We start from the raw sequence: 51407 nt of genomic DNA on the forward strand, positions 1-51407 counted from the left end.
ATAAATGTTAGAACATTAGAATAAATATTAGATGAAGGCCTCAGACTAGTGTACAGCCTACCTTTGACGATTGGCCGCAACCTAGATAAATTAAGATTTATATTAGATAGGTAGCTTAGTAAGTAAACCTGTATATACAGAGGCATATTTATCTATTTACACTTTGTATTCAGTTATGATGTTATATAATATATTATTTATATAGTATTATATTGATGGGTAATTAATAATTTTATTGTTTTCGTAATAGGTTGCCTATCGAAACAATTGATTGATTATCAACGCGTATACGGCGCGCGGCGAACTAATTATTTATGTTTGTAAATATTTAAAAAAAAAAAGAAACAGTCCGTGAATACAGTTTATCACAATAACACTTACCGTTAAGTATTTTATTGATATAATTTATACGAGTACCTACCTATTCTGGCTTCTACAACTATATTTATACTAATAATGAATGAGTGTAAATGTGTAATGGAAAATCTATAATTAATTTGTGTAACTCGTTATTTTCGATACTTTATATGTCACCATTATATCAGCAGTGCAGATATTATAAAAAAATTAACAGTTGCGGTGTATCGACTCTATCATAATATCGAAATGTCTATTGCCCTCATATTATCCACAAACCGCCTACTACTTAAACAAGTACGTAAAGTTAACACGGACTTGATATAGCTTAGTCGCTTAGTGGCTTACCCATATCATGCCATAAATTCTCTGATTTAGTACATCTTTTTTTTAGTAAGATTAAAATAAATGACGTAGTCTTACACTGTTTTACACAGTCGCATCTTACACTGAGAACATTTGATTTTCTTTTCAATTAAACAATACAATACAATATGTGTGTGTGTGTGTGACGTTTACCTATATATGACTTGGAGTGTTTTTGAAAAAATTAAGGTAAAACTACTAGATAACGACTAAATTACTAAACACATTTTCGGCCAGTGACATAAATATGAGGAATGCTTGGGGGAATTATCTAGAAAAAATTTAACAACCCCCCCCCCCGTAAACTATGCACTAGTAATTTACTGTATGTTTAAACATACGATTAATACATTTTTCCTGTTTTCCTCCTATAATATACTTAATTTTCAATTTAAATTCGAAACTATAAAAAATAAAAATATAACATTTTACCTTACCTTTGGTCCACACGATTTATCTTTAAAACAGTTATCGTGGAAGACGTAATTTTTCAGCTATCATCCTATCAAATTTTTTAATAAATATTTATTGAACATAAATAATCAAAACCGTCGAAATTACAGGAAAGCTATTAAATTTTGTTATGTCAAGACCACGAGTCCATGAAGATATCAAGGGGGTTCCTATCCACATGACAACATTGTTACATAATAATTTTATAATAAATTCTCGACGACGGATATGTAATTGTCGTGTGTGTGACGGTGACGGCAATCGCGCCGTATACTGCGCGGTTCATGCTGGCGTCGCGATAGACCAATCGGCGAGTGTGAAGATTACGACGACACGAAGACGTTCGGGTAAGGCGAGTCGCGAGTTTTCGCATAACAAGACGCGCGTCCACGACGGCGGCACCTAAATAGTCTCGAAATAATAATAACGATATTTGCATTATTTTCCGGACGTATCGCGTTTCCGGCGTACAGTACGCCCGCCCGCCCGATTTCGCGTGTCAAACATAATATTTTATTCTACGGACCGGAAGTCTGTGACGCCGCCGCCGCCATGGAAAACATGAACTGGGTAGCGGAATACGCAGCGTTCGTCATCATGCTCGGGCTGTCCGTAGTCATCGGCCTGTACTATGGGTGCTTTTCCAAACAGAACACCGTCTCCGATTATCTGTTGGGCGGCAAACACATGTCCGTCTTTCCGATCACCATGTCGCTGATCGCTAGGTACATTATTATTATATTGTTGCGAACAATCGAAACACCTATGCCTACCTAAATTATATTTTGTATTATTATTATTAAACTGTTTGTATAATATGATCGATATTTTTGTGCAAAAAAAAAATATTTATTTTTTATTTTTTAATATAATATGTATATTGGTTTAGATCGATTGTCGAACATAGATGGTGGGTGGTGGGAAGGGGCAGGTGTCACTAAACATTTATTAATCAATTTAAATATTTCTAGTTATTATTAGACGCTTTTTTATTTAATAATAATAATAATAATAAATAATTATATGTTATTTGATGTAGGTATTATATTGCCATTTATTGCATGTAAACTTGTTGCATTTTAAACCCGAATAATAGTATTTGTACTGATTGAATATCTCATTGAATATCATATTATATTGCAATGTAGTGATTTTATCGCAAACGCATTGCAAAATTATCAGACTTATTGACAAAAAATACAACAAAAAAACCGGTATTTTAAATAAAAAAATTGGTTTACTACCTGTAAGTTATCAATTATGATAGAAATATAGTTTGTGTAAATTTTAATTTCGTATGATGAAAAATAAGAACATCAATTTATTATTTATATTTTAGTCACATTTCTGGTATAACGCTGCTCGGAGTCCCATCTGAGATCTATAGTAATGGAACACAATACTTAATTGTCGGCGTGGTTAACAATATAATTGTCATCATGATGGTTATATACATTTATTTACCCGTTTTTTACGATCTTCAGTTGACATCAGTGTATGAGGTAACTGTTTTTTTTTAAATTACTCATTATAACTTTTGTAAAAAATTACAAACATATAAACTTATCAATTTTATGGATTTGTAATAAATATTAACTTTAGTATTTAGGTTTACGATTCAATTCCAACATTCGTGGATTTTCGTCACTCATGTTCGCCATCAATTTAATACTGTACATCCCTGTTGTGATTTACATACCCGCATTAGCGTTCAATCAAGGTAGGTACATAATTTAGTTCCAGATCAAATAAATTACAAATACCTGCTTATAATGAAAGATTCATAAACGTCGGAGTCTAAGATGATTCAGGTCCGATTCGCCGACACCCAATTAGCCGACTACTCGTTTCGCCGACGCAGGAAAACCGGTCCCTGGTAAAAATGGAAAAAGTTCGAATTCGCCGAAAAATTATATAGTTTCACAAAGTACAAAAATCATTTTTATCTGGAAATCTAGAATATTAAAATCTATTCATACAATCAAAATGTTGGTAAGACTACATTATGATATTGTTGGCATTGGTCAGTAAGTTGACAGTAGTTAGTAATCATTGCATTATCAGTTAGTTGTTTAATAATATTGAATTTAAAATGCCGTGTTTTATAATAAATAAAATACATTTTTTTAAAACTAGTTTTGAATAGGTAGGTACGTGTTATGACTTAAAAATAATATATTTAAAGGATGAAGTGGCAATTAATCCCTAAAAAACTATACCATTGACATTTAATGAAACTCGTAGATCAATTATGACTTCAAGAATGGAGAGTTCACGGAAGTCGAAGTAACATATATATAGGAAATATACGAAATTAATGCCAACGTTACCGAAAAAGCTGTCTGAATATTAATATTGAAGGTAATAATTGGTAATATCAGATATCAGCAAAACGGTGTGTCGGCTAATTGACTTCTCGGCTAATCAGTACAACACGTGTAAAACGATGTCATAATTTCAGCTTATAACCGTACTTACTATCTCTGTCTTTCACATTGCACCCACATAACACCTAAACGACTCTTAGAATTAATACATTTGTAGGTTGTAGCTATACTGTTCAAATTAGGTTTATAAGCATAATGAGCTATTTATAATGAATTGACAAATCTACGTATTTTATTTTTTTGTTTTTTTTTTTTAAATTTAAATAGTCGATAATCAATTGAAGTCATTAACAAGTTAACACCAATGTAAATAGTATGCAAGATATGGCATCTTATTAGTAAACAATAAAATAGGTTATGTTTAATTACTTTGAACAGTACGACAATAATATTAGAAATCTGGAAATCGTATTTATTAAAATGAGTGTGCCAGTGTGTGGTAGAGACAACAATATTTTAAAATACGCTTGCATCTCCTTAAGTTTTGCTAAACGAATAATTGTTTAATTGATTTGAATATTGCGTAGATATCAACAATAACTAATGTTTTTACATTAACAGTTACAGGGCTCGATGTACATTTAATAACCGTGATCATTTGCGTCATTTGTATATTTTATACTACCATCGTAAGTATACTATTATACTAGTATACTATTATTATCAATGCAATTGTTTGATTTTAAACTTGCTGTTCTAATAACCGTTCTATTGCAAATATTAGGGCGGGCTGAAGGCAGTAGTGTGGACAGATGCGATTCAAAGTATTTTTACAGCGGTTTCAATCATAATTGTGATCATCTTAGGAGTTATACAAATCGGTGGGATCGGAAACATGATCAGAGCCAACCAAGAAGGGGACCGAATAGAATTTTTTAAGTATTTATATTCAACTGTTTTTTTGTTATTAATTAAATTTAAATATTCGTTCATCATGTGGTTAAAACATAATATATAATAAGACCTAAGTATTTGGCATAAGAAATATGTGTGTTCGAAAATTTGGACGACTTCTAGCTGTGTAATACACTAATACACCAAATATTTTTGGTTTCTTGTTTTTTTTTTCAAGTCTTCATCGCATATTATTACCGTAAGAGTGAACAGTTCTGCATGTAGGATTGATTTTAAATTGTATTTCACTTAGGATGAACCCAGATCCGTTTTTGAGACATACTTTTTGGACCGTCACCATAGGCACGACGTTTCAATGGCTCACATCACTGGGCATTCATCCAGGAGCCGTTCAACGTTTCGTAGCATTACCCACGTATGGAAAGGCTCGTAAAGCTGCGATTTTCTTTGTTTTTGGTATGGGCGTCGTTAAAATCATGACCGGCGCTATAGGAATGTTGATCTACGCCAAATACAAAGACTGCGATCCCATATTGGCTAATGTCAGTTATTTCATTACGGCGCATCGACAATTTATAACGATGCGCGCCTTTTAAATTATTGTGTATGCGATGAATTATTAATTATTGAATTGTATTTATGATTTCAGCACATAGACAACGATAGAAAATTAGTGCCGTACTATGTGATGGACGTGGCTGCGAAATTTCCAGGAATCACCGGTCTATTCGTTTCCGGCATTGTTAGTGCTGCCTTGAGGTGACTATATACATCATAGTTCATAATAATATTATTGTGTACTTTGCTTTAAACATATAAAATGTAAATGCATGTAAAATTTATGATCCACTCAGAGACTTAGGTCTAATAGTATAACCCACTTAGAAGTAGCTTAACAAATCGCGCTGTACACTATTTTTCGTGCGCTCTACTACATAACACGTGCATTTTATAGTACGATGTCAGCGCAGATCAACACTGTATCAGGCACCATTTACGAAGATTTTATAGTGAAAATGATGGGCATAAAAGTGTCAGATTTGACGGCCAGCATTATAATGAAGAGCATTGCGGTGATCAGCGGTTTCATATGTGTGATTTTGGTATTTGTGGTCGAAAAATTGAATGGAATTCTTCAAGTATAAGTCTTAAAAAATAAAATCGCTGCTAAATAAATTGCTAAAAAGATGTCTAATACTTTGTGTATTATAGATGGCAATTAGTCTAGCCAGTGTGACGAACGGAGCATTATTGGCTGTATTCACGTTAGGAGTTTGTTTTCCATGGGCAAACTCCAGAGTAAGTCCGTTTACAATATTCAATCCGAGCTAATTACTAGTCATTTGAAACGATTACCTAAATGTAAATATGTAATAGTAAAATGTACGCGTAAATCGGTTATATGTCATTTTACTTTCACGTACATAATATAATACCACTTATACAATTATAGTTAATATTTGCATACATATTACATCTGTATACAGGGAGCGATGTGGGGGATGTTGACGAGTTTAGCTGTCATGACTTGGATAGTGTCCGGAGCTCAATATGCCATATACAACAAGGAATTGAAGTTTGTCGAAAAGGCCGTTTCGATATCCGGATGTCCTGCCAACACAACGTTTAATAATCATACCGATTTTTCGGGGTAAATACGTATTATTAAAACAAATAATCAAACAGTAGATCGATAATCTTAGGTTATAATATTATAAATTTATACATAACTAATGTTAGGTGATTAAGATGTCCCCTGAGTAGGTCCCGTTTTTAAAATTATGCCTTTTTAATCGCCAAATTGCGTTTGAAATGTCATCGTTAACCATTAATATTTTAAATAGAATTATATATTGCACCCGTATGATTGTATATTTGATTTGTAATTTTATGCATAGAACCAGATACACATTCATTTTTAGAAATATTAAAAAAATTCAAATAGATAGGTAGATGTAATTTAAGAATCAATTGCAGATAATTATTGAAAATGATACCTTTTATAAAATTTAAAAACGAATAGCACAAACACAAATTTTCGGCGTGTCGTCCAGTTTACTTTTTTGTGATGCAACCTGAGTAATGTACAGTTTATTTAAACTGTGATGCACATGGGCTATGTAAAATATAAAAATAATTTTAGTCCGACGCGCATACGTGTTATACTTCTTTTTTAGGCGCACTCGGGACACCTAGCACATTATAATCTGGTATAATTATAGGATATAATATAGAATATCTGCGTATATTGTGGGTACATTTTACCTATATTATTATGGTATCGTATTTTTATATAGGTTAAACCGGTTGAACGAAGACGTGTATGCGAGTCCAGACGTGTTGTTAATTTATACGATTTCATACATGCACTACAGTACCATTGGTACTCTGGTCGGGATCATTGTCGGACTTGCCGTCAGCCTGTTATTCCCCGAGGAGCAGAATGTAGACCCCAAACTGCTGACGCCCTTTATACGGAATTTTGTGCATCCCAAGTACATGACTGAGACTGTACAAAACGGTCGGACCACCCACAACAAAACCGAAACGTACGAACTGGTGTCTCAGGACACCAAACTGTGATGATTATAGTTGATCGCGTGACGTGGCTGGATAACGACCGTATTGATTCCATTTGACTCGAAAAGTGTTTTATCTTTAAAAATATACTGAAAATAATAACAAATCACGTTTTTTTGTCTACTTTAAAAAATTATATTATCCATACAGTAATTTCCGACTGAAATTGTACAAAACTAGGTACAAATTATAATATTATTATAAATATTTATTGTATACATAGTTTGATCTAGGTAGAGATTGGGCGTTATAGAGGCTGTTAAGAGTATTTTGTAAGTATAATCTCAAAACATAGAAAATATCAGTCTTCAAATTATTTTATCACATGTGAATTTGTTTTTGGCATTGCGTATATAATTACATTAGAAATAAACGGGATAACACAAAACATTTGGAACAGACTGTATACATCTATACCGTATCACAGATAAATCTACGAAGTTTTAAGATTTTAAGTTCCAATAAAATATTTATTAAAAGCAGACATAAATAATTTTTTATCGTAAAATTTAACGTATGTTTATTATTATTATAGAAAGCATAATGTAGTACATTATTTAAATGTACCCAGTTTCAGTTACTTGAAATTGTCTCCAGACATTTAGTTTAACGTTATACCCAAAAATGTGAAATAATTTTTATTTAGAGTAAATTTTTATTGTTTATTGCTTAAATAAAGGAACTGACGATAAAAAAAAATTAATATTAATAAAATAATAATGTCGTTTTGGTGATATAAAAATCTAACTCACTAAATCAAAAAAATTTAAATTATTTTCAACTCGTATTTCACAAATTGAGTTAGTATATTTATTGTATATAGTTTGTTTTAATGATAGATGTATCGCGTACCCAATGCGTGAAAAAAATACCTTATCTTATTATATCATACGTATTATAAACTATTATAATATAAACAATATTTATGTTTGATTAATATAATAACAATTTCATTGATTTCATCTGATGACAAATAAATAGATACCTATAGATATAATATTCTGAAATGTATAATGTAGGTATATTGTTGAATTTTAATATACATTTAAATAATATAATTTATACTGTACGCTGTAATTTGATCAATGCGAGACAAACTCGAGTACCTACCACATACTTATCGTTATAATACCGATTTATTGTTATAAGTCGTTAAGTTATATAGACTCGACAATTGCACAAACCTTGTGATTTTAATCGTAACTTTTGTGTACAGTCGTGTTATTTATTGAACAACAATGTGCTCAACAATGTATTCAACAGGTATTTACTTACACAATGATAATATTTTTAAATCAAAGTGCTATTATACACTTATAATTTTATCAGCGTTTACAACCATTATACACTTATACATACATAGATAGGTACTAATTATTAAATATATACAGTACCCATTGTCGGTTAAAAATATAATAACAATATGTGGTAACACGATTACTAGAAACAATTAATAGGATTACGAATGTCAATACGTATAATCCTTTTAGAAATAATGTGCTGTAAGAATAATAATTGAACTAAAAATACTTTGTAAAGTGTTTAATTTTCATACATTTGTGAACGGCTTATAATGCTTATATATATTATACACAGAAAACGTGATAACACATATCAAAATTAAAATTTAACAATTGTTCGTCTTGTCGAGTACCTATTTAGATCATCCTATGCCTATAACGGATTTAGAATGTAAAAACAGATAGGTATTGTGTATTTACATAATAATATTGTGTACGATATGATGCGTATATTATGCGGCACGTGAACAAGTGCGTCGTGTAATGATGTAATGTAAACGTTATAAATTCACCTATATATGTTACCTACGTATGTCCTACATGTGTTTGCATATATACACAGCCCCTGTGTTGTAGCAATCGTGGCTTAAACGTTTCAACGACGTAAGAATAATAATATAATAGTATATTAGTATGTACTCGTACTACAAAGTACGTCATAGATATTGGCCTAACTATACGATTTAGTAGTAGTTAGGTACACCTTGGGAATAAAATTTTAGAAAAAAATAAAGCTAATAAAATGTGGATAAATGGGTACTGCTCTGTACAGTTTTAGATGTCAAATAGTCAGTAATGGCCAGCGGGTAACTGTAATGGATGTGATAAATTTGAATTCGATGGTTATTAAATGTTTACAAAAACGAATCTGAGCGAAGGCGGTCTGTCAGTCTATAATGTTATACTCGTATTTATTTTGTTGGATAATTTATTTTACTATATTAGCATTAAAATAGATTGATTTAAATTTTTTTGAAAACATCGTAATAATTAGATTATAAGTATTTAATTATTATTATATTATATAATATTTATATAATTTAATATTATTTTGAAAATTTGAGTCATTATTATCTTACTGTAGAATGGTAAAAAACCGTGTTAATACGATCGTGATATAAATATACAATAGCATAACATTAATCTAAATATGGCATTATATGTTTTATACGGTAATAAACGTTTTTAAGTCACTATAAATAATATTTTTGAATTATAGAAAATTAATTTATTATATTTTTATTTGTTTAAATATTTATTTTAGTCCAAATTTTAATTTAGACATTTATAGAACAAAATTGATTTATATTTTGAATTATAATAACATATATAAGAATATTACTTATATATTTTTAGATTTATTGTTTCAGAATGAATTATTATGCAACATTTTGTATTTAATTTCCTAGCTTTAACTATAAAATGTGAATACTTATTACATTTTTTACTACAAAATTATTTGCAAATATTCGTGATTTTAACGATTTTTTTGCTTAAAATACTTTAAAAAAATAGCATTACTGTATCTTAAATACTTTTATTATTAATAGTTTTAATAAAAATATATGAGAAAATGTGTATTACATTTTCAAAGTCTTTGACTGAACGAAAATATTTTTGTTGACAATATAATTAAAAAAAAAAAATCAAATTTTTCAAAATTCTCTATTAATAGTTTGAAAAATTTTGAAAATTATACTCTACATAGAAAATGTTATGTAATATATGATAGTTCGTTTTTTGACTTACAGCTAAATAAGAAAATCGATTTTGCTAAAAATGTGAGTAGAGATCTGAAGCGATGTCTGTAATGGGTAATCGCATTAAACGCCGTACATTATGGTGGCGGACAAAAATTTTGTCAGACGCATGTTTTGTTGCGCATAAAGCGAATACCCTAAAAACTTGAAATTTTCACAAAGCATTTATAATATTTTATATTATCATTCTTTATATAATCATGATTTTCAAAATATTATAGCTCTTATTTATTTGGTTTTTTCCAGAAAAGTTTTGGGAACATTTTAGTTTTGACCAATCAAGTACCAACTAGATTCACTTTCCCATCATGCAAGTTGTTGAAGTTGAAAATCTAAGCACTTTATCTTTTACTGCTTCAATAGTTGATAACAGACACAAAAATAAATACATATAACATATATCATTTAAAACAAATATATTCATGGCTCTGCTTAGAATTTAAATAATTGTTTTTGGATATAGAAATGTAACTATATTGTCTGTGCGTTACGTCGTACAATTTATTATCTCAAAAAAAAAATAAATATAATATGCAATTTTGGAAATCATTTGATCCCACAATAACAATATATAAATCGTTACCTATGCCATATTATGTGATGTGTTATTTGTTGTAAACCTATTTTGATTGATATGCGTCAGTGTACAGTCGTGACGATATGCATTTTCCACACGTCACTATAATTACGTGTATAATATAATATATACATATATATTTATATTTATATGAATACTGTATAAAATACAATGTATGATCGTAAATGCTGTCTCGGAGGACGTCTTGATCGAGAAGCAGTATATATATATAATATATATATACGTATAGTTGCAGTCAATGTCATTATTCGTAGGTCGAGAGGTATCCGACACAATTTATTATTATCATTATTATATTGTTATTCACGCATATATTATATTATTTTAATATGATTGACGATACGATATTGTAATAATGCGAGCACTTGACGTCATGGAAAATACTTATACGTCAAATACTCGAGACAAGACGAAACTTCCCGTCTACAGATACTTAAGACGTATCCACATTATTATTATTACGGTTTGTATAAGTACCTACTGCAATGATGTTAATAAATTACATCGCAGTATTAAAAAAACCCTAAAGTTCCACGTTTTTTTATAGTTCTTTATTAGTTATTATAGTGTTATCACTTATTTGTACAGTTTCTAGATTTTATTTTTTATACCTGAATATGTAGTTAACAGTGTCAACGGCTATCGTCTGTGTATCACTATATCCATTGTTTAAGTAAGAATAATCAATGCTATAGATACTGACAAGTGATAAATTGTACCATTGATTATAGAATAGAGTATTCTATAATCAATGGTTGTACCTAACCAGGGACTGTAACGATAATATAAGAAATAATTAATAATTGGCGTTGCACATCATTTGTTATTTTGGGAATATCGTTATAATTGAATAAACTCACGAAGAAAAAATTATTAAAAATTAAAAAATTTTTTAATCCAATCAATGAGTACAAATTACATATTATGCACCATTAGAATTTTTGATTTATCATAAATAAATATGTTTATACTTTATATTATATGTATTATATACATATTCTGGTAATATAATAATACATATATTTAAACGCTATAATATTCAGTTTGAATAGTTTAATCGAGAGTTATTCTTTGTTTTGGGTCGTCAAGTCGTCAATGAGTAAAACAGAGAGAGAGAGAGAGAGTTATCAAGACGCACAATTTTAACAAATAAAATGTTATACATAAATAAAAAATTTGAAAAAAGAAATGTATTTTAATTTAAATGAAATTTGGTAACGCGATTCGGGGTCGACAAAACTTAACCGTCAAAATGTAATCTTAATTTATGACCATCATTTTCGACAAGCGGCTACAGCAACAGCGACAGACCACAACATGCCGGTTATCAGAATGTTCAGAATTAATATATTCTGCAGATGTTGGGTGTGGTCGTATATCGCGTGACGTTGAAGGACTAGATCCAGATGTACGAGACGTGTCTCGTGTGCGCGTGCTTCCCGGGGCTGGTTGAATTGGTGTCTGCGAGCAGGGTGGCTTTTGCGCCGACGGCGATTCATGCTTGTTCGCGATCAACACCGCGACTTTTGCGTGATTATCAGCGTGAACAGGCGAACAGCAAATGCGAAACGTCGCGTAGACTCACCTTGAGTTCGACCGGATGTCATACTGAACTCCGATTTTTATTGTTTTTGGTGGAAATGACAATCTAACGTATTTTTTTTCTACATTTTGGCAAAAACTATGCATATATTCTATTATATATTATGTATTTAAATTGTATAGTATATAGATATTAATTTTGGTTTTTTTCGTTTAGTGAACGTTGGTTGCTGCAGTTTTATCAGTGTCACGTGCGTATGCGACGTATAGCTACGCTTTCGTATTATAAGAAAATAAATGAATACATTTCGTGGATTATCAGACCGGGATGTTCCCAGTGTTTGTTTGCTCGATGCAACTTACGGCGAATAGAGAATATACGAACGTCGTTCTATAAATTGTTCGCTATTATTCATTTCCGTCTCGTCATCGGTCTAATCGCCCATAATTAAAATCGTATAAAACGTCGGCCGATTACTTATAGACACGAAAGATTTCTACGTGCCCATATTATTACCCTATAAAGGATTCGACCGATTCGACTTTCGATTTATTTTTCTCTCTTATCACGCAAACGACAAGTTAATCGTACATATTTTATGCACAAGCACGCATGCATGTCAATATTATAATGTCTGCCCAAATAATAATTTATCCATCTGCCGTTCTTCAAAATTTTTAATTTAGTTATCACGAATAATAAAATGAGTTTTAGTGCTTTAACATACATTTAAATGTGACAATCCCGTGAGTTCAAATGCAGACACTATTGATACTAATATTCATAAAACACAGAGTTTTAAATTTTTGAAGAGATCACGACAGTAAAATAAATACATTACAACTAAGAAGTTTCGGAATGAACCTCACAGAATGATGTTTTATTAAATAATTTACTCAAAAGTCAAAATCAAATATCATAAACTGATCGGAGAATTCGCATTTATTATTTTTACCATTATTTTAATGTAGGTAATTATAATAAAAAGCAAAATAACGAATTTCTTTTTTTTTTAAAACGAGAAACGTAATACTCTTTTTATGGAATATGCGTCAAACACTGATATATATCTATATATTCAAATATAAATAATATATTCAACGAACCGCTACTGGAACGTTTAATTGTGTAAATATAATATTTAACGACACAGGTGATGTCCGTGAGATATTAGGTTTTATCATTAAAAATGTAAAGTACTATTATTCTGAGATCGCGAATCACTACTGACGCACCATATTTTTTTTCAATCTTTTGGGAACGAATTGTTTGTCAAAGAACAAATATACCATTGGGTTTTATAATATATTGTATTACTTTTAAATGCTATGTAAATCACGAGCCCTGGCTAGAATGTTTCTGATTGCCTTTTTTACTCTAAAATTATTATTTACTATGCGTAGATACGACAACGTGGCACAATAAGTATACATATATACTATATTATATACATAAGTATACATATTTTATTCGCTCTTAGCTATGTAATAATGTTTTAATTCCTACAGTTTTACTGACAACATTTAATTCAATCAATCCTTTATATTAATTATTCTAAGTATTTATTTTGTTTATAGTGCAATTAAATAAATAAATCTAATGCATAACTTAATTATTTTTAATGTGACACAAATTACGAGTATTTATAAGAAATAAGTACATGGCGTTTCAATCCGTAATATATAGTATTATAATCGTATGGCGTGGACATAAATCTCGTTAAATTAGAAACTCTTATAATAAGAATCTTTTTTTTTACTACAATACGATAAATACAATTATATACCTCTCTATAGATATATACTATATTCTGTATATATTATCATTTATAGTCATTGTTGTTTCTTTGTACTATCGTCGTACCTATATATATATATATATATATATATATAAATATATTATATTATATTATTGGTCTATCCGGCGTCCCTTCGACGTGGCTCGTTAAGCGATAATTTTTCTTTTATATAATGCGTTCGTATTATATTCGTATACAATATATCATATTATATTAAAGTCTCTCTCGACTCGCTTAACACACGAGTGCCGCAAAACCGCAGCGCGAAATCCACACGCGGTCCGGCGGCGCTTAGATACTACTCAGCTGTACAGCATTATACAAACGTATAATAATAATAATATATACGATAACAATAATAATATTTGCGTATACCTATGGTGTGTACACTACTACACTATATACCTACATGTACGCCTTTCTCGCTGCGCGCAAATAATAACAATAATATAAAATCGTTGATTAAGACGCTACACACTACAATTATTATCAGTATTCACCTCTAAAATATATTATAGGTACATATCCAAAGATCTGCCAATCTCGCGACTTTCTTCTCGCCCAACGGGTCTACCTGTATAATGTGAGGTATATACGCCTAGAGACGAACACTGCTACAATATTATAATAATATAATATATACACTAAGATTAAATTGTATTATTCTGTTGTTTACCTGTGTCCTGTGTGTGGTATATTATTATACATGGGTTGATTGTTTTAAAGGATAAACATCGATTTTCCCGAAATGTCTCAACGTTTTAAGAAATAATTTTTTTTTTTAATGATTTTAAAACATTATACCTTTCTCACCATTAAAAGTTTCATCGGCTCGTCTATTTCTTTCATGTGTCTTTTAACTTCCGTGACTCCGTGTATTCTGTTCATTCTATAAATCAATTCGTTAAAATGGGTAGATTTGTTGGTTTATTCCATATCTACAAATATAACATATCAATATAATAATATACATATATCGATATTCGCTGTATATATAGACAGATTTCACTAATGGACACGCGGCGCCGGCCAACTGATAGGTATAGTGTTCGTCCGGCGCCGTTTATGTAATATACTGCAATGATATACATACAAGTATACAACGTATATATAAGAGTATAATGTACATAGAATCTCTTTCGTCTTGAACTAATTGTGAACAATACTATTTATGATAACAATCATAAACAATTAATCTTTTTCCATTCGCAAACAAATAACGGTATGTATTATATATATATATATGATATATGTGTAAAATAGGCACACACACAAAATATGTACATAATATAAGTGCCTATACGTTTTATTATAAATACCTAAACATAATGTATATTATGTAAAAAACAGGGGGCAGGGAATTCAATACACTATAAGTAACTGTTAAAATTATGTGCTCACTTTTTTTGATTATTTATAAATGAAATATAAGTAGGTAGGTAGATGCAAAATAAATTTCAAAAATATTAATATTTATATATATTTTAAATAAGGTCTATGTCAATATTACGTTATTTTCATAACTGAGAACTTAATTATGTACTAAAACATAAAAAAGGAATTTGCACTAAAAACGTAATAAGTTTATTGTATTTAAAAGTTAATAATTATAATTTTACACGACTAAACTTAAAATTAACGATTGCGTGTGATTAATTCTTAAACATGTAAAATTATACAAAATAAATTTTCGATTATGAATTGAAATGTGTCAATAAGTGATATGCGTATAAACACTATAAACTGCAAAACAAATTCATGTTATCAAAAAAGAGATGTACGTACAATAGTCAATAGACTATAAAAATGTATAAATAGAATCACGAAGTTATGAACCATTTTGTCAGATTTCGGACAAAAAAGGAAAATAGATAAATTGTTACAAAGAAGAAACATTTGCTTTTTTAATATACTACTATCTAAAAATATTTGAACAAAATATTTTCTTCAGATTTTTTCTTATAAATCATAGTCTAGTAATCAAGTCTTATTTATGATGGTGATGGTCGTTCCAGAAATCCAATCTTATGCTGGCTAGACACTAGACAATATTGCAGAGGTTTATTATTTTTCCGATTTTAAACGGTTGATCGTGTTTATGAAAATAATAATTGCTTTCCAAAAATCAATAACGTACGATATTATGATTATGATGGTTTTTCTTTTTACTTTCTATAATTTTACGAATATATCGGAATCTCGTAATATTATAATAACATCGCACGTACCTATGTATATTGTATATAATATAGTTTATATTGTTCGATATGCCGAGATGATGATGGCGGGAACTAATTGGGCGAAGTAATTTATTTATGCGTCGACGCCACAGCTAGCTAGGTAGGTCGAAGGTAGGTAGGTACTAATGTACTATGTCCAGTCGTACTATCTATCAAGTTAGGTTAAGCCATTCATACATTTTATTACCTAATTCTAGTCAAAATAAAATAACGTTTCTTTTAAAAAAAGTATTAGATTTAATAAAAATTTATTAAAAAAATGTCGTTATATTGCGACTGAAAATTATGTAATATATTTATGTTTTATAAAAATACCAAATATATTTTGAATGCTATATTATTATATCTAGTAAATTAATAATATTTATATTTTGTAAAAATTTCAAGTCTTCCATAAAATTACTTATTTCTAAGTTAAAACAATTTTGATTTTGTCAAATTGATTTATTCCCTTTTATTCTATTTTTATTTAAGAAAAATCAAGATTTTTTGTAATTGTCCACAAAAAACGGCAGAAATTACCATCAAAACCTAAGATCGAAGCATTTTGACTATAAGTGATACAAAACGTGCAATACACAGCCAAAAAATTTACATGCGCAGCTAATAATTTATATCAATGTAAAACCAGTAGGTACATCTTTCGTTAAGCTCAGAATCTAAAATAGATCATTTATGTAAAAATCAAGTGATTCGCGGATACTATGGACATTATTATAATATATCAACTAAATTCATAAAAACATATCGATCAATTCAAATATTGATCAAGTCGATCAAGTCGAAACAAACTAGATACCATCGATCTATTAAAATACAATAATATATTGAGCCTTACATGTAATGTATACCGCGTGTTATTATTATTCATATAATATATTCGAAACGGTATTATTATATTATTATTGTGAAAAAATACCGCAAAATCCCTCGCCAACTTAGTGGTCAGAGTGTACAAGTCATTAAAATAACATATTACAGTGATACATATCTGCACACGCACACATATATATAGGTACGCAAGGAACATATTATATATATATTTTATGTATAATATTGCAATATTATGATGTGCAGCCGCAGCGCGGATGAAGGCGAAAGGAGATGAGTTTTGACCCGCGAAAGAGAGAGCGTTTTTTTCTTTCATTCCTTCTTAATATGTGTTTATTTTTTCCTCCTCTCCGTCATAATACGATAGTCTTATTGCTATATACTATGCTCGGCGGGAATATATTTTGCACAGCGCTCGTCAGTGTGTGCGCGCACGTGGATCATGTTACATGCAGTGCTGTGTTTGTCGCTGGCCGCTGCCGCGTTCGCGCCCAACCCTTCAACGGCCGACGGTAAGTGTATGATATTTCGGAATTTTTTGTAATGGTATTTATGTATGCACTTTTCGTGAAGGTCTGGTTAAAACTGATAGTCGTTATAGCGATTATTATTAAACTAGAGTATCTGCAGAGTATACCCATGCGTACATAATACATATTATTGCTTTAACACACAACAGGTCGTCATAGCCAATACATTAAAACCAGTGCCCCCGCATACAACCTCGGGCCCCCGTACTAAATATTTATCCGAGCCCTTTATAAAACTACAAATAAATTTCAACGGGCCCACAGGCACTTAAAATAGCCGGGCCGCTGTACTCAAGGTCTATCAGCCCTCCCCTTGTGGGGGCCTTGCATACAATCTATACAAGGTTCCCGATATTTTTATTAGAAGATTAAGAGGCCGCTACACCAGCATATTTTGTTTTCTCTGTCTATCTTCCACATAATATAGGAACAAAGATACTCCATATTTCCGCGATTACGACTCCGGACTCTCTGGTTAAGTTTAGGGCAAAAGCACCTATATAATATATTTTACAAACAAGAGTATTTCCTGTGCATTGGCCGGATAGATTTTTAATATTTACAATTTTGAGTTAATTATTAATGGTTAAAATTTAAAAATAATCGAAATTATTTTAAATTAAAACATACTTATATTAAATTATTCGTACACGGCTCATATATAGGTTCCATATAACTGTTTCAATTGCTATTCAAATACCTATTAGTGGCTAGTATTTAGAATTTTGTCATTAGTGTTGGGGTGGTACATGGTTATAATTGTGATGTATAACTTCATAACTAATTGAACAGTTATTAAAAATGTGTTACCTAAGATGGTGAAATATGTTTTAATAAAAAATAATAATGTAATATCCTTTACCACTGAGTACAAAATAGTATTTGAAAATACATATTGAGAAACTATTTGCCAAGTAGGTATAGCATTATAGTATTATACTATTATAATGTTTACCTACTCAATGCTAATATACAAACTACCTAGGTATATAATATATTAATATGTGACATTTAAACATTTTCAACATTATCCATGAAACTTATATTATAATGGTTATTATACGTATTAATTAATTATAGTATTATCACTATTATCATTGCATAGTCATTAACACCTATGATACAATATCTAATATTTTATTTTTTAGAATTAACTTATTAGTCGGGCATAAATTTAACATTTGATCTTTTCTTACCCGTAGGAGATCGTTCAGCTATTTCTATGATAATACTATAATAGGTACCTAAAACAATTTTACATTATAATATTATAATATATATACCTATGTGGCTATATATTATAATGTATTGAATACATTTTAAAATATATCGCACGTTTATTTTATCATAATCAACAATGAGCTTTTGTGCATTAGTGCCATAAGTAAATAAGTTGTTATTGTTATTTTATATTTGCTATCAAAATATTTGCGAATGCCAAATACTTAAATATACGCGTGTATTTTGAATATTATAAAAACTAAGAACAAATATTTTCTTGGAATCCAAAACAAAATATATATTTTTTAAAGTTCAAGAGGGATTCATTCCCCATAATCTCCTCCATTAAATATGCAATTGTATTGACTTAACAAATTTCAATACATATTTTTAAATATAGTAATAAATCCAATATAAAATAATAAAAAGAAAATTGTTTGCGTTTATAAGTAAGACAATGGTGGGTCTTGTAATATTTAACTTTTATGATATTTCACTACATACTATTTTTAATCGTCATTTTATTAAATTCAATTGATATTAGTGTTTTTTTATGATTCTATTAAAAAAATGTTAAGTTAAAATATTGTTGAATGGAACTTTTAAGAAATTTAAATAGTTTTTCGAATATGTAGATTTCAAACAAGTGAATAACAATTTTAAATCTAGTCGATCGTCTATTTTGTCGTCACCCTGCAGTGCGTCCACAATCAAAGTGTCTTCAAAACTCAAGACGATGACTTAATATTAATTTATTTTACGGCCCAGAGCAAACAAAATTACAGCATAATATAATAAACGATGAGTATAGACGTTAAAGGATATAAATATTTTTTTCGAAATTTTAAATCTCTTGACCGATGCATTGATGATAATTATACCTATTATTGTCGACGACGACAACGACAGTAACGGCCCACAGCACACACTTTATATAAATATAAAGTGTACGCCGTACATATTATATATACACACACACAGCACACACATATATATATAATATTAGGATCTGCAGACTACGGTGCGGGACGATTTGCACGAAGTTCGTGTGCAACTTGACGACATAGCGCGAGTCATACAAAATGAATCGTGTGAACTAGTTAGGTACCTACCCATACACACACACTCTCTCGCGCACATATACTATAGCTGTATACTTACGGATGTCATTATGCACGTGGATTTGAACGCATTACGATAAATATCTGTAAGCAAGCTGTAGGCCCGCCGAAGGTAAAAATCCAAAATCGCGTGTACGCTGCAGCGTCTATTGTCGTTATAGTAAGCAGGTAGCAGGTACGCATTTATACTTTCACCGATCGTGTTTTGCGTTTTTTTTTTTTATCGTGTATCTCTTGTACACGCGATCATCAACTAGACACACACACACACACACACTACAATAATAGGAACCTACCTTCTTTACATTTATTTTTTATTACAAATATACATTTTATTACAAATGATAAAAATGTATCGCGAGAAATTCCTATTATAATAATATAACGATAAACGATGTATACCTGTGTTATTATCATTATAATAAATTTCCGTTGTTACTTCTACTCGTTTCGAAGTTTTGCTTTTCACTCGATTTCGAAAAAAACGTCCGAACGATAAGCGCAACTAGAACTTTATTTTGTGAACAGGTTACATTTTTTATGGTAACAGTGACCCGCGGAAGCTTTGCAATTTGTATATCTTAATATTTATTATTTGTATTGCCGAGAAAAGTCTTTTTGCCAGTACGTCCAGCTCCTTTCCAAGTAAAATTCCACTGATATCTAGACAATTTTCAACAGTAGGCAAAATAATCATATATTATTCTAATATTACAAGTTTTAAAGTTTGAAGGGAATTCAATACTAAAATACAACGATTAAATACCGATAAAATAGATAATAGTTGAGATAATTTTTTAAGGGGTTTAATATAGGCAATTAAAATGAAAAATTGGAAAAACATTACATTATAATATTTATTTAAACTTTAAAGAAACAACTTCCGCGAGTAGTTCCGACGGTTTCGTGTTATAGGTGTTATTGTGTTACAAATCTCAGTACTATTGTTGATCATTGTAGAATTACAAGATAACTAGAATTTATCAATATGTGATGTGCAAATAAATAACATCGAAGATTAAAATAACTTAGGTACTTAAAAGTCATAATCCACAAAAGCAAAATTTTTCAGGTGGCACTTAAGACATATCAATACATCATTTAGGTACCAACAAAGGTAATAATTCAGTAGTTATTAATTGGATTAGTTAGTATATATTATATTTTACCGTAATACTTGTAGTTTTTAGTGTTGTGGGTTCCAAAGGGTACCTATTGTCAAAAACCAAGCAAAATTACATACAATTTAAAATTTTGTACCTACATTATATTATTATTCACGCATTAATTTGATATTTTACCTTAAAGAGTGCGGTTTGAATAATGGAGCCATCAGTTACCGGCAGCCCAGATCAGGCGGTGGAGGTTCAAAGTCTAGGCTGGTCAATGGCAAGGAGACCCAGAAAGGGGCTTGGCCGTGGCAAGTGAGTATGATAAACTAGTAAATATATAATTGATATAACTAAAAGATGTAAGGCCAGTAAATAACCTTACTTCCGTAGACATTTTTTAATACTTTTTATTATTTTAATAGCTTTTTTTAAAATGATACATCTATAACAATGTAATAGGTAATTACAATATTTTTTTTTATATAGATCATGTATTTCTAATTTTATGCCTGCACACTATTACAAATAAAATTAGACTTACTCAAACAATGTCATTTCTCCTAAAAAGATAGATTTTAGGTAGTAGATATCTCTAACTTATGAATATTATTCATAAATCATAATGTATAATTTTGGATGGTATGATGAATTTTAATAAAAAATTATAAAATAAAAAAATAAAAACAATTTATTTTATTCTTGATATTGGTGTTACAACACGAGCACCTTAGATGTAATTGTTAGTACATAAAATAAGTATCAATGTAAATTGTAAAGCAGCTAAGTATGTGTTTAGTAGTTACTTAATATTCACAATTAATAATTTAAACAGAATAATATTAAACATTACAATATAAATTAATATATTTAATTAACTAACTATAGGCAATAGAGAAAATAACTTCTAGAGTTAATTTCAATTTTCATTTTTCAACATTAATTTCAATAAGCTTTTAAAACAAAATTATACATATCATTTTAAAATTGAAGCTAATTATGTTAAATTAATGAATTGTATAATTGTATGATTCGTCTGAACTCTTGAGGGCGTGGCTTAGACTATACAATAATTCATTGATTTTTCATTCTTTTTTGTAGGTATCATTGCAGTTACTTCATCCAGCATTTGGTTTTGTTGGTCATTGGTGCGCTGGTGTACTGATCAGACCTACTTGGGTGTTGACAGCAGCTCACTGCATCAGAAAGTGAGTGATTATTTATTAATGATGTTGACAATTGTTGTGTATCAAATATTTATTTTGAAAATTAAATTTTGATAATAAGTGAAAAGTTCAGCTTGCCGTTGGCAGCTCTTTGGACAGCTGTGCTTGGTGACTGGAATAGAGATGTAGAAGAGCACACAGAGGAGCGTATACCCATTGATGAAGTGGTCATTCACGACAGGTTTAACAATTACCAAAATGACATAGGTTAATTATGAAAAAAATTTTAAAACAACAGTTTAATTTTACTGGTACTAACAATCGAATTTCGCAGCATTAATGAAACTGTCTAGGCCAACAAATGTCACTAATACAAATGTACGGTGTTTGTGTTTGCCACCATCTACAAATAATACGCCAATTCCAAAGGTATGCGTTACAACTGGATGGGGTAAAGTCAAACCAAATGGACCATTGTCGGGTAAATTGCGACAGATAAAAGTGCCTGTGCACAACACATCTGTTTGTAGAGACAAATATGGACCAGCAGTGACTATAACTGATGGCCATTTGTGTGCTGGCAGAATGGATGGAAAAGGTGGTGGACCGTGTGTGGTACGTTGAACAAACACAAATCAGTTGTATCACTTTGGTAATCAATTAAAAATTATGTGGTCATTAAACATATTGCAGGGAGATTCTGGAGGGCCATTGCAATGTTCAGGTCCAAATGGTCGATGGTTCTTGGCTGGTCTCACATCATTTGGCTCAGGATGTGCCAGACCAGGATATCCAGATGTATATACAAAACTTTCATTTCATTTACCATGGATACTTAAACAAATAAAAATTCACACAGATCAAAAATTTTAAAAACTAAACAAATTATAAGTAAATAACAATGGAATAAAAATTTAAATGTATATATAAAATGTTAGAGACTAGTTAAAAGTGAAAATAAATGATGTGATCAGTCGTTTTTTAACCCGTCGTCCATACAAACGGTTCCAACCGTTCGTCCGGAGGTAATTTATTATTTAATAGCTGTACAGAGTCTAGTGTCTTGTTTAACAATAGATGACAAGAATTCAGTTGTTTATTCATGTCATCAATACATTTGAATTGCTCATTGATTTTGGCATATTGTTTATATGACGCTACATATGAATTCAACACTTGTGTGGTTTCGTTGTCAAGCTGCAAAGAATCAAATTCGATTATTATTTAGGTACAAACAATTTTCTAGTTTTATAATCTAATAATTATAGTGGTTATTGTATAGCTTAAGTCTTAGACACATATGTACCTCTAAAATTTGTTTATTGATCAAAGTTTGATCTGCAGTTACTGCTTTGGCACAGCGGCTCATGTAAGCTTGATAAAGTTGACACAGTCTGTAAAATGCATTAGAATCGATTCTCTCTAATGCTTCTCGATCTCTGGCTGCTGGCAAAGATACAGTGCCTCGTATTATTGGCAAAAACGATGGTACTTGCTAAAATTATAAAATCCAAACTTTCTATTTTTATACATTCAGTAAATTTAGAAAATATAAGTGGTTAGTTATTAGTATCAAAGGAGCTCCTAGTCATTTGTTATTGGATACAATTTAAAGTTAAAAATTTAGAAATTTACACTTAAATTATACAAGATATGTGGTACTTTAACTAAATAATAATATTATATAATATGTTTTTTAATATCTGTAATTTTTTGTTTAAATAGTATAATGTTTAAGAATCCTTGAATTGCTCTTTAATATGTTGTACATTTTGGCTTAGTTTGTATTTATGTTTTAAAAGACAATGATAGAAAATTATAGGTAAACTAAATTTAACTACCAAATTAAAGAACAGTTTTATATTATATTTATGTAATTTAAGTATATATTTAGTTTAAGTTCACTCTTGTATGAATCCTATAGTATAAATCTATTAAATGTCTGTTCATTATTTGACTAATTTTTTTTCTTTCTGAAATAGCTTTATGTACATAGCTATTGTTTATACCAGACATAAATTCAAAAGTATTAAGTGTAAACCAAATTAGTGGAATTGATAAGAGTTGTTGTCCCTTATTATGACAATATAATGTACACTCTTAGATGTCATTGGCTACAGCGAGAACAAAATTTACCTTCATTCGATATAGGTCCTCGTCCATGTCTGGGTTTTCTTGAACGGCTGCCCTGACCACAACGATGTTGTGTTTGGGTGTGGACTTGGGGGTTTTCTTCACGGATCGTTGGGGTTCCACCTGCATCGACCGTCCTCGGCTCATGATGCTGGGTTTCTTTGGCGAATCTAGAAATGGGTTTAGTGTTGTTCATCGAATTACGGAGTTTACTATGGTTAAACAAATTGCACCTCCGATTGGTCGGTTTACCGTGTACGATATGTACGGCAAGTCGACGTCGCTGCACACGCTGTGGCCGGGTGATGTGTTTGCGCTGGCCGCCCTGCTCTGTTGACCATCCTGCGAATTCCTCGGCCAAGAACTTTCTGGCACCGATTTGCCCCTCTTGAGTTTTGGATTTTTCGCACCCGAATCGGTAGCGTTGGATTGCGAACTCTGTTCTGAGCCCATTGTCGAATGCGAGTGGATCTCTAGTCGACAAACGCGACGAGCAAGTGATCGAACAACGAATTATTACGATAATTATTTAATTAGCAATAATAAATGACCGACAACCGACATAACAACCGTAATTAGAAGTTAGAATTATTATGGGACTGCAGGATTATTACGAAGTTGTTCAGTTATTGAATCTGTCGAGTGATAAATAATTAGTTGATAACAGAACTGTTGTAGTGTGATAAGAGCTCTTGTATGTTGAGTTGCGTCTCAAGGCGTTTCGGGCGCGATGCATATAATATAAATACAATATTGTATAGGTAGTATAAAATAATAAATTATTATAATAATAATTCCTTTAAACAAGTATTGAGGCTGGTCGTCATACTTCCCCGGAAGTATAATGTTGGAAATGGGAATCTTCACGTTTGATGTATTGGCTTGTAGAAGATCGGAAATCTGAGAGAGTTCATGTATTTTTTCGTTGACTCAACTATCATCGTGTCGTTTGATTAAACTAAATTATTAATATTTTCGAATGTTTCCGAATTAACAACTCAAAAATATACATAAAATAACATTTAAAATAATTATTTCACATAGAGGTGTTGTTAGTTCTGAATCAAGGAATACACATGTATAGGAAACGTAAATATATTTATTCATGTTAATATAGTTGTTTATGTATGTTTAAATCACATATTTAGACTATTTCAGTGCAATGCAGTTTTGGAGTGTTGCTGACCATATTTTGAGAATCGAATAGGTCCAAAGTTTGTAATAAAATGTTTAGTATTAAGTGTTTTAGAATTTCCCGAGAAATCAGAATTGAAGAAGTACTTGGTATCTAAAATTAAATATTTTATGATTTAGAAATATTTCGAATATATTATAATATATTATCGAATTACCTATTTGTCTATTTTGCTAATTTATTCTTATTATTATTTTGAGGTACAGTAGAAATCGCCAAATTATTGGTTATAATAGAGTCGATCTTCATAACATATTGTGTACGAAAATATTGAAATGTTAAGTTCCGGCAGAAAATCTTTATGTTTTAGCGTATCATATTTTGTAAGTATATTTAAAAAAATTGGTTAAAAATAAAATATTGCTTTGTAAACAATTTTACTGTTTCTAATTCACTTCTATTATCGGTTGTAAATGTTGTAATAATGAGTAATGACTACCTTTGTATAGGCAGCTATAACTGGTGTTTCAGTTATTAACTTGAGAAAACCTATTGGCTAGGAGAAGTGTATTGAAGATTTTCAGAATTTTATCTTTTATAGTTAATTCACTATACAGAACTTCAAAAAAAATTAAAATACATTTTGGACGTTTTTATGTTTTCAGCTTTATAGCTTTATAATATGTTAACGATTGAAGATAAAGTTCTGAAAATCTTCACAGAACTTCTCCTAGCCAATGTGAATCTAACAAGACCCCAAATAACAAAATCCGTTCTCCAGTTTCGGTAATCTACTACGCCAAATGAAAATCTAGAAAAAAATAATTATTTTTTTAACTGTAAAAAATTAAATAATTTTTTTTGAAAATTTTTAATCTCACATTTTGTATTTACTTGATAATCCCTTTTTAATGAGCTATTAACCAACTTTTTAGGTATAATAGTTTTGGAGAAAAGTTAAAAAATAGACATTTCGGGACTGTTCACGCAGACGTATTCATGCATTCAAATCGTTATATCGCTCGGGTGTGATATCGATCTCTGTCATTAATATTTTATGTTAAAGCTAGCTTAATTATCCACCTACTCATTACAACTGAGTTATATTTTTATCATTTTTCTATATAACAAAAATTCTTGATGTTTTAAAAATTCAGGCTTTTTCATTTCAATTACCATACTTGATTAAAAATCAAGAAAGTAAAAATAAAAATATAATATTAATAAATATATATATATATATATATATATATATATATATATATATATATTAATTGAGTAACAATGTTAGCAGTTTTGAGATTAAAAAACAATTGTCCAGGAAAGTATACGAGCCAAATTATGCTATATTAATTTATTAATTTAGTTATTTATCAGGTCGTTTATTTATTTTTAATGCGGGACGCAACTTATACACTGCTGCACTATAATAACACTACGCAATATACAAAATATAAAGATTAATAATTGTATATTGTCGCGTACCTGATTACTTGATCTAATGCAAATTATGAATATAAAACAATTTTAAATTAGAGTATCGATATCGTATAATAATTACATATATTATTATTTATCATACCTTCTATAACCATGTTTATGTAACGGAGATCAGTTAAAAAGTCGCTGTTCAGCTGTCCACCGTGTTTCGCTTTCGTTGTTACGATCTCTTCGCGCAGTCTATCTTGGACGTCTCTGTTCAACGCCAACTCGTACAAGCAAAAGCATATCAAGGTAGAAACCGTTTCGGAACCAGCCACAAACATTAGTATCGCGTTCCAGATTATGTCCATTTCGGTCCATTTGTCTGTAAATTAAAATCTGTTTTTTAAAACATAATAATAATATGTTTATCATTGCGAGTATAGAATTATATTTTTTACAATAATATAAGATAATAAATATTTAATAGTGTTTTAAAATATATATATATATAGTTGATGGCATAATTTATATTAATTGTGTTATATTATTATTGTGTATATTTATGTTAATATGTGTGGTAAGTATACTTTCAGACGTCGAGACATCGCCGTCTTTATCTAACACCAAATCGTTCCTAGCTTTTATCAGGGTTTGCGTGACATCGTTCCTGACGATTTTGTTCCGGCTCCTGTACTCGAGGACTTCCCTGAACACAGATACATAAAATTCAGATGCATCTTCCGGAAACTGTTGCAGCTTTAGAGCAAGCACCAGTTTTGGCCAGAGCATCACCAGAGCCTGGATAAAGATTTGTTTTAAGTTTGCCTGGAATATTTTTCTGCCGAACTTGCGGAAGTCCGAATTTCCGTTCTTTATCGTGTCCAATTTCAGACCGAAAACCGATGCTCCGATGACGTCCGTCGCGAAATTACCAACTATCTCTCGTAGTTCGAATTGTCACAAGTTTTCAACTTGTCTTCGATGGCGTTCATAAGTTGGTCAATGCATCCCTTGATTTGTGTATGCGTGTCCTTCAGTTTGCCCGATGTAAACCCGGGACTGAGTTTCTGTCGCATCGTTCTCCACCGATTACCGTTCAACGAGAACAAGCTGGTTGCCAATATGTTGATAGACGGATTAGTCTCTATACCGTGGTCTGTGAAGTATGAAAAGTCTTTGACCATTATGCTGTTGATCAGCTCCGGATCGCGAATCAGGAACGGCGTGGTCATTTGGTAGAAACCGCAAAGCTTTTCGCCCGAGAATCGGTCGTAAATCCCGCCGAAAAAGTCTATCGGGTGCTCCAAGGTCAACATCATTTTCACCGAGTTGCCAAACAGTGGTAAGGGCGGCGTGTAGGGCACATTCAGCTTGCGCCATTTATCGTGAGTGCACGTTGAAAAGTAATAGGTGATCGACAGAAAGACCGTCGCGTACAATACGTACACGGAGCCGAACAGTCCGATAATCAAATTCGAAATAAAGGTAATCATATCGTAACGAAAACGTACAAATCTATTATTTTTTGTTGTTATAGTTTTAAAATAAACAGAGTTTTCGTAGACATTAATTGTGCGTGCATGCGAATACTTTTTGGTGCATACACTTTTGTCCGTATTTCGTTATATTAAACGTCAAAGTGTTTGAAGGATGTTGTTATTTTTTAATCTATTTTTATGTGTAGTCTATACAATTGTGATGAGTGGAAAGGGTAGACAAGGTGAACGAGTTATGCACTTAGATCTATAGTTATTAAATATAAACATTATCCGTAGACTATAATGGAATATAATAATAAACAAAGATGGGTTGTCGATGAAAAATATATTTTTTAACTATACATTGTGTATTTAACCGGTGAGTTTCTTCAGGTACTTAAAAAATGTGTATAAAAAAAGTGTAAAATACTGACAAAGAAATCGAGTTTTGCAGTTCATTAAATAAATTGAACATTAAATACGTATGTTCAATTTTTAATAATTGAACATTTTCTCAAATAATATTTCATAAATGATAAATCTCCCGAGACAAAAAAAATCAAAAAAGGTACATAATACAGTTTTACCAACATACAAAATAATTATACAACTCTAATTTAATTTTTAATATTTTATAAACAATTATAATTAAACAATGTAAATAAAAATACAAATTGTATTTGTTTATACAAATTATAATTGAATAATTATATACCGATAATATATATTTTTATTTTGTTTTTTTACCAATCAACTACTCCTAATCAGTAGTTGACTACGTTGATGACAAAATAATAATTTAAATTGACAATAATCCTCTCATCGTCACGACAAATTTGCAAAAATCACCTTGTCCGAGTAGAAAATTGGTTTAAAATTAATCTATTCATAACAACCTTTCTTTTAGACTTACACCGTGTTTTAATATTTTCCAATATGATATCCCCATACCCTTCTCTCTTGCAGTTAAGTATTTTGGCTTAACACTAGTCTATGAATCAAACATCTTCGAGAGCGTGTACAATTGTAGGGCTAAGTATTTAGTATTTATAGTAACTGTTCTGGGACAGTATAATGCCCGAATCTGGTTAGACTATTTACTGTCTACACTACATTTTTTAACTGGTTTATGGTATATTATTAAATATGTAAGTATGGCGAGCATATTATAGTATACTTACTAATTACATTTACAAAACGTATGCCTACCTATAGTACCTATAATAATTATGATTATACATAGCTAGGTAAACAATTTAAATAATCAAAAAACTAATAATTATAAGTGATATAAGATAATCGTAGTAAATAAGTAAATAAATTAATAATAATTATACTATTATAAAGTTAAGTATTAGATATATTAATTATTGATAGTATATTACTATATTAGTTTATAATATAAAATATATTTACTCATAAACATAGCATTATCAATAACTTTATCACACTAACTATTATCTTTAAGTGTCTATAAAATTAATTAAAACAAATAATAGATAAACAGATTAATGAAGAATATTAATAGTTTAATAATATGAATTTCAGATTATTATAATATATGATAACAAAAATGAAATAAATACGAGTATGTTAATATTGATATCAGACAAATAATACAAATAAATTAATAAATTAATTGTTGTAAGAATAATATTGTTTGTAAATAAAAAATAAAAAATTCACGCATGTAGTTGTTATATATAATTATAATAGATTAAAAATTGGTTTAATATACTTTGCTATTAAAATGTAAAAATAATGAACAGTTTTGCAAAAATCACTAATCACGTCAAATAATACAAATAGTAGAATTGTAATTTCATTCGAAGTTCCCAATAGCGTACATGTATATTACAATAAGTGGATGAAAATTGTAAACCCTCCCGATGGTAAACTTTCCTGAGCTTATTATAACTTCGTTCCCATAAATTATAATTTAATGTATATTATAGTATGAACATCGATGTATCAATTTAAAAAAAATCAAATATATGAATTGCAGTAAATATATTGATCATATAAATAATTCTTTCGCTATAAAAAATATACTAAATTAAATCGCTTGAATAATTTACTAAGGATATACGTTTATATGCTTTATATTAAACACTACTAATAGTAGTTTTTACGCAAGTTTTTATTTTTTAACTTTTATAAAATTAATGTTGATTAAAAATTATTTGCTGGATAAAAATCATTTTTTTTTTTTTTTGGTGCAACTTAAAATCCAAATTAACAGAGATATTTTTATCTAATATCTAAATTGTTCCAATTTTATAAAATTGGTAAAATTTTTAAAATATTTTTTAACCCTTTTTGGGCTATTTATAAATATAAGACATTTTAAACTTTTTATATAAGTTGAAATAACATTTTTTATCTAGTCAATAAGTTTGATTAGTTTGAATATTTAGTTTAACGCTTTTTCACTGTAATATTGTGATGAAGACTGAAAGTTTCGATGTTAAGATACATAAAAATTATTAGCAGGAGCAGTTTAAGAATTATTAAAATATATATCGATATTCATTTATTAATTGTTTTATAGAACTCCAAAATAGAAGTTGTATTTAATCTAGTAGGTAATTACGATGAGTAGTATACTACTATTTTTGAACTGATCTATTCTGTCGCCGTGCTTATATTATAACTTTGCAAATTGTTATAATGAAAATTATACACTTCATATATTTATAAAACGTGCAATATCAAATTATAATAAAATATAAAATGAGTGATTTTTTTCGATATTTTTAAAGGTGTAGTAATTTTATCAATGATGTGTGCATAATTCGTATTTACTGGATTGCTAAAGTGGTCCGATACTTCCCAGTTCCCTTTGCAAATACACGTTTAAAAATGTATCTTGTAATTATTTTATTCAAGGTTAAAATAATTAGAGGTCATGTAAAACTATAAAAGTGTATATAGATGTAGTTGGTCATATTTCGAAGCCAGTATTCGATTTGCTCCAGTAGTGTGAATGTTTATTGCTTGTCATCTGGATAGTACGAAAATTTAACGGCTACATTACACTTTTTTATTTATTATATTTTATATTAAAGTTCCGTTCTTTAATATACAATTCATTATCGTACCATTATAAATGTACTAGTAACACGATGAAAATTCAGTTTAATCTTTCTATTTCGGCGGTTATCGCCATCGTCGTCTTTGCATCTATGTCGAATGCATACTGTGTCTATCATAGTTACCATACCACCTACACGAGGCTTAATGAGAAAACGACGTACAATCACGGCGTACAAACTGTAACCGAAGGCAACATATTCCAAGAGCAGACACCACCGCCTACATTTCCAGTGCCAGGGTTCCCAAGCAGCATAGGCGGAAGTGCTTACAGTGGTACACTACCGCCTCCCATTCTCGGTACAATAATCAATGTTAAAAATTTAAGATGTCCGGATGGATACACTGAAAATGACAAAGGAGGATGTGAAACTATATTTTATGACGAATCTAACTATAAGAGCTAAAATTTAGTATAATATTTATTATTAAGAATCAGTTTTATAATATATTATGGGGCAAGACAATTCGCATTTGAGAAAGACTTTTTGCTTTTTACTCACGTCTCTTTTTGCTCAAATATTTTAAAACTATTTTACCTTTTTGCACAAAAATATTATAGCACTTTTAACCACATTTTTATAAAGTACGATGAGCAAAATATACAAAAATATAAAACAGGAACGATTAGTCGGTATGATTTTATTAAATCAATGACATTTAATTATTATAAATTATATATTAAATAACAATAATTTGATGGTTTTATTTTTTTAATTTATGATATTTTTAAAACAAATCTATAAAGTAGTTTTAAAATATTTGGGCGAAAAAAAGTCCAGCCCCGTGTTATGTTATATTATGTGTTATTTTTTCTGCTACAAGTAAGTATTTCAAATTATTCAAAATTATATCAAATTGTAATTCTAATGGTATGATTTTATTATGAATATTGAGTAAATATAAAATTATTGTAAAATCTGTGATGTTTCAAATATGATATATACGTATTGATTTGTGTTTTTTTTAAAAACGATTACTTAAATATAAGGTGAATTATGCATAATGTATACATTATTAAAAAAAAAAATATTCTGATTCAGTATTGCTAAATTTGTATAGGTACCACGAAACACCCATTGCAGCATATTTTCACATTTATAAACAAGTGCATCCGTTATGTATTACGGACTTTTGGTAAACCTAATTTATTTTTTATTTATTCATTAAGTAGATAGTAGATCACATATAAATGTTCATATGGAAAAAACGAGTTCACTACTCTTATACTCTTATAAGCTAAAGCTTGATGTAGCTTTTTCAATTCGAAAAAACATTCCGTATTCCGGAATTCAAAAAATCAATCATCAAAAAAATGTTTAAAAAAAAATTTACAAAGCGGTTTTCCAAAATTGTTTTTCGTAAAAACCTTCTCCTTGCAATTAAGAGCGATTAAAAAAAAATTTGAGCCAAATCAGCCCAGCCGTTCTCAATTTATGAAATGTTATACATTTTTGGCTCCATTTTTATATATATATATAGATAAATAATATCAATATATTATATAATATTTATTTTTCTTACTTATCTATAATATAAGTATAAATAAAAATTGAATTTGTTAAATTTTTATATAATATCCTTAGTGACTTAATGTATACTAATTTAATAACCTAATTTTTCCTCGTTTGAATTTCGATTTCAATACATATTAAAACTTGAAATTTTAAAAACACGTTTAGCGTTGAATGGTAAAAGGGCGGTTCTTGTTTGAATAATCTAAGTAAATCTAAGTAATGTATCCAGTGGTGAAAATTTTTCCTTCTACGGGAAGCAAATCTCTATTGCTGCTCAACTATGTGGATATTTTCATCAGTGATTGGACGGCGTAACGTATAGGCTATATATGTACACGTCATTACACCATAAGTTTTTAGTTTACAGGCTAATGCAACTGGTACAATAAAAGGCATGTGTGTGAGCAGTGACCAGTGAGCACGCCTGTGTATTGTATATTCTATGGTGTTCACAGCTGCAAGTTGGTGCGGACAAGTAAATCAAAACTCGTTATTCGAATAATACACTTTGATTTCGTTTATTTTATTATAATAATGTCATAATATAAAATCATCATTCTCATCAGTATATTATCAACTCAACTGCTTTATATTACATCGATTTATCTTATTGCGTACACAATAGGAATAATAGGATTTATTTTTTTTGGTTACTTAAATTATACAAATCTTAAACGCACTCTACACAGTGCTACAGTGGCTACAGCGATCTACGCGTATAGTATATAATATTATAATATTGTAATTATATGATAAAATCGAATCTCGTCTACGAACCTAAGCACAACGTAAACATACCTAAATCATAATATTATTATATATTAAGTTATGTTAGGTCGTGTATATGTGTGTGATGAGTGTGTGTGTGTGTGTGGTTGTGTGCCTTGCCCTTATCGGCGTTCACGTGTATGTATAATACGTGTATACGTTGTGTTCGTTATTTGTAAATTATGAAAAAAAACACAAAAATTATACATAGTATATTATATAATAATTATTAAACATTTAAGCTAAGTATTTTGTTAAGCGTCCACGCGTCGGGAGTAGATATTTGAACGCGTGTTCATACATCAAAAATAACGGTTGTCTTTTTCAATACATTTTCAAGAGTTTTTTGTGTAATTTACACATAAATGTATAATATAAATATCAATATAAGAAAAATAAATATTATTATATTTTAAATTATTATTATTATCGTTATATTAGAAAATAAATCTATGAGGATTTCGCGCTTTTTCGTGTAGAATATAAAGGTATAATATTATAATTTATAATAATTATATCAAAAATACTTTTTATGGCTAATAAACCAATATATTTAATAATACAAGTCGCAGTTTAATAATATTAATAATAATAAAAATATTACTTCGGTCTTGAATAAAACGCGACTAGGTATATTTATTTTGATTTAAAGTGCTTAATTATTGTGTAAAAACGGAGTAAAATTAGAATTTATATGAATAAATATGTATTGAATATGTATTTTAAAACATAGAATTTCATTTTCTCTTTTTTAAAAATGTTTAATTGTATAATTTGTTTATTTTTTCTAATAATACCATAAATCCATAATCATATGTATTCGTTTGTTGATTAGTTATCAATATTATTATATATAGATAGGTTAGGGTTATAATCTTATATATATATATATATATAATAGAAACTTAATGTATGTTTAATTAAATCAATGACCTATTATTATTATTAAATATCATAATATTTATATATGTATTATTTAAATTACGTATATTTTACTATATAAAAAATTATTACTTTTAAAAAAATCACTGAAAATTACTCTACTTATTACCATATGGTTTTTTATATTAGGCTATTGTTTACTACATAAAATGTCAATTTTATTAAAGTAGTATGTTTTGGTATGTTTTACGTCCTCTGCAAATCCCACAAATATAATATTAAATTTATTTTTATGCCTATATACAAAAAAAAGTAGTTAAACATTTAAATTTTAAGGGTAGCTCTGATAGCAAATTGATTTTATTTGGTGCTTTTGAGAAGTAAACCTTTCCTCTGTTTTTCAAAATAACTGTTTTTTCAACTGATGTATTATCTCAGTGTATTTATATTATAACAGTGCAAATTGTTATAATAAAAACATTAGTACATTACACATCATCATATATTTTAAAACGTTTACCTCAATATAAACTTCATATAAAATTTATTTATTTTATTATTAATAAAATATGCATCAATAAATAAATTAACATAATATCATAATAAAATGTAATTTATGTGTTTTTTTTCGTAGATATTATTCTAATAATGATGTGTAAATACTGCGCATTTAACGGACTGCTTAATTGGTCAGATAGTTTCTTCTTAAAATACACGTTTAACGGCTTACCTTATAACTTCTTAATTCAAGGCTAAAATAATAAGATTTCATATTATGGTAGGTTTACAGAGTCACATCTCGAAGCCATTAACAGTATTCAGTTGATTCCAGTATAGTGTGCGTCTTCTGGATAATACGATCATTTAACGGACAAATTTAAATTTTTCATTTATTACATTACATATTAAAAATTCGCCCGTTAACGAACAATTCATTATCGTATTCAATTAATACACTTGTAACACGATGAGAATTCTTTTTAATCTCGTTATTTCGGCTGTCGTCGCCATTATTGTCGTCGTGTTTATGGCGAACGCAAGGAATATCCCTCAAAATCCAGTGGCCTATAATCGCTCAACGCTAATCAAACCTAATGTGAGACAGTCGTCTAATATAAGTTTGCAAAAATTTCATATTGACGGCGTAAAAACGCCCACGACTAACGTCGCCCGGAGTTTCATTCGGATCCCACCTACGTCCTTCAATCACACTACCACGAGGACGTTTGTCAAAGCAACAGCCAAGAAGATCGCCCCTTATACAACGTCTAACGAGAAAATGACTATGGTGCAGCCGATGAAAAAACACGGCTTGGAAACCATAAACGAACGCAACAAATCTACAACTACGCCACCCCCCTCATCAGGAGATTCTGGAGTTGTTGGATATTCTGCTTCGTATCCGACCAGAAATGATAATGTAAGACCTAGTACATTAATTGATGTTAAAAAATTTACTTGTCAAGATGGATACACTGTAAATACAAACGGAGGATGTGAACCAATATTTTTTGATTGATCTAACACCCCAAAAGTCCTGAGCTTGGTATAATATTTGTTATCACGTATTAGATATCTACAATATGTTTTATGCGTTATTTTTTTTGCTCTAAGTAATTATTATAAACTATTGAATTATTTAAAACTATACAACTTTTATTTCCATTGGTATGATTATGTGAATATTGAGCAAATAGAAAATTATTGTAAAACTCTACGAAGTTTCGAATATATTTTAAATATAAAATTAATGTACATATAAATAAATAAATAAATCTTTAAGACATATTCATGAAAATAATCGGTTTGGTGTAAAGAAAATGGGAATGAAAAACAGATTAAATATCTCATTATTTATTAACAAAAGCAGTCATATTTTTATTAGATAGTTCTAATATATTAAATTTAGATATTTTTTTAAATTCCATTGGCCTAATTATACGTATTATTATATGTGAATTTTTAAATAATATGATTCAAATGTAAAGCGAATTGTGTACAATGTCATTTTTGAAAGTAAATATTTTGTTTTAGTATTACGACATTTTTATAAGTATTACGAATCGCTCATTGGCCATTGCAGTATATTTCATAAGTAAATAGATGTGTTGACCGTTACGGTTAAGCTTATTTAATTTTTAAGTTACTCATTAAGTATATAATAGACCGCACTGGACATGTTCATGTAGAAACCCAACGAGCTTAGAATTTGACTATAGTCTATAATATAAATAAAATTATTTTTTTTCAATATTTTTTTGTATATAGTAATTTATTAGTATTATAGTATAATTTCAATACAACGAGTTAACCGTATTAATAAACACCATGTATATTCAATTTTTTTTCACTTGGCGATTGTTTCACTGTTTTTAGATATGACCATTTGTATATTATATTTATTATGTTTTCATGTACATATTTAAATATTCTTAGTCTCGCTTACGTGTATCTTATGTAACGTGCCTACTTTCCGTCTCTTCAGTTGTTGGTTCAAAATGATTAAATGATTGTTCAGTCAATAGAGCTTTAAACTTGTTTGTTCATTAAATTAGTTCAAGTATAAAAGTACATGTGATAGCGCGTGGCGTAAAGATGCTGTGGACTCAATGTTTAGTTTCATTTGAATATGCCGTGGCTTCTTAAATGTGGCATCTCCGTTCCCTTTTTCCTTGACCTGAGGTCTATAACTTGGCCGCAGACTCGTTGTTGCGTATTTCAACAATTTTTGTTTTTGTTAGTGAAATTCGCCTGATGCCGTATGTTTATAATGATTTATAATAATACACGTTGGATAGGTCAGATCCGGTTATTCCGCTTAGTAAAGTGTACTCTTCTCGGATTCAAGTAGAAAAAGTGAGTTAAATACTGTAGCTCGCTGTGCACATTTATATTAAATAGCATTTATACCTAACAATTAACATTACGAAATTATGCTTACATATTTTATTCGTTTGATACCTACACATTGTACCCGACGACGGTTACAGATAATACGAACCGGTCCGTAATGATCACAGGATATATTGTGCGAACCATATTGCCATCTAGGTTATATTTCATAATAAAATCGTAAAGCTACTACTTGGTATTTTCGAATGATTACTCTCGCGACATAGTCTACTTAAGATAACTTTAGGATGGCATCACTTGGCCCATTACAAACGTGAGCTTCATCGAGGGTCAGGTGTTTGCTCTTCTTAATTCACGTGGTATATTTACGTACAAAAATGATCGAAGCTGCATTATGTTCATTTTTATTTTAAGTTAAAATAATAATTTAAGATAAATTTATATTATACAATCAAACAAATGCAATGTATTAAAAAGCACTAAAAATTTCAAACTATTTGAAAGTTTAATGCAATGTTCCTAATGTTTTTAACATTTTAATTGAAATATATCAAATTATTTTTAAATTTAAGTTTGTGTATATATTTAAAAAAAAAGAAGTACAAAAAATTCTTTGGTTTATTTTTTGGGATTCACTCTGATACTAATTGGATTAAGTTGGTACTTTTGGTAAATAAAGTTTGAATATGTTTTTAATGTATGTAGTTTAAGGCTTTTTTCACTATGTACTATGACGATGATTCTGAAAATTTCGATGTTAAGATCCATCAAAATGATTAGCACGAGTAGTTTAAGAATTATTTAAATATATATAAATATTCATTTATTAATTGTTTTATACAACTCCAAAATAGATGTTGTATTTAAACTAGTAGGTAATTGTAATTGTAGTATACTAATCTTTAAAATAATCTACGTTCTCACTGTACTTATATTATAACTCTGTAAATGGTTTTAATGAAAACAATACACTTTGTATGTGTATAATAATGTACATCACAACATAATATTATATTAAAATGTAATTTGTATGGTATTTTTTTCTTAGATATTTTTAAAGGTAGTTATTATTCTAATAATGTGTACATGATGCGTATTTAATGATGAATCAGTCATATATTTCCTTTGGAAAAACGTGTATAATTGTGGACCTTGTACATTTTTGATTGAAGGATAAAATAATTATACGTTAGATAAAAGCTTATATAGATGTAGCTAGTCATATTTCGAAGTCAGTGTTCGATTTGCTCCAGTAGTGTGCACGCTCGTTGCTTGTCTTCTGGATAGTACAAAAATTTAAAAGTCTCGTTAAATTTTTTTTTATTATATTACATAATATTAAAAGTTCCGTCCGATAATAGACAGATAATTATCGCGTAGTATAAATAATATACTAGTAACACGATGAAAATTCAGTTTAATCTTTCTATTTCTGTGGTTATCGTCATCGTTGTCATTGCTTCTATGTCGAATGCACACTGTGTCTATCATAGTTACCATACCACTTACATGAGGCCTTATGAGGAAGCGATGTACTATCGCGGCCAGACAACAAAGCCACCTCCAGTCGGACCTGCTAATTCCACGTCACCCATTGTCGGTACAATAATCAAGGTTGATAAATTTCCATGTATGAAAGGCTACACTCCAAATGGCAAGGGAGGATGTGAACCAATATTTAATAATTAATCTAACCCCTTGATGAGCACCGAGCTTTAATATAATATTTATTATTACGAATTAGATATATACATAAACATATATATAAATCAGGAGCGGTTAGCTGCAGGTATGATTTTATTATAACGATAATATTTAATTATTATAAATTATAAATTAAATAACAATAATTTGATGATTAATAGTTTTTTTTTTTAAATTTATTATATTTTTAAAACAAATCTATAAGGTAGTTTAAAATATTTGGGCGAAAAGAGTCCAGCCCTATGTTATGTTATATTATGTGTTATCTTGTCTGCTAAAAGTAATTAGTATTTAAAACTTTGTCAAATTGTATTTCTATTGGTATGATTTTATTATGAATATTAAGTAAATAGAAAATTATTGTAAAACCTGTGAAGTTTCAAATATGATATGTTGTATATGGCATGTGCCAACAAATAATAATGGGAACAATATTGCTTATTTTAGTTAAATGTTTAATTGCGTAATATTAGGCTAATGAAGCAAATGAGCTGAGGCAGCACCTTGTAAAATAATATTTAAGGACGTAAGCACCACAGTAGGGGGTCAGTGCGGGTTTCGAGTGAGAGACGCATATATCTTGTGAGCGATTCATAGAGACCCGTATTTTTGTGTGTTTGTTTTATGTAAAATAAAGTATTTCGTGATAGTGTTAATTGTTTATAGATCTTTTTGTGTGCCTTCGAGAGATAGGTATACTACAGTGGCGCCCAACGTCATTCGTAATCCACTACCCGAATTACTTTTGAACATTTGTGTTTTTGTTTGTTTTTGTGTTGATTAAATACAAGTCATTTTTGTGTGTTTTACTTTTACACATATCGCGTTTTAAACTTTATCAGATTGAACTCTCACGGCAGGAAGACTACGACCAATTGGATCCACAATTTTTGTGTTTTACACACTCGAGGTGAATATTTGTGTTTGGTTATAACTGATATATTCATGATCTATATTTACAAATACTTCATTTATCAATATTTTTTTTTTAAGATTATTTTTAGCGTTAATTAATTATATTTTAATTTTAGTGAGGGTAGTAATTATTTAATTAGTTTTATAGTTTAATATAATTAATCTAGTAGTATAAATTGGCTGTGTGAACACTCTAAATAAATTTTTCTTGCAATATATCTAATAAAACTTTTACTAATTACCTTTTTCGGGATTTCAAAAATGTTATAAATTAAGTATATAATTTTAGTTGTAATTAATTAATTACAGTTAACACATTTTATATGACCAAGTATATATTTAGGATTATTTAAAATAATTTTTTAAATTTATAGTTTAATGAGTCAACTTAAAGACCCTAGATCGGATCTTTCTATTACGATAAATACTGCAACAGATATCTATACTCTCAAAAAACCATTTCTTATACAATATTGCGTAAATAAAAATCTAAAATCTACTGGAACTACTACCGAATTAAGATCTAGACTAAGCAGATATTTAAGAGGAGCTATAACTTTGGAAGACGTGGATGATTCTTTAGACGTTGAAAAACGTAATATAATTCTTAATAATTCGATCACTAATAAAATTGATTTAAACACTTTACTGAAAGACGCTGAGCTATCCGACTCCAGTCCCGATCAAAAAGACAGTAATAAAAACCCATCAACTACTTACTCAACATCATTAGCATTATACGACAACTTAAACAATAGTTTAAATTCATTTTCAAATAGAGTTGAAAAAATCTTAGAAAATTCAAACACATCTGGTAGTAACTCTCAAGATCAAAGCACACAATTATATAAAAATACCTTAATACATTTTGAGGATTCTATTACTTCTCCCGAAAATTCAAAACACATATATCAGGAAATAGTGCTCAACAAAGATAACTCAACAAATAATCAAGCTAATCCTAATTTAAGCATCAACTCTATTCTACCCCCACCAATTGCACCGAGCAAAAGGAGAATGAATGAAAAAACTCTTATGATTAAACCTGATAATTTTACTGGGACTGAGGACGTTAGAAAATTTTTTAAACAATATAATAAGATTAGCGACATTAATGAATGGAATGAAAACGACAAACTAAAATACTTTTCAATTTTTGTAAAAGGCACAGCCAGTACCTTTTTAGAAAATCTTGAAGACCAAAAAGGAAATTGGTCATGGAAAGAATTAGAAGAAATTTTTTTAAATGAATTTCAACCCATAGGACATGACACTATATTGCAAATCAAACTAGAAAAACGTAGGCAAGGGGAAAATGAATCTACCACAAGTTTCTTAGCTGAAATAGAAAGTTTATGTAGGCAGGTAAATAAGCACATGAGTGAAAAAGATATTTGTGGATATATTTTAAAAGGTTTAAAGGATAACATTTTACAATCAATTTCGATGCAAGACAATAATAGCTTAAAAAACTTAAAAGAAAATTTAAAAAAATTTGAACTGATGCAGTTTAGGATAAAAAATAAAAAAGATGATATGAGTGAATACACAGAAATTCTAAATGAACAAGTATTACAATTAAACCAAAAAACAAAAGATATAGAAATAGAGAACAATGAATTGAGAAGGCAAATAAAGGACAGTTTCTCTAGAGATCGAGAGAATAAAATAAATATAAACAAATTAAGTGACGAAATACAAAAAATAAACCTTTTAAGAAATAGATCGGTACATTTTGATGGCAACAATAAACATAAAAATAATAGTCGTGATTATAATGAAAACAGAGGACGAAGTTACAATAGGAAAAGAGACTTCGACGATGATAAACGCGAGTACCGAAATAACAGTCCATACCCATATAGGAGAAATGATAGCGAAGAGAGGAATTACAATAAAAGAGATAATAGTCCTTACCCCTCTAGGTCGTATAATCGATATTCTAGAGATAATAGCAAAGACAACAATTACAATAGAGACAGATCATACTCAAGAGAAAGAAAGAACAACTATGATAGTTCTAGGGAAAGTAGTAGAGATAGAGGTTATGACAGAGATTTTATAACGTATAAACATAGAGACGATAAAGACAGGGAAACAAGAGGAAATTATAAACAGTGTAGTAAAAACATAGACGAAGAAAAACGATTCACAAGAAACCGGCAATACAGCAGAGAGAACAGTCGAGAAAGAGTACCAGGAAAATATAGAGAAGACCGCTATGCGAAAGAATCCGAGAGAGTTACTTGCTATAGGTGTAACGAGCGAGGACACTACGCGGATAATTGTAAAATGCCAAAAAACGATTAAGGTCCGAGTTAGAAAAAAAATCGGATCAGCTAACTCGGATAAACACTTATGAACTAAATAATATAACTTATAAGGAAATCAAGGGAATAGAGAAAAATAATTATATACATTTTATTAAAAAATGGTACGATCATAAATTAAATAAAACTATTGTTAATCAAAATCTAGATATAAGCGAAACAGAAATTGAAAACATGTATTTAAAAAATAACCCAGAACCAGAGTCAGAATTTCAAAACTTCTTACTCAGCAATAATACGAATGCTACTCGAGCGTGTGACTATTTAGAAGTAACCGGAGATATTTTTTTACTAGACAAAACTTGGGCAATAGGCCACTGCGTCAGCAAATGTCTCACGATGTCCCCAGAAATAACGTTAAAAGTTAAAAACAAATTTAATAATATAAAACAGTTAATTAATCAAAATAAAAATACTAACGAAATAGCTCACCTAAAAACAGACGATCAATGGTTATTATATCTGATTACAAAAGACAATTATAATGACAAACCTAAGTATTCTAATATTTTTAAAACTCTAGAAAACACAAAACAATTTTGCATAGAAAATAAAATAAAAAAATTAGCGTTGCCAAAAATATGTTCAGGCTTAGACAACAAAAAATGGGATATCACTTCTAATATGATCAAATTTATATTTCAAAATACCCCTATAAAAATTAAAATACTATCACTACCCGAAGAAAAAGATGACAACCTTTTACAAAACGATGAAAATATATATCCTATCAATGACAACAAAAATGACGGTTCTGCAATTGAAACAAATAAAATTAAAGACATATATCTAAATAACTCTAATAACTCTATTAACAATGAATCAAAAAATATTAATAAATATGTCTGCACCTATGTAGACAAACATTACAATACAAGAGTATTATCAATAATAGTAGAACATGAAGGTATTGAAAAATATGCAATAATTGACACAGGATCTAATATTTCGTGCATAGATATGTCTTTAGTTAACGATATGGAACTCGCAAAAAAAGAGGAAGATATTGTGATAACAGGAGCAGATAATACCAAATTAGAACAATTAGGCAAAATAAAATTAGTGGTAAAAATAAATGGGAACACGTACTCTATTGATGCGTACGTAATCAAAGGATTGAACTGCAAAATACTACTGGGAAATGATTTCAACATAAAAAATAACTTAATCATCAATTTTAAAGATAAAAATTTAGAATTAAATAACGATGTCTTAATACCTATGGATAAACTATGGTATAATTATAACACACAAAGCAAAAACAATAATATAGGAACAAAATATAATATAACAAGCATAAACTTTGACAAACAAAAATATATAGGAAAAATTGTATCAAATTACAATATAAATATTCCACCGAAAAATAAAATAAATATTAAAAACTTCGACATAAACACAAATATAATAGGCACAAGTTACGTAATAGAACCAATTGATCGATTAACCAAAAATAAACTTCTAACATTAGAATCATCCTTTGTTAATAATGAAGACGGTATAACTCTTTACAATTTTTCAAATCTTCACAGTAACATTCCCACAGGAATGACAATAGCAAATATCGTAAAAACAAATACGCCAAATATAAAAAAAATTACAGAATTTGCAGAAAAAAATATAAAAACAATATATACAACTAAGCAAGAAAAATATAATAACGAAAATATTAATGAAGTCACCGATAAACAAGGAAACGTAATTAAAATTTCTCAAGAATTAAATAACAAACAACGTAAAGAAGCCCTAAAATTAATTAATAACTATAAACACTTATTCACTTCAGACCCACTAGATATAAATTGTGCTAACATAGAACCATGCGAAATCAAATTAAAATCAGATAAACCTATATTTCAACCACCATTTAGAGTTTCTCCGATGCAAAGAGAAAAATTAAAAATATTAATTGACCAAATGATAGACGCTGACATTATTGAACCCAGTAGAAGTAGTTACGCTGCACCTGTTTTCTTAATTCCAAAGAAGGAAAAGGGGGAATACCGATTCTTGGTAGACTACAGAAAATTGAACAACGAGACTATAGCTGACAAACACCCAATACCACGATCACAGGACCTTTTTAGAAGTTTAGAAGGAGCCAAATACTACTCTTCTATCGACATGGCCCAAGGTTATTTTCAAATACCAATAAAACAAGAGGACCAAGATAAGACAGGATTTATTACAGATTTTGGACTATTTAATTTTAAAAGGATACCGCAAGGGTTTAAAAACTCAGCTCCAATCTTTCAAAGAATCATTAACAACGTGTTTAGCGACTATTTGTATAAAACCATGATAGCGTATCTTGATGATATATGTTGTTTTGGAAACAGTTTTGAAGAAGCATTAATTAGATTAGAACAAATTTTTATTAGACTAGAAGAAACCGGCTTAAAATTAAAAACAAATAAATGCACCTTTTTAAAATCAGAAATTGAATTACTTGGCCACACAGTCTCTAACGTTGGACTAAAACCTCTCGGAAAGAATACAGAAGCAATTGTAAAATTTCCAATACCAAAAAAAATTAAAGATGTACGAGCTTTTGTTGGACTCACTAGTTACTACAGAAAATACATTAAAGATTTCGCAAAAATTGCAAGTCCTTTAACTAATTTGACAAAAAAAGAAAATAAATTTATGTGGGGAAACGAACAAGAAATATCTTTTGAGACTTTAAAAAAGGCGATAACAACCGCACCGGTTATGGCACATTTCAAAGACGGTTACCCTGTTTTTGTTACCACCGACGCCTCATTAGAAGGACTATCTGGAATACTCGAACAGGAAGATGAAAACGGAAAAAGACACCCGATTAGTTACGCGTCTAGGAAATTGAAAGGGGGTGAAAAAAATTTCACCACTACAGAATTAGAAATGTCGGCTGTAGTATTTGCAACTAATTACTTTAGAGAATACCTTATAGGAAGGAAAATAACAGTCTTCAGTGACCACTCAAGTCTACAATTTTATAAAACAATGAAGAATCCATCTTCTAGGATAACTAAATTCATTTTTAAATTATTAGAATTTGACCTAGAAATAAAACATCGCCCTGGCTCATGGAACACGGCGGCAGATTGTCTCTCACGTTACCCCGTTCATACAACAAAAATAACAGATATATTATATGAGAACGATAAAGACGAAATTAATGCTAACTCTACAAATTTCGAAATTAGATCCGACAATATAAAACCGGAGACATTAAAAACACTACAGACAGAAGACGAATTTTGCAACGGTATAATTTTATCATTACTGGGAGATAAAAAAAATAAATATTTTAAAAAATCAAGAAAATATTTAATAAAGCAGGAACTACTATATTTTAAAAATTGGTCACCTCACGGAATTAATAACCTATTAGTAATACCAAAAAAAATGACTAACACTATTATTAAATCTTACCATGAATCAGTTTTTAGCGGACACTTCGGGATAACAAAAACCTTAGCTAAATTAAAACAAAAATATTATTGGCCCACAATAATAAAAGACACCACAAATTTTATAAAAACATGCATTTCTTGTCAAATGATTAAAAATCCAATAGGCAAAGGCCACGGTTTACTACAACCAATACCATTACTTTCAGGGAAGCCAATGCAAAGACTAACATTCGATTATTTAGGACCGTTGCCCACCTCTAGGGGGAAAAAATACCTCATTGTTGCTACCTGTAATGCCACAAAAATGGCTTTCGCAAAGGCAGTTACAAATGCAAACGGAGCCGCAACAATAAGTTTTCTAATGGACTTAATAACATCTTACGGGGTACCTAAATATTTTTGTAGCGATAGGGGCACCCATTTCAAAAATAAAGAGGTAGACTATGCCTGTAAAAAATTAGGTATTTCACAAATTTTCTCTAGTGCGTATCATCCACAGACACAAGGTATGACCGAACTTATGAACAAAATCATCTGCAATAGTTTATCACATTATGTAAATGAAAATCAAAAAGACTGGTCATTATATTATAAAATGATCATTTTTGCTTATAATACTAGCCCAAGTTCGAGATTAAAAGTAAGCCCATTTTATTTACTCCACGGTATAGAAGCAAACCAACCTATAGATAATAAATTAACTACAGAAGACGAGTTGTTTGACTTTACTAAAGCACTAAAGCAACTTCAAAAAATTAGAGACACTATTCCCAAAATTGTCGAAAAAGAACAAGCTGTTCAGAAAAAACAATATGACATAAGTCACAAAAATATTAATTTCAAACCGGGACAAAAAGTATTAATAAAATTTGATTTCTACGAAAAAGATAAATCAAAGAAATTAGCTAATAAATATAGGGGCCCTTTTACTATTATTGAAAAAATATCTGACGTAAATTACAAAGTAGATTTAATCTTAAAAGGAAAAAAAACCATAGATATCATACATGTACAAAGAATAAAACCTTTTTATGAAGCAGCAGTATCAAACACAGGGGAAAATAATATACCATAATCAAACTTAACACTAGGCAAGTTAATATAAAAAAAAAAAAAAGGTTAATTTTTACACAACACTAGCTAACATTTATTTTGGTTTTTTTTTAACAAACCAAAAACTAAATTGTAGACAATAGTGTTCATAAAATTAAAAGCTTATACTGCATTTTATAAAGTAAGTATTTCATTGAAGTAAACTTTAGTTATAAGTACTGTAAGTAACTAGTTTAAGTTATAAAAAATAATTAATACCTAAAAATAATACATATTATATTATAATAATATTTGCTGATGTACTCGGGTATATGTATAATGTATATGGGTGATAATTTAACGTACAGAGCGATAGGAAATTATTTTATAATTATGTTTAATTCAGTCTTTGGTTCTAGATGTTTTTTAAAATCCTCACAGTCGTTACAGTACTCATCAACGCTAACGCAGAAGAAGATATAGCTGTAATTTTATCTCCCGGAGCCTTTTTTGACGAGGTACCAGAGGCCATTCTATATGACAAAAGCATTCCTCTAATCTATACACAGGAATTGCAAGACGATTACCCAGATGACAATTTGGAAAATATAAAAAATAACTGGGGGGTTGAAAAATACTGTGAAAATAAAAACACAAACTACTGCAACATTGTCAACCAAACAATAGATATATTAAGCACCATAAATAAAAACATAAGAGAAAGCGATACAAACACATTAGATTTAAATAAAGGCCTATTAAACAGTAGATCAAAAAGGGGAATTCAATTTTTCGGGAATTTATATCACTTCTGTTGTAATGTCGCAACAGAAAAACAATTAAAAACTTTTTACACAAATGAAGAAATGTTAGATCAACAAATTAACAAATTTAAAAACGTTTTCGCATCAGACCATAAAGATCTAACAAACATAACTACAGAACTCAATAAATACACAAAAAATACTAAAAACAATATCAAATTATTAAAAGATAGTTTTTCAAAATTTATAAATGAAGAAAAAATAAATAACTTACTAGAAAAAACAAATCAGGAGAATATGATTCAAGGTATCCAAGAAATAACATACAATTTAATTTCAGTAATTCTAAAATTTACAAATAATGAAAGAGATACAAATATTCATTTACACTGTAAGCTACATAAAATTCCAGCAAGGATCATAAAATCAAAAATACTGTATAACGACTTAATAAAATTAATAAGGGCAATCGAAAGAGATGGATATGAATTAACTATACCATTAGAACATTTTCATACATATTATAACTTACCAATTACCGAATGTCAATTTTCAAAATCAAAAATTCTAATTAAAATAAAAATACCTATCCAAGAAAAATCTGCAAAATGGAAACTATATCAATACATTCCAACTCATTTTAAGTTTCACGAGTCTACTTGCATTATATACTCAGAAAAAACATATATAGCGATAAATACCATGAATGATGAACACAGGATAATATCAGGAATCGGCCTACAACACTGTGACCCACCAATCACGGACCTATGTTATATTCCAAAATTTTCATCTGATATTACCCTTTCCCCAAAATGTGTGGAAGCAATCTTTAAAAACAAAAAATTAGATATAATTAATCAATACTGCTATTTCCAGTGCATTAAACAATATGATGACGACTCTATAATAATAAAACAAATAGGAATAAACACATACGTCATAACTAACCCACAACCTACCTTAAGCATAAAAAAAGAAATATTGAATATAACCAAAACAGAAGAACTTAAATTAAATTACAATCACCCAGGTTTAATAAAAATAACCTTTCCGTGTAACTATGAACTATTAAGAAATGATATCATTTTAATACCAAAAATGTACCCTTGCGAAACTAACAATTTAAATACATACTCAGTCAAAAGGGTATTACCAGTATCATGGACAAAAATTAAATCATTAAATATAAACCACGAGAATAAAAAAGAAAGTATATCCTTTTCAAATTTGACGGAAATTTTAAATCAAAATTGGATCGATGAAATTCCTAACTTTCACGTAACAAAACAAATACGAGACCCCGAAAAATACTTTAATGATATAATGTTAAAAAAAATACCACAACCACTTATTGATGATTTCTTAGGTGACATAATTTATATAACATGGTTAACCATGCTTACCATAATAATAGGGTTCATAGGATATAAAATATACCCAGCTATTATCAAAATAAACATGTTAACCATGCCCCCTCCTATTCCACAAAGATAATTATATGAAGTTAAATAAACAAATAATTAATAGACTGGTTACACATTAACAAAACGAAATTGGTTATATATAAAAATCACAATGTAAGACCAACTACAAAATACGTTCGAACATCATAATATTACAATAAATGAATAAAATATAAACAATACAATCTCCAATACATACTCAAAAAAAATAATCCATTTCGCACAAATAAAATCATTATAAATTAATCCAAGAAGCTACTGATGTTGTTACACTTATAAAATCAATTTCACAAAAATGTAAACAGTGAGATGAAAAAAAAAAAAAAAATAATGTATCATAATAATATAATACCTAACTAATATTATTTTGTTAAAAAAAAAAAAAAAAAAAAAAATAATAAAAAAAAATGTAAAACCAATTTAACATAAAATCGGTATCAAAACAAAGGTATAAACGACGACGGTCAACCAACACATCACCAAGACTACTAAATATTAACATTAGCAGCCACAAGAGGATTCAATCTACACAATATACAACGAAGGAGATGAATAAAATAGTAAACTCAGCAATAACCTCCACACTTATGTAATTTTTTTTTTACTCCGTCTAGCGATCTTTTTAATTTTTCCCCATCACACTGCATCCTTTTATAAAAAAAATAATAATAATAACAATATATATATTATGTATAATATACACCTACTCTATAATTTCGAAAACCGCTCAATAGACAAAACAAAATAATCATTGTGTAAACACCTCAAACAAGAAGATGAAAAACAGAGATACTACAATTAAGCATTTAAATAATAAATATTAAAAATAACTAAATATTTCTGATGACAATCAGCATGAAGCAATCACATAATATATGAATGGACAAAAAAAAAAACGAATTCTGGTCACAACAGTTATAGAAAGTTTTGAAATATTATAAATTTTACCCTATCCCAAAAGTTTTCCTCTCAGAAAATATAATATATGCTATTCCTATTTACCTTTCCACACTCCAAACACTAAAAATACGTAATACAACTAGTTTTTTAAATTTAATATTATAATTGTATACAATTGCATAGTTTTAAATGTAAAATATGAGGACATATTTTTTTTTAATAACATTAGGGAGTGTTGTATATGGCATGTGCCAACAAATAATAATGGGAACAATATTGCTTATTTTAGTTAAATGTTTAATTGCGTAATATTAGGCTAATGAAGCAAATGAGCTGAGGCAGCACCTTGTAAAATAATATTTAAGGACGTAAGCACCACAGTAGGGGGTCAGTGCGGGTTTCGAGTGAGAGACGCATATATCTTGTGAGCGATTCATAGAGACCCGTATTTTTGTGTGTTTGTTTTATGTAAAATAAAGTATTTCGTGATAGTGTTAATTGTTTATAGATCTTTTTGTGTGCCTTCGAGAGATAGGTATACTACAGATATTTAAAAGATGTTAATGACAATAATGGGTTTAGAGAGAAAGGGCTGGGAAAGAAAAATTAAGTATAGATTAAAATACCTCACTATTTATTGACAAATTTTTAATACATAAAATGTAGTATTTTTTTTTATTTATTCTATATCTAGAATATAGTGTATTTTTAAATATGATTACTTAAATATATGGTGAATTATTGTGCATAATGAATACATTAATAAAAAAAAGTATATTCTGATTCAGTATTGCTACATTTTTATAGCTACCACGAAACATACCCATTGGAACATATTTTCACATTTATAAACTAATGCATCCGTTATGTAATATTACGGACTTTTGGTTAACATAATTTATTTTTTATTTATTCACTAAGTAGACAGTGGTTCACATAGACATATTGATTAAAATATTTCCATAAAACTATTCAATAACAGGTATCCGTTTAGTCAGGTATTACTGTATTACATGTGTTACTGGTATTATTTTGGAAAATGTAAGAACGATAATTTTAATACTCAAATTAGTAATACATTTTCTGGGCATTGTGTGAGATTTCCCGTGAAAAGGGTTGGTAGGTACTCTGCTCGAATACAAGTGGAAAAAGTGAATAAAATACTGTAGCTCGCTCCGCACATTATTATCGAATCGAATTATTATACCTAAAAATTTAACACTACAAAATTATACTTACATGTTTTATGAGTTTGATACCTCCTCGTTACGAAACGATTCGTAATCTCAAGTGATAATATAATTTTTGCGCGAACACTATTGCCATCTGCCATCTAGGTAATATTTCATAATCTAATCGTAAAGCTACCTACCACTAGATATTTTTGAATGATTACTG

The 51407-nt window shown here is 29.3% G+C and overlaps 4 protein-coding genes and 1 pseudogene across 4 annotated transcripts; 3 read left to right on the forward strand and 2 right to left on the reverse strand.

The window, feature by feature from the left end:
- Positions 1–1513: 1513 nt before the first annotated feature.
- On the forward strand, positions 1514–7104 carry LOC132917169 (sodium-coupled monocarboxylate transporter 1-like). Its single transcript, XM_060977777.1, has 11 exons — positions 1514–1901; positions 2516–2678; positions 2779–2896; positions 4125–4192; positions 4288–4442; positions 4711–4960; positions 5068–5177; positions 5374–5557; positions 5631–5717; positions 5906–6069; positions 6716–7104. The coding sequence occupies exons 1-11, from the start codon at positions 1729–1731 to the stop codon at positions 6999–7001; spliced, it is 1758 nt and encodes a 585-aa protein (XP_060833760.1). The 5' UTR covers positions 1514–1728; the 3' UTR covers positions 7002–7104.
- A 10388-nt stretch (positions 7105–17492) lies between these two features.
- On the forward strand, positions 17493–23201 carry LOC132931923 (chymotrypsinogen B-like). The gene is made up of 6 exons (XM_060998010.1): positions 17493–17581; positions 21250–21365; positions 22152–22258; positions 22338–22483; positions 22551–22831; positions 22910–23201. The coding sequence occupies exons 1-6, from the start codon at positions 17512–17514 to the stop codon at positions 23087–23089; spliced, it is 900 nt and encodes a 299-aa protein (XP_060853993.1). The 5' UTR covers positions 17493–17511; the 3' UTR covers positions 23090–23201.
- On the reverse strand, positions 21724–25108 carry LOC132931924 (BLOC-1-related complex subunit 5). The gene is made up of 4 exons (XM_060998011.1): positions 24583–25108; positions 24353–24519; positions 23523–23711; positions 21724–23413 (listed from the first exon to the last, which is right to left on the reverse strand). Exons 1-4 carry the CDS (start codon positions 24800–24802, stop codon positions 23198–23200), a joined length of 792 nt encoding a protein of 263 aa, XP_060853994.1. The 5' UTR covers positions 24803–25108; the 3' UTR covers positions 21724–23197.
- Positions 25109–26780: 1672 nt separating this feature from the next.
- Positions 26781–28528, reverse strand: LOC132931922 (probable cytochrome P450 6a14; annotated as a pseudogene).
- Positions 28529–35426: 6898 nt separating this feature from the next.
- LOC132917206 (uncharacterized) lies at positions 35427–49434 on the forward strand. Its single transcript, XM_060977824.1, has 2 exons — positions 35427–40114; positions 47299–49434. The coding sequence occupies exon 2, from the start codon at positions 47299–47301 to the stop codon at positions 49138–49140; it is 1842 nt and encodes a 613-aa protein (XP_060833807.1). The 5' UTR covers positions 35427–40114; the 3' UTR covers positions 49141–49434.
- Positions 49435–51407: the final 1973 nt, after the last annotated feature.

Source organism: Rhopalosiphum padi, chromosome 1 (genome assembly GCF_020882245.1).
Source record: "Rhopalosiphum padi isolate XX-2018 chromosome 1, ASM2088224v1, whole genome shotgun sequence".
Lineage (NCBI taxonomy): Eukaryota > Metazoa > Arthropoda > Insecta > Hemiptera > Aphididae > Rhopalosiphum > Rhopalosiphum padi.

Coding starts and splice junctions, on each gene's coding strand:
- LOC132931924 (XM_060998011.1), bottom strand. CDS start 24,802: ATGGGCTCAGAACAGAGTTCGCAATCCAACGCTACCGATTCGGGTGCG. Junction 24,520..24,582: donor GGTAAACCGACCAATCGGAG/GTGCAATTTGTT, acceptor ACCCATTTCTAG/ATTCGCCAAAGAAACCCAGC. Junction 23,712..24,352: donor AGGACCTATATCGAATGAAG/GTAAATTTTGTT, acceptor TTATAATTTTAG/CAAGTACCATCGTTTTTGCC.
- LOC132931923 (XM_060998010.1), top strand. CDS start 17,512: ATGTTACATGCAGTGCTGTGTTTGTCGCTGGCCGCTGCCGCGTTCGCG. Junction 21,366..22,151: donor AAGGGGCTTGGCCGTGGCAA/GTGAGTATGATA, acceptor TCTTTTTTGTAG/GTATCATTGCAGTTACTTCA. Junction 22,832..22,909: donor AAGGTGGTGGACCGTGTGTG/GTACGTTGAACA, acceptor AACATATTGCAG/GGAGATTCTGGAGGGCCATT.
- LOC132917169 (XM_060977777.1), top strand. CDS start 1,729: ATGGAAAACATGAACTGGGTAGCGGAATACGCAGCGTTCGTCATCATG. Junction 2,897..4,124: donor CGCATTAGCGTTCAATCAAG/GTAGGTACATAA, acceptor TTACATTAACAG/TTACAGGGCTCGATGTACAT. Junction 4,961..5,067: donor GCGATCCCATATTGGCTAAT/GTCAGTTATTTC, acceptor TTATGATTTCAG/CACATAGACAACGATAGAAA.
- LOC132917206 (XM_060977824.1), top strand. CDS start 47,299: ATGTTTTTTAAAATCCTCACAGTCGTTACAGTACTCATCAACGCTAAC.